The sequence below is a fragment of the Monodelphis domestica genome, chromosome 2, assembly GCF_027887165.1.
Source record: "Monodelphis domestica isolate mMonDom1 chromosome 2, mMonDom1.pri, whole genome shotgun sequence".
Taxonomy (NCBI): domain Eukaryota; kingdom Metazoa; phylum Chordata; class Mammalia; order Didelphimorphia; family Didelphidae; genus Monodelphis; species Monodelphis domestica.
Window position 1 is genome coordinate 19253920 of NC_077228.1, and position 71809 is coordinate 19325728.

Genomic DNA, 71809 nt, shown 5'->3' on the forward strand with positions numbered 1-71809 from the left:
TTCCCCTTAAGGAATCAAATATTTCATCCCCAGCCTGTTTCTGTTCCTACCTATATGATGTTGGTCAAGTCGATTAAAAACTTCAAGACATAGGATCGTAGACTAGAGCTGCAAAGGGTCTTTCGGGTCATTTGATCCAACCTCTCCCCATTTAGCAGATGAGGAAATGGAAGCCTATGAGTCAAAGTGACTTTTCCAAAGTCCTATAGTAAGTACGAGAGTTAGGATTTGAACCCAAGTCCTATAAATGGAAATGAAATGATTCTTCTCCCTGGACCTCATTTTTCTCATCTTTAAAATAAGGGTCAGGGGGCAGTTGGGTAGCTCAGTGGATTGAGAGCTAGCCCTAGAGATGGGAGGTCCTAGGTTCAAATCTGGCCTCAGATACTTCCCAGCTGTGTGACCCTGGGCAAGTCACTTGACCCCCATTGCCTAGCCCTTACCACTGTTCTGATTTGGAGCCAATACACAGTATTGACTCCAAGATGGAAGGTAAGGGTTTAAAAAAAATAAAATAAAATAAAATAAGGGTCAATATTTCTATGGTTTTATTTGCAAGGATTGCCAGAAGGAAAACATTTAGAAAACCTTAAAACACTATAGAAATGTGAGTTATTTGAGCAACTATGATGCCTTATCTTGGCTCTACAGGAGAAAATGGAATTCCCCACTTCCTCTACAAAGGTGAGAATACGGAATGGAGTCTCCAACCTTGTTGGTACGTTGATTAGACTGACCAAAGTGCTTCCCCCTACCCCTTTTCTTTCTAATTCTTTGTTACAAGGGATGGTTCTCTGGGGAAGGGAGAAGGAAGGGACATCTTGAATGAAGTGAAATCAAAGCAAAAGAAAGAATAAAATTCTCTGAAGACAGGAGAGAGGTCTGCCACTCTAATTATTATTCCAATTTTTACAGGGTCACAAACAAGTAAGCAGGAGATTCAGATGCGAGGCTTTCGCTAGCTGATTTGTGTCCTTGAACTCGAGTCCCCTCACTGGGCCTTAGTTTCTTCATCTGTAAAATTTTAGGGTGGTTGGATTAGACCACTTCTTGGATCCCTTGAGATAGTAGGAGCCCAATGGAAAGAGTCCTGAACTTGGAATGATAAGGGAGGAGTTTGAATCTTTGTTCATCCTTGAATGAAGGGGAGTCACTGCCCTTGGCTCCTCTGGTATTATATCTTCATGGATTATGAGTTGGATGGGACCTTAAAGGTAATCGAGGCCACAGGTCTCATTTCATGGATCAATAAAGCAAGGTTACACAGGTAAGAAATAAATGGAGGGCTGGTCTTCCAACCCAAAGGTCCCATGGCTCAAGATCCAGTTCTCTCTCCTCCTCTGCATCCTAAGTCAAATGAAGAAGTTAGATGCGATGATCTCAAAGGTTTTCTTCTGGCTTCAAAGCTACTCTGCGATGATGGCAGCTCTAAAAAGCTGACTGAGCTCCCATCCTCTCTTGGGTTCTTGCTCCATCAGCTGGCCGTCTTCAGGGGCTTGAAACAAATCCAATAGGTGGAGCCAGAGAGAAGGAGCAAACCTTCAGCCTGCACCATTTGCAAAAAGGCTTTCAGGAAAATGCACTTTGCCTGGTCAAAAGATGGGAGAGATCCATCTGCAGAGATCCAGGATAAACAACTCCTTCATGGGATGTTTATGAAGCCCCTCCTGGAAATGCTCTGACAGCATCTACCAGAAGCTGGGAATGGACAGCGAAGAGCTCTATCGGGGCCAGCTCTGATCTCAGACATGGAGCATACCCAGCTGTGGATAACAAGCCCTTGGGAGCCCTCTCTTACCTTTCCCAAACCCCAGGCTCAGAGACAGTTGGAGCCTGCTTGGCTCACGAGGCTGACAATGAAATAAAAGAACCTTTTAAGGCGTCTGGTTACTTGTAGGCTCATAGATCTAGAGGTGGGAAGAACCTCCACCGCCATCACGGTCAACAGATGAGGATACTGAGGTCCAGGAAAGTGAAGACACAGGCAGTAAGCATCAGGGCTAGGATTTGATTCCAGATCTTCCGCCTCCCAAGACAAAAGCCTCTCCATCCTACTATAGTGCCTTCCCTGTTAAATCTTAGTGTCATATCAATATCAGTTATGAGCATAATAAATGTAGTACAATATATTATATAATATATAATGTTATATACAATAATAATCGATATTATGTCCACTTTAGCCAACTGGATGATCAGATAATCGTAGAAACTGACATTTTATAGCACTTTTATGGTTTATAAAGCACTTTCTATACAGGAGATCATTTGAGCCAAATACCAGGTGATTGCTCAGGGGGTCAGGATGGGGAGAGGAGGAATTAGGGGTTGAAGCTGAGCTTTAAAGGAAGAGAGGCAGTGTATTCCAGGCCTGGGATGTCACCGGTACCTGGGTGCCATTCTAGAGCCCCTCCCAACTTGGGTTGGACTCTAGAGAACCATCTTTTCCTCTATGAGATGTCCCCCTCCCATCCTCTCTCCTACTAGGCTGACTTGTTTACATCTAATCTTTCACAGATGAATCACTAGGAGCCAGCACACAGCTTCCTTCCATTCGTCCATAAAAGACATTGAGACAATTACTACCATTCTGTATGAAATCTCTAAAGTAACACAGCCTGCATTTGAAATCAGAAGGCTCTTAGTAAGCTCTCTCTAAGTTAGGGAACAACTGGCAAGAGTGAATTGGAGGGGGGGAAGTCCAAAGCTCTGCCTCTGCCTCTGTCTCTATCTCTGGCTCTCTCTGGCTCTCTCTCTATCTCTCCCCCTCTTCTCCCTTCCTTCCTTCCTTCCTTCCTTCCTTCCTTCCTTCCTTCCTTCCTTCCTTCCTTCCTTCCTTCCTTCCTTCCTTTCTTCTTTCTTTCTTTCCTTCTTTCTTCCTTTCCTTCTTTCCTTCTCCCTTCCTTCCTTCCTTCCTTCTCTTTCTTTCTTCCTTCCTTCTCTTTCTTTCTTTCTTTCTTTCTCTCTTTCTCTCTCTTTCTTTCTCTCTCTCTCTCTTTCTTTCTTTCCTTCTTCCTTCTTTCTTCTTTCTTTCTTTCTTTCTTTCTTTCTTTCTTTCTTCTTCTTTCTTTCTTTCTTTCTCTCTTTCTCTCTCTCTTTCTCTCTCTCTCTTTCTCTCTCTCTCTTCTTTCTTTCTTTCTTTCTTTCTTTCCTTCTTTCTTTCTTTCTCTCTTTCTCTCTCTTTCTCTCTTCTCTCTCTTTCTTTCTCTCTCTTTCTCTCTCTTCTTTCTTTCTTTCTCTCTTTCTTTCTTTCTTTCTTCTTTCTTTCTTTCTTTCTTCTTTCTTTCTTTCTTTCTTTCTTTCTTTCTTCTTCTTTCTTCCTTTCTTTCTTTCTTCCTTTCTTTCTTTCTTTCTTTCTTTCTTTCTTTCATCACTTGCAGACTCTGCTGCCTGACCAACATTCTTAACAAATGTACTTGCTAGCTCTATTGCCTCTGTTGTTCAAGACACTCACTTTTCATTAAGATTCCTAAACCCACGAAGAAAAGGGAGGGATGGGGGTGGGATGGGTGCTATTTGTTTCTGAGCCCTCAGAGACCAGATTCACAGAGGCTGGGTTAGGAAGAGATTTAGTGCCCTCACTTAAGACTGTGTTTACTTTGGATGGACTGGGATTTATACCACCCTGTCCAAAGGACGTCCAAAGAAATTATATCCTTATAACCTTACCGACCTCTCAAGAGTGGAGGAAGGGCAGGTGAGGAAGGAGCAAGAGAGAAGGGGATGAAGAATTCAGCCCAGCCTGCTAATATTCAACATTAGAGATGGATCCTCCTTAGTTAAAAAAGGCATAAATCCCCCATGAGGCACATTAATGGCTCCTGGGTCAGGATCAGTCTGGAGCCCTGGGTTCTAGTCCCAGACCTGTCACTAGCTTCCTATGTGCTCTTAGGCAAGTTTCTATTAACCCTCTCTGGACCTGACTTTATAAAAGGAATTTATGCTAGACTGTCTCTAAGATTCATTTTAGCTTGAACATTCTGTGTTCAAAGGTCTCTCCCCCACTTGGCATGATACATTCTACCATCATTTTCTGTTCTATGTTCTAACATAGATGCTCCTTTCTTGCAGCTAAGTGATACAATGGATAGAAAGTAAATAAGGTCTGAATTCAAATCCTGACTCATACTCTTACCCTTACTAATTATCTGATTCTGGAAGAATCACTTAACTTCTGTCTGCCTTAGTTTCTTCATCTGTAATAATAGCCACCTACCTCCCAGAGTGCTTGTGAGAATAAAAGGAGCTAATATTTGTAAGGAGCTTAACAAATCTTAAAATAACATATAAATATTGTTACCCTGATTATTATTTCCTCTCTTCTAAACTTGATTCCCACTTCTAATATTCTATGTTCTAATTTCTTCATTCTAAGATCACACCCCACTCTTAACATTCTGGAAGTTTCCTTCTCTCTTCTGACATTCTATGTTTTATATTCAAAGATACCTTCCCAGCTCTGCCACTCATTTCAAGTTCTTCCATTGAATATTATAAAGTTCTATGCTCAAGTGCTCTGTTCTATGTTCTATGTTCTAAAGATCCTCCTAGCCCTGATGTTCTATCTCCTAAAGCCCCTTTCGGCTCTAACGGTGAGCAAACGGATATTAATTTTCTTCATCTATAAAATCGGGATAATAATAGTAATTTCTGCCCAGCATTTTGAAGATGAAATGAAATGATTTATGTGTAATAGTGAGGGTTACCAATCTCATTCAAATTAATGTAATCATAGAAGGCACAGATATCTTAAATGAATGAATGAATCATCAAGGGAGTCCACTAGGGATTCAGTGTAGTGATACTCTGGTCTTACTCTCTTAGAGCAAAGTTGGATACATCTCCCTTTAAGGGTTTAGGGGTATCCCAGAGGGGTAGGAGTCTCTCTTCTATGAGGCTATTGGCTCAAACCCACATTCCAGTATGTTTCCTCCACTGGCCACCCTCAAGTTTTTATTCCCCCAAATCCATTTAACAAATTAACAGAAATTACCCTTTACAAAAGGATATTCACTTTGAATATACATATGTACATGCACATACACAGCACAGAAGTACAAACATTTCCTCCCAGCACCAGAGGACACATCCTCTTCCATATACCCCTAAGTCTCTGGGGAGAGCAGGCTCAGATTTAGCAGAGCCCTTCCATAGCATTCATTCCACCAGGTTCAGTTCCAAATGCAGCATATTGATACGGATGGATGGATGGATGGATGGATGGATGAATGGATGGATGGATAATGGATGGATGAATGATGGATGGATAGATGGATGGATGGGTGGATGGATGGATGGATGGGTAGATGGATGAATGGATGGATGGGTAGTTCTCTGTTCCTACTGGTCTGGGATAAGACTTAGCTCCCCATTATCTGGCTTCCTGCAGCCAATCCACACATGCTCTATAGTTCCCCTGCTCTAGGGACTCATCTCCTAACCATTCTAAGTTTACAGAGTCATATCCATATCCTTATCTCCTTCACTTAAATCAGGAAGGAACAAATGAAAAGGTTCAAAGAACCTTTGTTCAGAGTACCCAATTCATGGGCACACATGAGCCCCGGATAGTGAATACCTGAGATAGTTCTTCCTAGGACATTGTCCCTCTTTGGAAATCTGTCAAGTTGTTCTTGGGATAAGCCTCTTAGCAGATAGGAGCAAGTCCCTGAGTATCTGTGCCTGCTCCAACTGGGTGGACTGAAGCTCTTCTAGTCTACATCATCCCAGGGTAGGGTCCCCAGCTCTTCCACAGGGAGGAGGGTGACATCAACTTCCCAACCCCTGGGCACAGAGAGAATTTTTCTATGGCCTCACTGCAATTCATGAACATACTATTAATTAATCTAAAAGGACTCTAAGACTTTGGACCAATGGATGAAAGACATATAATGGGCGGCCAAAGGAGACATCTCATGGCTGCTTGAAAAGATAAGATAAAACCTCATGAGCTGATATGGAAATAGCAAGCACAGCTAGACAGAAGTCATGGACCAGTCTAATGGAGGAAGAACTCCAGCCATGCCTCCGAGGGAGCACTGGAGAAAAGATTCTCTGTCTCTGTCTCTCTGCTTTTGTCTCTCCTTCCTTCTCCCCATCTCCCTCTCTCTGTCTCTCTTCTGTTTCTTTCTATCTCTATCTTTATCTGTCTCTGTCTCTATCTCTTTGTGTCTTTCTATGTCTCTCTCTGTCTCTGTCTTTGGTCCCTGTCTTTTTCTTTGCCTCTGCCTCTCCCTCTCTCTCTGTCTCTGTGTAGCTCTCTCTCTGTGTCTCTGAATCTGTCTCCCTCTTTCTGCCTTTCTCTCTCCCCACCATCTCTGTTTCTCCTTTCTTCACACCCCCTTTCTGACTCTGTTTCTCTCTGCCTGTCTGTCTGTCTCTGTCTGTTTTGCTCTGTCTCTGTCTGTCTCTCTTCCTCCCTCTCTCTGTCTTTGTCTCTCTGTCTCTGTCTGTCTGTCTGTCTCTGTCTGTTTTGCTCTGTCTCTCTCTGTCTCCATCTCTCTCCCTCCCTTTCTCTGTCTCTCTCTGTCTGTCTTTGTCTCTGCCCCAAAGACTTTGCCAAAGGTGGCTCTCTGCTGCTCTCTACTGGTCTTGGCTGACAACCCTGGTTCTTTGTCAGTCTTCAGAGCACTTCTGTTAACCTCAGGTTTAAAATGGGACGATCAGGAGAGGGCACTAGTCCTGGTAGACCATCGCCAGGTGCCCTCCCCAACCCGGTCAAGCTCCTTAGGCACCAGGGAACCCCAACCCCCCTCCAGAATATGAGAACAAAGATGGCTTCAGCCGATGAAGGAATAGCTCAACAAGGGCTCTTTCCAGCACAGATTTCCCTTCCTCGTCTATAGATTTTCCTTCTCTTCTTTCATAATGAGATAAAAAATCAATTTCTTAGGGGGCCTGCTTTATGTTAAGCACACTTCTTACAAGAGCTTCGGAGTCTGGGGGAATCTCCACCCCCTCTCCTCGTTTCAAAATAGAGCTCTTTTCTCTTACCCAAGAGCCTTTTCTTTTGGTTTGCTGTAGAACGCTTTCTTAAAATCGAGTCCTTCGGACCTGGGAGGGATCCTGGCACTCAGGAGTCCAACACTGGCATTTTGCAAATAATGAAACCCAAGAGGTGATGTTATACATGCATGATCATGGTGACTGGTGATAGGCACCTAGAACAAGAACCCATGCCCTTTAATTCCAAATCTGTGCATGACGCCACCTCTGACCCTTCTGTGTCCCACCTCATCCAAGCAAGCTTCTCTAATGGATATTTTTAATTTTTAAGAAGTGAAGACTTTAAAGTCTCTCCCAGTTCTAAGCTCCCTTCCAGCTCTGACATTTCCTGTTCTAAGCTCCTTCCCAACTCTGATGTTCTCTGTTCTAGGTTCCTCCTTGCTCCGATATGCTCTGTTCTAAGGTCCCTCCCAAATATGACACTCTGTCCTCAGCTCCCTCCCAGCTCTGACATTTCCTGTTCTAAGCTCCTTCCCAACTATGATGTTCTCTGTTCTAGGTTCCTCCTTGCTCTGATATGCTCTGTTCTAAGGTCCCTCCCAAATATGACACTCTGTCATCAGATCCCTCCCAGCTCTGACATTTCCTGTTCTAAGCTCCTTCCCAACTCTGATAAGTTCTGTTCTAGGTCCCTCCCAGCTCTGACATTCTATGTTCTGAGGTCACTGCCAGCCTTAATAGCCAAGGCTCAAACGTTCTAGGTTCTAATATTTTGGAATATCAGAACTCTTCAACTCTTACCATTCTAAAGTTGCTTCCAGCGATGACATTCTAACTTCTAAGATCCTTTCTAATTCTGACATTCTATTTTCTAAGGTTCCTCCCACTTCTGACATTTTGTGTTCCAATATTCTATATTCTAGGGTTGCTTCCATCTTCAATGTTTTATAATTTAACATTCTGTATTCTAATAATGTGTATTCTAAATGTCCTTCCATTTATAATCATTCTAGGAGTCCCTGTTTTCAGTTTTATTATTTTAAATCATTTAAAATGTCCCCAGAGACAAAGCCTGCAAGGTGAGAACTATTCTTCTCTTCCCCTCCACCCCTACCCAACCAAGCATGTTGAGGTCCCAATGAGCCCTGCAACTTTCTAATTAAAATTAAAAAAAAAACAAGTTCCCCAAACAGATGGAGTGCCCAGAAATCTCAGCCAACTCCGGAAAACTCAATACCTTCCATTTGCCACGGTGAAGTCACATGGCTCAGGCCACCACCCTTGTCATGTTGAAATGAGATATTATTAACTCAGCCACCTCATACTGTAGTCCTCTGCACTAAGCCTGAGGCATTCATTAGGTACGCATGAAAGCCATCTTGGGTTCATTCCCCTTTAGGACAAATGTTTAGTTAGAGCCCAGACTTCTATTCCAATTTCGCTGTTCTTCCTCTGGCGTATAAATGATGAGACAGACACGAGAATTACGGAACTTAGAGGCAGACCAATGATCTCGTCCAATACTGCCTCCCTCCTGTTTCCAGAGGTAGAGACAGAATCTCAGAGAGAGGGGGAATTGCCCAATGTCCTCCAAAGCCCAATGGTGTTGGGGGAGCCTTTGGATCTGGATTTGAATCCTGACCCAGCTCCTTGCTACGTGTGTCATATAACACGAGTCAACTTTCTTCTTTGGGTACCGGGTTCCATATCTATAAAAAGCAGAATTAAACGAGGAGATGTCCAAGGTCCCTCTCAGCTCTGAACCCTTTAAGTAGCAAAGATGCTCTTCAAATTCAGGTGAGATGGGTTCTCATTGGAAGGGAGGAGAAATTCCCAGAAATTCACAAGAAATCAAATCCAAGATGTGAGCCACCAACCAAATCTCTAGACTCAGGTGTCCCCTTCTCTCCTTCCTCAGGGCCACCACTCTCTGATAAGAGTCCACACTCTTATCACCTCTTTCCTGGAGACCAAAGCCTCAGGGGCATAGAGCCCAGATTCCTTCCAGTTCCAGATCTTATCGCATAATCACTGAGGTCCCTCCAAACATTCAAGTTCTATGATTCTGAACCCTATCGATCTCGCTTCCTCAGATCTCTCCCTCTAAGCCATCTTCCCACAAGTCTGCCAAAATGAAATGACTAAAATACAGGCTTGGTCATGTCATTCTCTTGCCCAAGAATCTCCAGTGGCTTTCTCTTATCTCTAGGACCAAATAGAAACTCTTTTGTTTGGTATTTAAAGCTACCTTTCCATTACGTATCATTACTCCTCTTCACACGCTTTGTGGTTTGCCCAAACCATCCTTTTTGGATTTCCTATCTCCCACCTCCAAGCCTTTGTCCAAGCTACGCCTCATCCCTAGAATACTGGGCTTCTCACTCTCTCCTCGTTGAATCCTTCACTTCCTTAGAGACACACCTTACATCTCACCTCCAAAGTCCTTGAAGGAACTGAGGGGATTAGAACACTAATGGTATGTAGTGGGTACTGACTCTGGCTCCATCTTGTGACGCAATTCTAGAACTGGCTCATCTGAGCCAAGTGTGAGTCTCCTCCACTCTGTCTTGTGAAGAAATAGGATGAAATGGTGAGAGGATGTGGTTGCGTTTTTTGAAGCTCGGCCCCATGGGTCCGGGGAGCTGGACCACCTTATTTATTGCTCCGAGACCCATACCTAAAGGCTAGACTCGTGGCCAGATCTGAAGCCACCTTCTCAGTTAACCACCTGAAAGCTGGCCCCACCTCGATGACCAGTTATTGTTTCCATGTTCCTTCCATGGCTCCCAGCTGGGGTGGGGTGGGGGGGAGTCTCTCTTTCTGAATCCAGGAATCAGACCTGCTCGCTCTCCCCCTTTCATATGGAAAGTCGCCATCTTTCCCCCACTTCGAAACCAGACTGCCTAATGTGGTCTCCTGGCTAATTCTTTTTTTCCATTCCTTGGTCTTATTTGATGCCCTGATTTAATGCTGAGGTCTGTCTCCCCTGGATGCAGAGGCCAGCCCTGAGCGGAGGAGGCCCGCTCTGGTTTGGGGAGCCATTTGCCTCCCCATTTTCCATCAGGGTCCTGGATTGCCACAGCTCACCTTGAAGAAAGAGGATTCTGTTCTTCTTCATTTGAACCAAATGAGTGGAAATCTTTCCAGACGGTATCACACACGTCCCTCCCTTCCTGCTCAGGGGCCTCATGAGGGAGATCAATGAGTTTACTGTGTGGACACGCAGCTCTCTCCTGGGGGCTCATCGTGACAGACCCTGCTGTTCTGGGTGGGAGGAAAATGTTCTAGGGATGCACGCTGTCTGGGGAAGGCTGCTTTCTAATGGTCGAGAAGGGGTGGGGAGCTCCTGCTAACACCCCCTGTAGGATCCAGGCGCTCCTCCCCTAAGAAGGATGGAGATCGATAAACTGGGGCAGCCAAGTCCAGCTGGTCCCCAAGATCCTGGGCCCTGGGGAGCCCTTCTGTCTTCTCAGCTCAGGCAGGAAAAGGGAAGGTGTCATGTAGGACCAAAATGGCAGCACCTCATCAGGCTAGGAGGAAACTGACCAGAGTGCTCTGGACAAGTCGCTTTCTCTGTTTTGGCCTTAGTGTTTACCTAGAAAATCAAGGGGTTGGACTTGTTGATCTTCAAGGCACTTTCTAGGCATTTAAGTCTATAAGGAAAGAAGACTGAGCAAAGATGAATAGTTACTTCCCAGTAGATGACATAAATGACCAAGATTACAATTAAAAAAAAAAATCCTTACTAGCTTTCTTGAAATCAATTCTATGTATTTGTTCCAAGGCAGAAGAGTGGTAAGGGCTAGGCAATAGGGGTTAAGTGACTTGCCCAGGGTCACACAGCTGGAAAGTGTCTGAGGTCACATTTGAACCCAGGACCTCCCATCTTCAGGCCTATCTCTCTATTCACTGAGCCACCTGGCTGCACCCCATGATTTGTTAATTAGTTGATTTTAACACACTTTTTAAATTTTTGAAGCCTAGATTCTATTTGAGAAGGCAAATAATATACCAATTATACATGTGAAATCATGCAAAATATGTTTCCATGTTAACCAAATTACAAAAAGTGAGCAAAATAAAAGTAAGAACATTATACACCAGTTTGCACTCAGTTTGTCAGTTCCCTTTCTGGAGCTGAGGAGTATTTTTTTTTTTACACGAGTCCTTTAGAATTGTCTTGGGTCATTGTCTTGATCTTAGTAGCCAAGTCTTTCACAGTTGATCATCACTACAACATGGCTGTATTATACACAATGACCTCTTGGCTTTTTCATTTCACTTGCTATCAATTCATATAGGTCTTGCCAGGTTTTTCATGAACTACCCCCTTTATTATTTCTTTTTCAACCCTTATCTTCCATCTTAGAATCAATACTTCTGAGGCAGAAGAGTGGTAAGGGCTAGGCAATGGGAGTCAAGTGACTTGCCCAGGGTCACACAGCTGGGAAGTGTCTGTGGCCAGATTTGAACCTAGGACCTCCCATCTCTAGATCTGGCTCTCCATCCACAGAGCTACTCAGCTGCACCCCCACCCGTTATTTCTTACAGCACATCACAATCATATGCCACAATTTGTTCAACCATTCCAATTCATGAGTATCTCCTCAATTTCCAATTCTTTGCCATCACAAAAAGAGCTCTTATGAGTCCTTTGTCTTTTGCTCCAATCTCTTTGGGATACAGATCTAGTAGTGGTATTGCTGGATCAAAAGGTACACACAGTTTTATGGCCCTTTGGGAAGTTCCAGATTGCTCTCCAGAATGGTTGTCCCAGTTCACTATTCCACTATTTTTATAATTTTTTTAAACACTTACCTTCCGTCTTGGAGTCAATACTGTGTATTGGCTCCAAATCAGAACAGTGGTAAGGGCTAGGCAATGGAGGTCAAGTGACTTGCCCAGGGTCACACAGCTGAGAAGTGTCTACGGCCAAATATGAACCCAGGACTTCCCATCTCTAGGCCTGGCTCTCAATCCACTGAACTACCTAGCTGCCCCTTTTTTTTTTCCTTAGTGCACCTGCCTTCCCTAGGCCTTCCCAGCATTTGTCATTCTGATACGTGTGAGGGGATCATTCAGCGTTGTTTCTGTTTGCCTTTCTCTAATCGGTGGTCATTTAGAAAATTTTTTCATACGCCATAGATAGTTTTGATTTCTTCTTCTGAAACTGCCTATTCATACACTTTGACCAGAAGGACAGCTCTAATTTTTAGAAGTTCTTTATGTATTTGAAAATGGAGACCTTTATCAGAGAACCTTGTCATATTTTTTTACATATAATTTCATTGTCTTCCGCATCTCGTAGCAAAATATAGTTTCCCTGATAATCTCTTTCAAGTGTTTTGCTTTGTCTGAGGTCATGATTGGCTTCCCTGCCCTCTTCACTTCAGCTAAGCCTAAGAGGCTTGGCTCCAGCTCTTCATTTCAACTTTGTGTGTGTCCTTCTGTCCCAAGTGTGTCTCATGTATACAACACGCTGTTGGATTCTGCTTTCCAATCCATTCTCTCTGCTTCTAGTCTATGAATTAGATCATTCACATTCAGAGTTTTGATCACTAACTGTGCATTTTCCTCCACTCCATTTTCCTTTGTTTATCCTTATCTCCTTCTCATTTTTCCCTATCCCTCTTCAACCCTAATCTGCCCTCCCTTTATCATCCCTGTCCGTATCTCCTACATCTCCTCCTCCTCCTATCTCTCTGTTGGGTAAGATAATTATCTAAACCCAGCTGAGTGTGTATACATATTCTTTCCTCTTTGAACCCTATTCCATTTCTCCCTCCACTATAAAAGTTCTTTCTTGTAATGCTTAGAATGGGTTTGATTAAATTATAAGAGTAAAAAAAATGTGGTCACTGTTTATAGAAATTAACGCTTAAGTCACAAGACTGTTAATAGCTCTAATAGCTTTATTTTGTAAGATAAAGGTAATGAGAGGGAAATATAGAAAGGAGGTAAAGCTAACACCCCTTCGTCTGTCTCAGAACCCGAGTCTCAGGGAAAAAAACCCAGCTTCCTCCTGGGGCTCATCTTATAAATCCTTACTACACCCACTAGCTCTCTTATATCACTCCCCAAGAACCAATCCCAGTTCTGCCATTAGCTTGGCACCACCCAGGGGGAAATGCCTGTGGGATCAACTTCCTGGTTGCTGGTTGACCCAAATTCAAAACAAATGGAAGGGGAGTCTAAATCTCTGATTGATCAAATCAAAATGCAAATTCCTTTCTCACAGTCTCCTTTAGGTGAGGAAATTGTCCCACTCTACTTCTCCCTTTACTCTTCTAGAACTAAGTGCATCCTTCTCATCCCTACACTCTTTTTTTGAAGATCATCCCAACATAATAGATTTATCCCAATTACCTGTGTCTATGAAGACTCCTTCTAAATGCCCTAATAATGATACAGTTCTTAGCAGTTGTAAGAGTTATCTTGCCATACAGGAAGATAAATAGTTTAACTACATTGAGTACCTTATAATTACTCTTTCATGTTTACCTTTTTTATGCTTCTCTTGATCTTATGTATTAATATCAGATTTTCCACTTAATTCTGGTCATTTCATTAGGAATGCTTGAAAATCCTCTATTTCATTAAAAGTTTGTGTTTTCCCTGTGTGATCCTTAGCAAGTCACTTACCCCCATTGCCCAGCTCTTACCACTCTTCTGCCTTGAAACCAATACACAGTAGTGATTCTAAGACAGAAGGTAAAAGTTTATATATATATTTCCCCTGAAGGATTAAACTCAGTTTTACTGAGTAGGTTATTCTTGATTGTAATCTTAGTTCCTTTGCCTTCTAGAATATCATATACCAAGCTCTCCATTCCTTTAATGTGAAAGCCACTAAATCTTGGGTCATCTTGACTGTGACTCAATGATATCTGAATTATTTCTTTTTGGTTGCTTGAAATATTTTTTCTTTGAACCAGGAGTTCTGCATTTGAACCATAATATTTCTGAGGGTTTTCATTTTGGGATTTCTTTCTTGAGTTGATAGGTGGATTCTTTCCATTTTTATTTCACTCAATGGATTTAAGATATTAAGAAAATTTTCCTTCATAATTTCTTGAACTATGATGTCTAGGATCTTTATTTTTTATCATGGCTTTCAAGTAATCTAATAATTTTTCAATTCTCTCTCTTAAATCTATTTTCTAGTTCAGTTGTTTTTCCAAGGAGATATTTCACACTTTCTTCTATTTTTTCATTCTTTTGACTGTTTTATTATTTCTTGAAGTTCCATAGAGTCATTAACTTCTTCTTGCTCAATTCTAATTGTTAAATAATTATTTTCTTCTGTGAGCTTTTGTACCTCTTTTTTCCATTTGGCCACTTCCACTTTTAAAAAAATTTCTTGTCTTCAGTGAATTTTTATGCTTCTTTTACCATTAGGGCAATTCTGTTTCTTAAAGTATTATTTTCTGCAGTATTTTTCTAAGGCTCTTATCAAGCTGTTGATTTTCTTTTCATAATTTTCTTGTATCACTCTCAGTTCTTTTCCCAATTTTTCCTTTACCACTCTTATCTTTTTCTTTGAGTCTTCTAGGAATTCTTGTTGGGCTTGAATCCAAATAATATTTTTCTTTGAGGATTTGTGGTAGCCATTTTCATATGATTATCTCCCTTTAAGTTTATGTCTTGATCTTTTTTGCCACTGAAGTAACTTTTTATGATCAAATTCTTTTTTTTTTTTGCCCATTTCCACAGTTAATTTTTGAACCTATGTTAAAGTTGGGCTCTGTTCACCAAGGGATGGAAAGGGCACTAGTCAAGCTTAGGGCTTTTCTGTGTGGCCATTTTCAGAGCTAGTTCTGGGGTTGTGAAAGTTTTTAGTGCTTCCAAGGTGATGTGATTTAGAGAGAAGTGCTCTCTTGATCTGCCCTCTGGCCTTTACCCAGGAAGAGCTCCTGTTCCTCTGAAGCCATAAGTACTAGCATTTGTTTTGGTCTTGGAACTGAAATTGGGTCTGCTGCTTGTCACAAGCATTAGTGTACCTTTCTCCCTTGGAACTGAGACCCAAAAGTGCTTATGAGAAATGGAGTTGTCAGTCAGTACCAGCTGCATCTCCTATAATCTCTTTTTGACCAACTGACTGGTGCCTCATCTCCACCTCCCACCTTATTATCTCTGGGTTGAGAGTTCATAAAGCTGCTGCTGCTGTCACTACCACTTATAAGATTCACCACTGGTGCTCCTGCTCATCTCAGCATTACAGACTTCTACTTCAGACCTCCTAAATTGTCTTGGGTTAGAAAAAGTGTCTCCCTTTGACTTTTTATTGGCTCTATTGCTTCAAATTATGATTTAAAGTGTTATAAGTCTGGAAGAGAATATTGAGAGAGTTGAGTTGGGTTCCTGGCTGTACTCTGCTATCTTGACTCTACCTCTCAAAATTTATTCTTCAAAAAAAAAAAAGCCCTTACATTTTGTCTTAGTATCAATACTGAGTATTGGTTCTAAGACAGAAAAGTGGTAAGGGCTAAGCAATGGAAGTTAAGTGACTTGTCTAGAGTCATATAGCTAGGAAGTATCTGAGACCACATTTGAACCCAGGACTTCCCATCCCTAGGCCTGACTCTCAATTTGAGGCACCTAGCTTCCCCTAAGATTTACTCTTAAGATGTTGCTGGCTTCAAAATGAGCCTCTTATTTTGCTATTATTCCCGTCACCACCACCTTTACTATAGTTTCTAAGCACCAGGATGACTTCTATCAGAGAGTTTTATTTCTAAGCCAAGGATAGAATTAATGGACAAAATATCCACACTGGCAAAATCATGAATGATTGACTTTTTGAAATTCTTCCATTCCTACACATTGCTTCCTGGAGGGTGTCGTAATAAACTCCTGAAAACAAATAAACAAGTAAATGAGAGAAATGTGATAACAGATCTGTTATTTTCACGGACCAAGGAAAGAGCAAAAGAATAAAAAGAATTACATCCTTTCCATAAATAAGCCGTGGAGGGGAGGGATAGATATAATTGGGAAGCCTGACTTGGGCTAGTATTCTTTGGGTTTTGGTTCAATGTAAGAATAAAATAATAGTCATAGGTCATTCAAAAGTTAATGAAAGGAAGTTTATTAGCCATAGCAATTGGGATAAGTGTCTCTATTCATTTCTGTACAGAAATGTGTCTGATTGGCAGGGAAGGATTTGATGCTTCTTTAGCCTTGGAAATCCAACAAGTTTGAAGGGCCTCAAATCCATGTGGGGTGGGGCCTTCTATATGCCATTTGATGAATAGGAAGTCATATCAATATGGACAAAAGCCACAGGAAGCTGCCTCAGTGGGGATACAGATTGAGCCTTAATTCCCTGGAACAATAACGTCTTGAAAACAGTTTCCTTCTCTTCTAGAGAAATAACTTGCCTAATCTATATGATGAGGATGTAGGTAGGGGATGAATCATGGCAGATGGCAATCCTATCACATTCCATCCCTGGATGGCAAGGTCCCAAGGAATTTCTAGAACGGAGATATCAAACTCAAGGCCAGAAAAACTCCCAACTGTGGCCTGAACCAGATTAAAATATAATTGGGAAATGTTTAACAAAATAAATAAAGCTACAACAAAACAGAAAGGCTGTTAGTTTCTGACTTGCTAAGTCAACAGCAGTCCTCAGGGATCAAATTCTATTTGAGAAGATGATAAAAAGTAGAAATCCTTGACTTTTTCTCTCTCTGAAAGAACCAAGTCCCAAATCTCAATGCTACGGCCCATGTGACTGGTGACGTCCATTTTATATTCAATTTTTTTACCATTCACTGTGGGTCTCCTGACAGTGACAATGAGCATGAATAGTTGGCCACAGCAAAGATGATGATACCTCTGCTATAATGACTGATCCCTTTAGTAAAGTAGCTAATAAGGCAGAACCAGGAGCGATGATTGGAAGCTTCAAAGAGGCAGAATTAAGCCTGATATCAGGAAAAACTTTGGAAACGACGAGAGCTGACTCTAAGTGGGGAGTTGGGATGCCTTGGGAAGTGATCAATTCCTCATCATTGAAGGATTTAGAGAAGAGATCGATGACCACTTGTCAAATGTAGCACATAGGAATTTCTCTTTCAGGCCTGGGTTGGCTTAGATGGCTGCTGAGATCACATTCAGCTCCAGAAGTTCTGGGACCCACAGAAAGATCACTGACCCCTCTGTGCCTCAGCTTCCTTATCTATAAAGCAATGGTAGCACTGTCTCTATGGCCAAATCGAAATGCCTCTGTTTGGTTTGAAAAATCCTTCCAAACTTGGCTCTCGTCTATCTTTCCAATCTTATCAAACATGACTCCTCTTCCCACACTCTACAGTACAACCAAAAAGACCTTGTTGTTCCTCAGATGTGGCAACCCATTTCCTGCCTTTGTACTGACTGTTCCCTGTGCCTGGAATGCACCCACCCCATCACATCTATGAGAATCCCTTTTTTTCCTTCAAAGCTCTGCTGAAACAAGACGGTATTCCATCTCCCATCTCTCTGCTGGCTGTTGTACGTGCCTGGAAAGTCTTTTCTCACCTTTGCCTTATAGAAGTCCTCACTTCCTTCAGGGAGCAGCTCAAGCGCCATCTTCTATGCCAAGTCTTCTTTGATCCCTCCATGACTAGAGCCCTTCCTTGCACTGATTGGGCACATGTGTTGTATGCATTCGTATGAAGAGGGCCATCCCATGGAACATCTTCAGAGTTGCCTTTCTGGCTTCTTCAACCACACGGGAACTTTGAAGGCTGGTTCTGCTGTGACTTGTTGCTAAAGGACTTGTGATTTGAGATGATGAACAGACACAGAAAGGAGGATTAATGCAAGCCCAGACACTTTGCCAGTCGATATGAGCTGGGAATCATTTGTGATGTGGCAGAAACACACTCGTTTGTAGCGGGGTCTCACCCCAAGAATGGGAGGCTCACAATGGGGGTATGATTGGGGATGTAGGCTCTAAATGATCACTCTAGTGCAAATGTTGATAATATGGAAATAGGTCTTGTCAATGACATATGTAAAGCCCACTGGAATTGCGTGTTGACTACTGGGGTGGGGGGAGGGAAAGAACATGAATCATGTAACCATGGAAAAATATTCTAAATTAATCAATTAAATAAAATTTTTTAAAAAAGAATGGATGATTCAATCAAAGGTCCATTCAATCTAGAAGTAAGAAAATAATTTCATTTGAAGTAGTGGTGGGTTTCAGTGGTATAATAGCCCAATAGCTGCTGCAATAATCTGGAGCCTAATCAGGTAGTCTTAGCTCACCCAGCATGTGAAGACTGCTTCGGCGGAACAGGCGAAAGAAACCAACAAGAAGGTTCAACGGCTGAGAGGGCGACGCAGCAAGGCACTGTGGAGTGCTCAGGGCATGATGGAGCACAAAAGACAACACGGCCATCCAATGCGGCTGAGGAAGTCTCCAGGTGTAACGACTTTTCGTGCCAATGGACCTAGACTTCCAACGCCGAGAGAGTGGGACTGTCTCTGTGCATCGACTCTTCCACTTAAATCTTCATGCACAAGTGTCTTTGTGCACAAAAACGCACAAAGACAATCATCCTCGGTTCGAGAGACAACCAACAGAACAGAGCTGATGGATAAGCCCAGGGGCTCGTAGAGTAGCCTCTTTGGAACTCGATAGCATGGAATAGCAGCTCTCCTATAGGGTGGCAGCTTCCTCCAAGGATTGGAGCTTCCACACCCTGTGGATCAAGGTTGGAATATTTATTGGGGTCTGGTAGCTTAGCACCTCCCTTCCCAAACTCAGGTGGAGGGATGTTTTGGGGTTTGTTGCCATAGGGAATAAGGAGCATGTGTAAGATTGGGGGATTCTTCTGGAAAGCCAGAGTCCTCAGTGCACAGGCCCCATGTTCCTCCATTGTCCACCCTGTCATCATTTGTAGAGGAGAGGTCTTGATGCCCTTCCAGAGGGCATCAAGTACAGTACACTGGAGGACCACTACATGTAATTAATTATTTCTAAGAACAATACAAGCAATTAATAAAACAGAGAAGGTACACAGCTGATGCCCAGCATAGAATGTTATTGAGCTAGTACATAAGAGTGGATAATTGAACAATCTACAATTCATGCTTGACTAATGCTAAAATGACAGATTTTTCAGTTAATGTTTACCAGTGCTAAGTGATGAGAAATGCAAGATTTCAGAATATGAGGGTCCCATTCTTATGACTGGCCCTTACTGGCCACTGCCAGCCTACGTCATTTGGACAGTGCAGAACCAAGGTGAAATTAAAATGCAGTCAGCAATCCCATAAACTTCCTTATACTCTGATGAGATCTACGAATCAATCATCCAGAAGACTGACAGTTGAGGTTATTGAATCTTATTTTGTTTCTCTAAGACCTTGTGAGTGTTCTATGTTTAGTTCTGCTCTTGTGGGTAGGAAATAAATACCTGTCCCATACCTGATTCATATTATACAATGAGCACCATTAAACTTTAACTCATGAGGAAATCCAAGCTAAGAGTCTAAACCCAAACCTTAAGAAATTTGCTTCTAGGGGGACAGATGGGTGGCTCAGTGGATTAAAAGTCAGGCCCAGAGACAGGAGTCCTGGGTTCAAATCTGGCCTCAGACACTTCCTAGCTATGTGACCCTGGGCAAGTCACTTCACCCCCCCCCCTTGCCTAGTTATTACCACTCTTCTGCCATGGAACCAATATATAGTATTGATTCCAAGACAAAGGGGTTAAAAAAAAAGAAAAAAGAAATTCACTTCCAGTATTCCAGAGTGGAAGAAAAGGCAGCCTCACCATACTCATTTGAGATCAGGCTCCCCCAGGTCTGAACCTGGTCCAAATCATAAGTCTGGATCCAGAGTAGAACTCTTGAGGGGAGAAGCCAGTGGCCACAGAAGCCTCACCCCTGTGGGTAGACCCTGGAGAATTCCTCAGTATTCGAGTTAGATATTTAGACTTTGTCTTCCCTGATTAATATAATCTCCTTGACAGCAGGAATAATTTCATTTTTTGTCTTTTAGTTCCAACACCTAACACAGTGCCTGGCACAAGCTTCAAGAAGTATTAACTGATTGAATGATTGATTGATTAAGATAGATCAATTGATCCTAACCTCTCTGGACTATGTAAAACCACTCCGTAAGCTCCAGCCCTTATTAGAAAGCTAGTGCTTCCAAGTGAGCCAAGTGCTTTGTAAACCTTGAAGTGCCATAAAAATGTAAATTTTTCATACCCATTTCCATTCTATGGATGAGTAAACTGAGGCTGAGATTAAATGACTTGCCTGGTGGCCAGATGTTAAAATTACCCTTACGGGTGGCGGATGGCTCCCCCATAACTAAGGGGCTCCACAGAGTTGGGGATGAGGGGCAGGAATGAGGGAAAGAAGAAATGGAATAGAAACCACTTCCTCAGGAATGTTTTCTGCCTGGAGATCCCAGTTGAAGCAGCCGGTTTCCTGTCCATAATGTCCCAAACTCCTTTCTGGTGAGTCACCAAAATGGCATTCCCGCCCCGGGGCTGACACTGAGGCCACCGAGCAGAAGGTTTCTCTTTCGGACCTGCACGTGAGGTAGATGATGAGGGTCGGCTCACGGGGCCACGCAGTGCCCACCAAACGTGACTGGCATGGCCGCCCTGGCCTGGAGGCGACTCACAGGAAACCCTTCCCTCCTGTCCTTTGTTCAGGCCCGGTTGTCGGTGCCGGAGGAGAGGAGGGCTCACAAAGCTGGCCCAGGCCCATGGGGGAAACAGGAGTCCCAAGTCTGGAGCCCAGCTGCGTGGAAAAGGCAAAAGGAAGCCCGAGAAGGCCGGGCAAGCCTCTGAAGAACTGGGCTATAGCAAAGATGGATGGGGGCAAAACAAGAGTAGGAAAGGCCAGGCAATTGGGTTAAGTGACTTGGCCAGGGTCACCCAGCTAGGAAGTGTCTGAGGTGGTATTTTAAAGAGGGAAAGAGCCTGCCCAGGACGCCACTTTGGGGGTTTGGGCGCCGCGCCGGTCCATCTAATCTCAATGTCAGTTCCTACAATGTCGGTTCTCTGGAGCTTTTTAAAGAAGGGGTTCAGTGAATGCCCCAAACACATCTCCAGCAGCCTGTTGGAGGAGCTGGGATTTCCCAGGAGCTGAGGGAAGAGCTCCAGCCGGAAGAGAAGATTTTCATGAGTTCCAGGGACCCCCACCCCCACCCTGAAGGGATGTGCATCCTCCCCCGTCCTTGGTTAGAACGCGGGTCAGATAGGATGTGGCGTCGGGAGCCTTAAGTCTTGGGGGGAGGGGAGGCCAAAACTGCGAGATTTGTGCTCCATCGCGAGAACTCGGGCTCACAGACCATTGGCCAGAGTCCGGGTCACCAATAACAAACCCGTGCTAATAATAACAGTAACGAACACATAAGTAACTCTAGAAGGTTTGCCGCTCTCCTGACACGGAGTATCTGCTTGATCTTCACCAGTTGGATGCCTTTGGGTTGGATGCTGTTATTATGGTCATGTTGAAGAGGAGGAAACTGAGCTTGAAAAAGGATGACGTGTAACTTGGTCCAAGTCACACAGCTAATGAGTATCTGAGGAAGGATTTGAACTCGGGCATTCCAGATTGCAAATGCAGAACTATCAATCACTGAACCAAAAAGCCTCTTCTTTTTTAAAGCCTTCTACTAAGTGTCAAGGCAGAAGAGCAGTGAGGGCTAACCTAGATTTGAACCCAAGACCTCCTGGTTATAGCCTGGCATTCCATCCACTGGGCCACCCAGCAGCCCCCCAAAAGGTCTCTTCTTATAATCTCGTATAGCCCAGTGACCTGTCCATGGAGAGTTTGGGTGGAGGAACTGGATATAGGATAGTGGCTTCAATTCCCATCGAGCCTGCAAACATTTGGAAAGAGTCAATGAGAATTTTTAAAACTTTGATTTAGACCAATGATTTCAGTAGGTGGGCAGATATTCCTTCACTTACTACCTCTGTGACTTTCAGCAAGTCACTTCTTTATGGGCCTCAGTTTCCTCATCTGTAAAAGGAGTTTAGACAAGATAACCTCTAAATTCTCTTCTAAATCTAGGTAGGACAGAGGATAGAGCCGTTGATCAGGAGTCAAGAAGACCTGAGTTCAAATTTTACTTCAGACCCCATCTGGGAGACTGGGCAAGTCCTTTAACTTCTGCTTGCCGCACTTTCCTCATCTGTAAAATGAGGGTAATGATGGCACCTACCTCTTAGACTTATTGTCAGGATAAAATTGAATCATACTCGTAAAGTGCTTTGCAAACCATAGAAATACTAGCAATCAATTTTATTGTTGTTTATTATTATGAGGCAGTGAGAAGGGAACAAAAAATACCAACTGTGTGCCAGGCACTGTGTTGAGCATTTTACAGTTGCTGTTTTATCTTCACAAAAACCCTGTGATTGTTACCTCCTTTCACAGTTGAAGAAACTGAGGCAGACAGAGGTTAAGTGACTTGCCCAAGGTCACAACCATTGGTAAGCCTCTGTGTCTGGATTTGGGCTCATGTCTTCCTGACTGGGCACAACACCCTATTGTACATCCTAGCTGCCATTATTATCATTATCAATATTATTATTATTATTCATTATATCTGTGATCCCCCAGAGACTCCTACCACCAGCAGAGATGAGCGACTCTTCTCTAATTTGTTGAGATAAAGAGTATCTATTGGGTAACCCAGAGTTTAAAGGACTTGAACAGGACCCCACAGTCAACCTGAGTCAGATATAGAACATGAAAATAGAGCTTCCTCCCTCCAAAGCCAACCTTCTGTCTCCCAGGTGATGTCTCACAGATTGGGGATCCAGAGATGAGAAACTGAATTTGGTTAGAGAGTGTGGATTCACATCCTGCTCTATCACCTTACTCTCTTTCACCCATCTTTTCTGAGTCTTGGTATTCTCATCTGTAAAATGGGGGAGAAGGGAGGAACCCTATGACTTTAATTTCCCTTCCAGTTCTCCATCCATGATGCTCTGATTCATACATGACCATCACTGTGGACTAGAGGATCATGAGCTCAAAGCCAGAAGGGACCTCAGAGACCATCTGGTCCAACCCCCTCATTTTACAGATGAGGAAGCTGAGGCCCAGAGAGAAAAGTGACGTCCTCAAGATCATGCAGGTAGTAAATTGGAGGGGCCTTACAATAGGGGGTGTTAGGGTTCTAGCTCTGAGGGCCACATGTAGAATGCAGAATCTCAGAGCTAGAAGAGGCCTTAAATCATAGAACTTTAGTTATGGAGTGGAGAACCCCTTGTTTAACAAATGAGAAAACAGCCCTGGAAAGTGAGGTGATTTGTGTGAGGTCAGAGGTTGGTAGGTGGCCAAGCCGAGCCCTTGGGCGTCTTGCTTTTCCTCTCAGCTCAGCACTTTTCCTCCATATCCCATTCTGCCTCCCTGTGCCTCAGTTTCCCCCATAATAAAATGAAGAAGTTGAATTAGACACCCTCAGGGGTCTCTTTATCCCTAATGTTCTAAGATCTAATGTTCTTGGTTCTCAACTCTCTTCCAGCTCTAACGCTTTGGGTTCTAGCATTCTATAGTCCAATGGCCCTCTGACCTTTGATGCTCTTACTTTCTATATTCTACATTCTCTGCTCTAATCTTCTCTGGGCTAATGGTCTCTGAATTAATCTTCTGTGTTCTAACCATCTGTGGTCTCACCACCTGGAGTCAAACGATCTGTGTTCTAACCTCCCCTGTTCCCAGGCCCCTTTTAGTTTGAACATTTTGTGATTCTGTGAATCATTTTCAAAACATGATGTTTGTTTGCCTTCGTTTTGGTTGAGTTTTTTTCTCTCTCTTCATTTTTGGGGGATGAATCCCTCACCCCCTCTCTGTATCCTAGCAACCGCATCTCAAGAGTAGAATGCTCTGAACCAGCTCTCAAGTTGTATGACCTGGCAGCTGTTAATTATTCTGTGTACTCTAATATTATCATTTCAGCGGTCCTCCTACTCCACTATCACTCCTCGGGCCTCCTGCTCAGCATGCCATACTGAAATTCATTCCGAACTCGGAATTGAAAACACAAACGAATTCCTCCTACCTTTCCAGGACCAAGTTGACTTGGAGAGGTTGACTTCGTGATTTGGAGGGGAAAACAGCAGATTGAACACAGCAAAGGAAAGAAGATGTTTTTCTAGCAGCCCATGGCTCCAGGTGAGCTTTCAGAGTGGGTTTGGTCAGATCCTCCCCTGACCTCCCACTCTCACAGCAGCCTTCTAGAGTGGAGGCGACCTTCACTTCTATGCGGCTACACCAGTAGAACATGGCCAATGGAGAGAAGTCGCAAAGTCGTGGCTGGAAGACCCCTGGCAAGAACCACAGTTGAAATGTGGAATGGCAGCCATCTTGGTGGATAGTAAGCTCCCTGTCACTGAGAGTATTCAAGTGGAGAAGTACTAATTTGGCAGGTAATTCCTATTTAGGTTTGACTACATGTCAGGTAGTTCTGAGACCCAGTTCTCTGTGTGTTACTATTGTAATTCTGGGACTGAGTATGACTGACAAGCCACCACAGCCACTGAGGCAGAAACAGATGACCCACCATGGCGAGTCAGAATGGGGATTTACTAATCACTGCCTGGGGTCATACGTTGGTCCCCACGTTGCTCACTAGTATGCAGAAACAGAAGCAGAGACAAAAACCTAGATTCCTATATGATATATCCTTTGAGGTGTTGCACAAGTGGCATCCTATTCAACCCTCGCCTGGAATCTCCCTCTAGCCTGCCCCCCAAATTCCTTCCCCATATATAACCACAGTGTGAAGGCTACCCCTTTTCTAACACAGACATATAGTCCATTTATTCTAATTATTTATAACAAATACCCCCCCCCAGGTATTGTGAAGATCAAATGAGACAATGATTAGAAAGTACTTAACATGGTGCTTGGCACATAGTAGGATCTTAATCGATGCTTATTTTTCCTTCCTTCTTTCCAAGAGGTTTCTAACTTCATCATGAAGAGGTGCTACCAGAATCAACAGGGATTACAACTCTCTCTCTCTCTCTCTCTCTCTCTCTCTCTCTCTCTCTCTCTGTCTCTCTTCTCGTTCTGTCTCTCCAATTTCTCTCTTCCTTTCTCCCTCTCCTTTTCTATGTCTCTATCTGTCTCTTTCCTCTTACTTCTCTATCTTCCTTTCTCCCCTTTTCTGTCTCTTTCTCTCCTCTATCTCTTCCTTTCTCTCCTCTTTCTGTCTCCCTCCCCTCTTATTTCTCTCTCTCTTTCTGTCTCTTTCCTCTTTCTATTTCTCTCTCCTCCTTCTGTCTGTTTTTGTCTCTCTTCTCTTTTTATTTATCTCTCTTCCTTTCTCTCTCTTACTTCTCTATCTTCCTTTTTCTCCATTTCTTTCTCTCTCCTCTTTCTATTTCTCTCTTCCTTTCTTCCTCTCTGCCTCTCCTCTTTCTATTTCTCTCTTCCTTTTTTCCCTTTTTTCTGTCTCCTCTTTCTATTTCTCTCTTCCTTTCTCTTTCCTTCTCTATTTCTCTCTCTTCCTTTCTCTTCTTTTCTTTCTGTCTCTCTTTGTCTCTATTTCTCTCCCTGTTTGTCTCTGTTGTTTTCTCTTTCTCTAAAAATCTACATCATCATCATTATTCCTTTCTGATGTCTTCTTTCCCCTCCCTTCCCCATAGTCACCAATCTAAGCAGATATGGTAGGCCATGCCTGACTCAGACTCAAGGGGTCATTCATGTCCAAGATTCGAAGAAGGCTGGCCTTCCTAGGCCATCGAGCATTTAATAAAATGAAGTTTGTAGCCATCCCAAGGGAAAGACATTCAGTAGGGATACAGCATGGATGGAATCGGCCCATTGTGTTGGCCATATTAGTCTGCTAGTCAGACTTCTGATGGAAGAGCCACGGACTGCTCATGGAAACTTTTGTAGGGGGAAGCAGCGAGTAAAGAATAGAGTCCAAACTCTGCAGTGTTTGTGGTTGATGTGTGTGTGTGTGTGTGTGTGTGTGTGTGACATTTGAGACTTTAATAAAGATGCTACAAAACTAAATGTCACATAAACCATTCAAATGCCTACCTGTAGCCTTTAATGATGGTTGGATTCCAAAACAGTGTGCAGGAACCATGTGTCTTTGGCTGGTTAGTCCAGCGGTTAGGATCAGGTCTAGTGCTCCTGAGTGACGATTAGACCCTAGAAGTCCAGAACTGGAGCCTGTCAGCCCTCAAATACTTTCTAGGCAGACAAGTGCTTACTTGGGCTGACATCCCACTTCATCAGCAGCCAATTGACGAGTATTTTTTAATGGTTACCCCGTGTCAGATATCATTATGGGTGCTGGGGTGATACAGTCAAAAATAAAATGGCCCCTTAATTGCAAGGCGCGTGCATCATCCCGCCAACTCCAACAAGCGGCCCAGCAGTCTTTGCTTGGGCGCCTCCAGACTGCCCCCAAATGGAGACGTCCTTCTGCTTCCAGAAAATTGTCGTCATGAGGAAGTTCTAGCTGCAATCCAGCCTCAATCTGCCCCCTCCCACCCCCGGCACCTTGCCCGCTCCCACGCTGCCCGTCCTAGTTCTGCCCTCAGAGGCCAGGCAGTTCAACAGTCTTTCCACAGAACAGCCCTTTCAGAAGGTGAAGCCAGTCATCCACCTGAGCCGACGTCTCCAGACCATACAGGATCCCAGACGTGGGGACAGAAGGGACATCAGAGCTGGCTTGTCCGCTCCCTCGTTGTATAGGCGAGCACGTGCAGGTGGAAGAAGTGACCCCCGGCCACATACACACAAACACAAAGTCACACCGCTGCTAGGAACAAAACCGCAACAAGCACTCCCGACTCCCGAGTCCCCCTTCAGGAATGACAAAGACACCTACCTCTGTTCCCTGAAGTTTCTGAAAATACACTTCCAGCAGCTCATTCAGAATCTTCAGGGTGAAGTGGGAGTACTGATCTAAATAGGTCCACCTGAATCCTATATTCTCAGGGGCAGCTGGGGAGCTCAGTGGGTTGGGAGCCAGGCCTAGAGATGGGAGATCCTAGGTTCAAATCTGGCCTCAGACACTTCCCAGCTGTGTGACCCTGGGCAAGTCACTTCACCCACATTGCCTAGCTCTTACCACTCTTCTGCCTAAAATAGAAGATAAGGGTTTTTTTTTAATTTAAAAATAAATAAATTCTATATTCTCTAAGAAGATTAAACACCTTGAAGAGTAGGGCTTGGCCTTTTTTCCTTTTTTTGTCTTTGTATCCCTAGTATTCATAAAAACACCTACTCATAGTAGGTTCGTTTTTCTTTTAAAAGCTCATTTTATTGACTGTCATGGAAATGAAATGAATTGAAATTTAATTAATTAAATTGAATATAAATTCAATGGAATGGGAAGGAGTGGACCTGATTGGATGTCAGAATTTAAAGAATATTTCTACCCAGATATATATTTTATAAAGTTTATTAGAAAGGGTAGACAATTATTCCTCTAAGTAACCTGACCATGTGGTCCCTAGCCTGCAAGTCTCTTCCTCCTTCCCCCTCTACTCCAGTCCCATGTCTCTTCTCTGTTCCCTTCTCACTTCTCCCCAAGAAGCCCAAAACCTTGACTTTTATTGATGGACAGAATATACACAGATGCAAACCTGGAGCAACTGTATTATGTCAGGAATGTCTGATGGACAAGTCAAGCTACTCAGGAGGGTGAGGGAGTGAACTTCCTTGACTACAGATATCCCATCACTCTTGGCTGAACTGATCCACAGACAATAGATACCCTGCCTTACACTCATGGTCACCAAGCCTTTCTGGTTTTGATGGATGGGTCAAAGCTTGGGTTTCCCATCCCACTCCTTAGGGATCAGAGACTGGATGACCACTTGCCAGGTCTATTTTAGAGGGAATTTGTGCTTGTTTTCCAATTGTGGATTAAACAAAATGGCTCCTGGTGTCCATTTCAACAATGAGATTCTAAGATTTCATTTGTTCCTCAAAAACTATTCTATATGCACACAGGGCAGATGACGGATGAAGAAACAGGGGTGAAAGGTTGAATCATTTGCCCAAGGTAATAATTTGAGGAAAACTCTGAATTTGATCTCAGGTCTTCTGAATCCAAGTTCAGAATTCTTTCTACCACATTTCCTTCTGCTGAATTTATGATTTCTGAGCCTAAATCTAATCTCTCTTCAATATGGCAGCTTTCCGTTATGACTTGTCTTACAAGTCTGTTATGAAGAAAAGGATTTACAAATCTTAAACTATTCCATACGTGTGAGCTCATGAAAGCTAGTCCTTAAAGGCAGCAATCATGTGTTCCCCTGAGTCTTCTCCTTTCCAGGCTAAACATCCCTAGTTACAATAACAATAACAAGCATTGATATAGTGTTTTGTATGTCCTGTTGTTCTTCATTTTGAAGAGGACCAGTGACCCATAGGGTAATGTCCTGACTTAAGAGGGCATTGAATTGAAGGGACGCAGAGTTGCCCAAAGTTATTGGTGTCACTCTTTATTCTAGAGTCATCCAAGTCCAATGGCAAGGCAAAAGTCAGGATGACTGATAATGGTCTGGGATGCAATGGACTACCTTGGCTTCTTCATTGTCTGACCAAGCTCTAAGCACTTCACGGCACCTCCTTCTGCTGCCTTTCTTGGTCATTAGAACAAATTGTTTTCATCTGCCCATTTTGCCAGAGGAAGCCTGTGGTAAACATTCACTTAACTCTGTGAAGATTAAATTTAACTGTCCCCTGCTTGTGAAAATGAAATTGACTCTCTCCTGGTTGTGAAGATTAAATTATAATCTTTACATTATAAAATACATATACAAAATACAAATTAAATTGTAACCCCTGCCTATTTTTAGATTTAATCACCAAAAGTGTAAACACTGTACTTCAAAGTTGAGTGGGGAGATCTGTCCATTTTTATATTTAATCACCAAAGGTGTAAATACCTCATTCACACTTGAGTGGGGGAGGTCTGTGACCCACGTGTGCAATAGTGGGTGATGAATCAGAATTAAATTGACTGCCCCTGAGCAGTCCTAAAGCAAAACTTCAACTGTGATTGGTAGATGTAAAATTAGGGGAAGGCACAGGAAGTGATACAAAAGAAAGTGTCTTTAAAAGGGAGTTATAACTTCCTGAGTGAGTTTTTTCTTGGAGTTCTGAGTTCAAGTTGAACCTGGAGAAGAGTCTGCTGACTGGACTTTAGACCCTGTTTCTGGTGAGGCTGTTCTTAAATCTCTTCCTTTTGAACTGATGTGGTGAATAAAAAAGCTGACTCCTTTCCTGGATATTTTCTGAAAAAAACTAGCCTTAGGAGAGACCTACCTCTTGAGAGAGTTTTCCCCAGGTCCTCGACTTTGCCGAGGCCGATTGAAACTAATTCTCCCTGCCTGGGTTGAGCCAGGGGTCAGGAGTAAATTACTTAGTGTTTAGGCTAGATATCTTGCCCTATCCTCTCTCTGATTTTCTTACTTCACTCTTTCTATATTTTGTAAATAAATCTCTTTGGAATTAATATAAATTCCTGGTAACCCTATTCTTTAAAAATCCAGTCTAAGGGCAGCTGGGTTACCCAGTGGATTGGGATCCAGGCCTAGAGATGGGAGATCCTAGGTTAAATCTGGCCTCAGACACTTCCCAGCTGTGTGACCCTGGGCAAGTCACTTAACCCCCATTGCCTAGCCCTTACCACTCTTCTGCCTTGAAGTCAATACTGTGTATTGACTCCAAGACAGAAGGTAAGGGTTAAAAAAAATCCACTCTAAACTTTTTATATAATTAATTCTATTTCCCCCTTACATTTATTTGGTGACCATGAAAGGACAACGGGCAGTAAGACATTGGGGTCTGGAAAATCAAAGGATGTATCCTCTGATTCCTGTGCCCTAACCCCTCCCCTAGTACACCTTCATAATTTTTGGGAAGTTCGTTAGGCTCCCCCCCCTGAGGAGAATTAGCACCCTGAGTATTTTCTGGATGAGTTCCACTTAAGTTATACACCGTTATGGAGTTAGTCAAACCTACATTTGAGTTATCATTTTCCCAATTTCTATTCCTAGACTTGTTATCATTCCTAAAAATTGTGATTCCTGTAATCATTGCTATAGTTATTATTTCTATAATTATTATTTCTGTAGTTATTCAACTGCATATTATTTTTTATTGCTGTGAATAAATTTCTACAGTCCATCATTTTGCAGCCCTTCTCACAGAAGTGGCAGGTAATGGATCAATAGTTAGATTCTCAGAGAGGGGCAAGTGCCATTGGTTGAGTGTTATGCCCTTTATTTACCCTGTTTATCAATCTAATTTCTTAAATATTTCAATTCTTTTCAAATTGTCTCCATGAAATCATTAGTTTCTTCCTCTTTTTCTTTGTTGCCTTTTGAAACATAAACAGCAGTTTTTCTCAATTCACAAGATCCATCTCAGGCCACATTGGGCAATGAGTTCTAAAATAATCCCATATCACTTAGCAAGAGTTATTGACAAAGTGTCTTCTAATTTGTCTTATGTAATTTTCTTTAGAAAGATCAAAATCTAGGTACCAACCCCCAAACTCAATGAGCCTATCCATGAATCTGGAGGGTATCTCATCATCTTTTTGCTTAAGTTTTTCAAAATCTGTCCATTTATCTGTGTTTTCAGAGTACTCTCTGATTGCAGTTAGAATGGCCTCCCCACAATGATATAATTGTAAATAATATTCAGATTATTTATAGTCCCATTTGGGATCATGTGATGATCAGTGTGCTGCATTGCACCCCCAGACTTTATTAACATGAGAAATTATTTTATTTTTCTCATGTTCTGTCAGGAAAGCCTGGAGTATATTTTCAACGTCTTTGTAAGATGGATTATACTGAAAAATATGTCAGCCATCTTTTTTTGTTACCACAAAGGGATCTTTTTCATATGTGGGTACATTTCATGTAAATTCATTTATGTCTTGGGGAACAAAAGGTATATGGTGTCTTAGGGTCACCACATCCCCACTGTGTCCTATTTCAGGTACTTTCCTTAAGGGAAAAAAAGGTGTTTATTTGAATTAGGTAATAGTGAGTCAGCTTGGGGAGGAACAGTTTTGTTAGAAGGACAAGATTTCTTTGGGGCTGGAATTGGTCATGGGGTGGGAGAAGGAACAGGAGAAGCTGGGATTTCAGGAGAATGATCTGGGGAAGTAAGGTCAGTCAAGAGTTGCAGAGCATGAGAGAGGTATCCTGCATTGAGATATAGGAGAGGGGTCTTCCATCTCTATTTTTGGGGAAGGATTTTCCTCTCTTAGTAGTTCAGGAACAGGCTTGTAAAAATCAGACATGTTTTGGATGGGGTCAGTATTTGCCATTTGACCATGTAAGAAGTATTTGAAATTGTCCAATTGGATTTGCGTGTCTGCTGCATTTCAGCTTTAATTTTTCATAATGATAGCATTTCTTGTCACAATATTTAGAAATAGAAAAATAAAATTACCTAAGAACATAAGGAAAAGGAGGCATTCTGAAACCTTTAAAGTTCCTAATTGTTCAAAAGCCAGAAAACTTTCATGTAGAGTAGCATCCATTTTTTAAAAATTATATTTTATTTGTTAAATTCCTTATAATTCTGGTTTTAGTCAGTAGATGGTGATACTGGCTAGGGGTTAAAATAAAGGTGAGAAAATTAAAGGAAAGGGTGCAATCCATTTAAGGATGTCACACCTTGATTTGATTAACTCCTTGGTTGGAGGGTGGTAGAGGAAACCTTTTATTGGAGGCTAAGTATAAGAGGGACAATGGGAAGCAGCTGACTGAAATGCTAGAACCACATGTTTCTACCACGTGCTTCCAGGCCTATTTATTGTATGTCCTGGGGCAAAAAAGGTTTTTATGAATTATTTTTTACCTTATTTGGGCTGTGAAAGTCACTTAGGGAAAAAAGAACCAGGTTTTTTTTTTGTTATTATTGTTGTTGTTACCTTAACACTACTCTTCCTGACTGATCTCTCTAGATTTTACTTCTCACTTAAGTTAATCCTAGAGACAGTGGGGTTTGGAAAGAAGAAAGTAGACTTTCTGTTGGAGCAGGAGGAGGACTATTCATAATATATAACTGAAAATCTGTTACCCGAAAAAGAGCTATATGTCCCAGGAGCCCAATGACTTCCTGTTGTTACATAGTACTTCCTGTAGACAGAGGATATCAGTGAGTGGGCGGTCCTCTTGGGCCTCTTTGACTTGATGATAGCAAGCTTGGTGGTGGTAAGGTGGGTGTCTGAACTGGCTGATCAGCCATGGGTATGTGGTCTTTATTTTGTATCCTTTTTATTCCTTTATTTCTAATGATCATTAATAAATCTCCTAAAATATAATACTTTATTATTGAGATTTAATTTTAACTTTTACAACTCAACAAAAGATTTTAGACCTGGCAGTACCCCTCAACCTGATTTAGCCCATCTGCCAAGCAGCTTTACCAGGATGTAGCCACTGTGCATGCTATAGCTTTTTGAAGCCACAAGAGAGAGCTAGATGAAAGTTTGCTACATCCTAGGCACCAAGGGAAGCACTTTATAAATATTATCTCATTTGATCTTCACAACCACCCTGGGCAGTAGGAGCTGTTATTATCTCCATTTTACAGATCAGGAAACTGAGGCAAACAGAGGTTAAAGTGACTGGCCCAGGGTCACACAGTAAGTTTCTATGACTAGATTTGAATACTGATCTTGACTCCAATCCCAGGCTTCTACCCTTTTTGCCACCCAGCTGCTTCTCGCTGATCCTCAGATAATAAGAACTCAAGGATCTTCCCCATTGCAGTCTCCCTTCTCCATATTCTCAGTTATCAAAGTCCTTCAAAAAATATGACTCCTAAAATACCAAGTTGTTCCACTAACAACCTCATCCCACCCTCTGAGAAGTAGAAAGAAGAATGATTTCAGGAAGAAAGTAATTGCTTGCATTTAAGAACATGAATGAGACAAGGATGAAGGTATTGAAATGAGCATCCTAACACAAGATGAACCTGTGCAGGCACATCTCAAAGATGGTGCAGGTTCAGGTCCAGACCACGGCAATCACGTGAATATTGCGATAAGGTGAGTCACGTGAGTGTTTTTACTTCCAAGGGCTTATATAAAAGTTCTGATTACTCTATAACATAGTCTATCGAGTATGAGTAATATTATGGTTTTTTAAAATGCCCATATAGGGGGCAGCTGGGTAGCTCAGTGGATTGAGAGCCAGGCCTAGAGACAGGAGGTCCTAGGTTCAAATCTGGCCTCAGACACTTCCCAGCTGTGTGACCCTGGGCAAGTCACTTGACCCCCTTTGCCTAGCCTTTACCACTCTTTTGCCTTGGAGCCAATACACAGTATTGACTCTAAGATGGAAGGTAAGGATTTTAATTTTAAAAATGCCCATACCTTAATTTAAAGATACTTTATTGCTAAAAAAAGATTTATCATCATCTGAGCTGTCAATGAGTTGCTGGCTGCTGACTGATGGGGATGGGGGGTTGTTGAAGGACTAGGCGGCCGTGGCAATTTCTTAAAATAAGGCACCGATGAAGTTTGCCCATCAAATGATTCTTCCTTTCCCTTAAACACTGAGAGGCCATTGCAGGGTTATTAACTGTCCTGATTTCAATATCGCTATGTCTCGGGGAATAAGGAGACCCCAGGAGAGGGAGAGAGATGGGGGATGATGGCTGGTTGGCAGAGCAGCAAGAACATACACATTTACCCAATTGGTTCACCAATTTCTATGGGCACAGTTTGTGGTACCCAAAGCAACAGTAACATCAAAGATCACATCACCATAACAGATATAACGATAATGAGAAAGTGGAGGGTGGCCACAAATCCTCAATTTGTAAGACGTGAACTATCCACGGAGAACAATTAAATGGAATATGCTTGGGGAAAAGTTAGATATAAACTCCTGGGGGTTAGGGACCAACCGTCGTTTACCTTTTGGGGCACCCAGTTCTTAGTGCCTAGCACACAGTAGGCACTTAATAAACGTTTGTCTGATTGATTGATTACTGGGACAGCAGAATATACTTAGTCCTCCTACTCCGCATTTCCCAACATGGATCCATGCCCTAACTTATGGATGGCCAACTCTGAACACTGCCAAGGAGTTTGACCAAAAAAAAGAAGGTTCTTTGTAAGAATAGAACAGCTCCAGTCTCCCTGCTTTCCCCTGCCTCCCTCCCCTCCCACCCCTTCAAATTTGACACTCTCCCCAGGAAACCAATTTACAGTAAATTGCAAGGGAGTTTTATTTATCCTGTTGAAAGAATGTGGAAGCAGCTGTTTTTATTAGTGCCACAGCTGGTTCTTCAGTCATTGGAGAAAAACAATTATTGGTCTTTGCACAGCTGAACAAAGAAAGCCACGGCCCCATTATTGATTCTGGGGAGAAGCAGGGTTTTATAATGAGCCCAGAAAAAATGCAAAGGGCCCTCCTTCATCAAGGGAGGCAATTGGAGCTTCCAGGAAGGACCTCACCATCACCCACAGAGAGAAGCTTTGGTTACATAATTGAGGGAGCCCGAGAACCAAGAGGCTCTGAACTCTTTCAAACTCAATCATTTTAATGGCGTCCAAGAAGCTTTGGGCACAGACTGTTAGACTGGGACATGAATGGCTAAGAGGAACCAAGAAAAGGAATCCAGCTAGCCTGGAGGAAATTAGCAGAAGATTTCTCCCAGGCCTCCACTGCCCTCCCTCCTTACCTCGTCCTAATGAACCCCCAAATTCCCTTCAAGATTCAGCTCAAATGCTACCCCCTTTCCTTGTCTCCCCATCATTAGACGTTCCAACCTCTTTCCTGGGGAAAAATGACTTTATATTTTCTTTGCATATTTTGATTTTTGTAAATTTGTAACTATTATATATTTGTGTGTGGTTTTTATGTATTTCTGTATATTTGTAGTATATGTTTTGGATGGACTTAGCTGTGTTCATGCTATTTCCCCCATAGGGGAATGGGAAGAAGATGGTGTAGGAAAGGGAACAATCATTTTAAAAGATAATTAAAACTATAAATAAAATAATAAATTAATTAAAAGCATAAAAAATAACAAATAAATAAAACTTATCTTCTGTCTTAGAATTGATATCAAGTATTGGTTCCTAGACAGAAGAGTGGTATCAGAGCCAGGCAGTTGGGGTTAAGTGACTTGCCTGGGGTCACCTCACTAGGAAGCCCCCTGAGGTCACATTTGAACCCAGGACCTCCCATCTCCAAACCTAGTTTTCTATCCACTGAACTACCTCGCTTCCCCTGGAGAAGTCCCTTAGCAGATTAAACAGGAAGTCTCTTCAGATTGACTAAGGGATTTGTTCCCATCCTCTGAAACCCAAATAAAATATTAGGGTAGTTGGAATTGAAAGTAGAGTTCCAGGAAGCGAAAAGGAACTTAATCCTTGAGAAGCAATTGATTGGGAAGAAGAAAGAGATCGCTGAGTGCTGTGGAAAGGAAAACTAAAGCAAGTTCTGGACTTTCTGCCACTGAGTTGGAACCACCAGCAGTTGGAGTGTTAGAGAGAAGATATTGACAAGACTGACAGTTGGTGGGGGAAGGGGCAACTGGGAGTGGCAGTTGGTCTTGTGACTAGCACTTCCTTCTTGGCCCTGGGACTGGAAGGAGCTCTCTTCCTGTCTCGCCTCTATTCCTGAATTTCCCAACTGTGTGCTCTACCTGGATCCCTGTGATCCTGTTCATCAGACAAAAGGACTTAAGGAAAGCAGTTTGGGCTGTAAGGCTGGTTTTTAGGGGTGTCAGACCAGAGACAGGCCCAACCAGCTCTGAAGATCAGAACTTTCTTCCTCTTGATGTCTACTGCTAAGACTTTGAACTTAAGAAAACTAGCCCAGATTAGCTTAGACAGGAATAAAGAAACCCTCCACCAGCCTGTGAGGCCTGGCCTCAACTCAAATGCAGAGAGAGTCAAACCTCATCTAGGGAAATCCCTATTCCCTCTTCCCTGATACCTCCCCAATCCAAACTTGTTATTAAAAAATTATCTTTATTTGAATATCACAGTCAGATAAAAGGACTAACATTTCAGGGGACATAGAGGGAGCTGAACAATGGGACAGCCATTCAACTATAAACATTGGACCCCTGCTGGGCAACCTTGGTCTGGGGGGAGGCTTTTCCCTCAGGAGGGTCAGTGCTTACCTGCTCTGGGGTATCTGCAACATCAATCTATAGAGAAGACATCCCCTCAGGCTATCATAAGTGGCCCATTTCTCAGGAACCCAATTTTTCAAAATATAGCCTCTCAGCAGGGGGCAAATCTCTCCTTTTACCTTGCCTGCAGTCATATTCCCTTTCTCCCTTCAACTCCTCCTTTCCCTGCCACAAAACCTTCCTTATCCCCTGTGCTTCAACCCTACACCATTTTCACTATAAATATTACAGTGCTCCTGGCTGAATTCCCAAGAGGCCAGGGGACTCGAGCCTCTTCCTCAGATTCCTTTAACTGAGGACAGACTGGATGCAACATGGAGAGCATTTGAGGCTCTACAAAAAGCCCATCAGAAAAGGAGGAAGCCCAACCAAATGGGGATTCTAGATCAAGACTTCCAATAACTGCTGAACTTGAACCTGCTTTCCCCTGGATTCTGTATGTGATGGTAGGAGAGTAAGTCATAACCTTTGGTTGAGTTGAAAGCAGGACAAATCTCTTTAGAAAATCTCTTTAAAAACCCTTCATCCCTCCCAGCTGTGTGACCCTGGGCAAGTCACTAGACCTTACCACTCTTCTGCCTTGGAGCATTGGCTCCAAGATGGAAGGTAAGGGTTTAAAATAAAACAGAACCCTTCACCATCCATCTTGAATTGGTTTCAAGACAGAAGAGTCGTAAATAGGGGAGGGAGGGAAGGTGAGTGATTTATCCAATCACACAGTGAGGAAGTGTCTGAATTCAAATTTGAACTCAGGACCTTCTTTCGTCTCTAGACCTGGTTCTCCATCCACTGAACCATCTAGCTGCCCCCAAATATCTCTTTTTAAAGCTAATTAAGTCTAACTGACTACTTAATAACAACTGATCATCCTGGTGGGAAACACACTGGGGGGATCTTGAGAGTGACAGCATTAGTCCTGTGACCCCTGACTCCTCAGGGCTGCCCCTAGAACCTAAGTCACTTCTGGGGATCTCCCTTGTTGGCCTGACTGAGACTTGGATGGTGGCTTCGGTGTAGAGGCTACGCAGCAACTTCCCATTTGAAAGGGGTGCAACGACCACATCATTCACAGGAACGGAAGCGGCAAATCTTATTCATGAAAGGCCAATTGGAACGATCGAATCCAAGTCTGTTTTCATTCTGAATTGTGTCTACAGCACAGAGTGGAAGTTCTAGTTGTTCTGTCATTTCTCAGTGTGGTCTGACTCTTCATGGCCCCATCCGGCGTTTTCTTGGCCAAGATCCCGCAATGGTTTGCTGTTTCCTTCTTCAGCTCATTTTACAGATGACCAAACTGAAGCAAACAGAGTTGAGTGACTTGCCCAGGGTCACACAGCTAGGAAATGTCTGAAGTCAGATGTCAACTCAGGGAGATGAGTCTTCCCGATTCCAAGGCTAGTACTCTATCCTACTGCACCCCCAGCCGCCCTGACACAGACTGGAGAGAGAACTGGATTTGGAGACACAGGACCTAGATGCAAATCCTGTCTCTATGACTCACTATCTATGTGTTCTTGAGCAAATCCCTCTCTGAGGCTCAGGATATCTGTAGGATGAAGAGGATAAAAGAAATGGCCTCTGAGGTCTCAGATCTGAGGACTTCTTAACCCCTCTGCTAAAATCTCCAGCTGCTTCCTTGTGGGGAAGACTCTACATCATTCATGGCTACACCACCCAATCCCAAGGGTTTGAAGGTTCCTCAGTCCTAGGAAGGCTTAGAAAGCAAGCTCTGTGACTCATTGTTAGAGCAGCTATGTGGTTCAGGGAATAGAGTGCCGGATCTGGAGTCAGGAAGTCCTTAGTTCAAATGCTCAGATCTCTACTAGCTGTGTGATCCTGGACAAGTCACTTGATCTCTGTTTGCCTCAGTTTTCCCATCTATAAAACGAAGATGACAATAATAGCAGCTACCTCACAGGGTTGTTGTGAGGATCAAATGAGATAATATTTGTAAAACATTTGACACAATGTCTGTCACATAGGTATTTAACAAATGCTTCCTACCTCCCTCCTTCCCTCCTTTCTTTTTTCCTTCCTTCCTTCTTTTTTCTTTCTTCCTTCCTTTCTGTATTTCTTTCTTTCCTTCCTTCCTTCCTCTCCTTCCCTCCTTTCTTTTCTCCTTCCTTCCCTTCTTTCTTTTTTCTTTCTTCTTTCCTTCCTTCCTTCCCTCCTTCCCTCCTTCCTCCCTCCCTTCCTTTCTTCCTTCTTTCATTCCTTCCTTCCCTACCTCCCTTCCTCCCTCCCTTTCTCCCTCCCTCCCTCCCTTCCTTCCTTCCTTCCTTCCTTCCTTCCTTCCTTCCTTCCATCACAGGAAGTTCACCCTACTTTCTTGTGGAGAGTCTGCTCCTGGAGTGGCTTATTCAGTAGAGAGAGTATTTCTTTGTCCAGACAAACTCATGAAGACTCAGATACAGCACAGTCAGAGATTCATGTCATTGGGGTCTGTGATGGTGGCACCACGAATCTCTTGAAGTCAGCCTCTGACAAAGGGATGTAATCTTGGACTTAGTTACCTCCTCATGGCATTTGTTGCTTTCTCAGGGTCAGGGATTTTATCCCGCATAGTTCTATCATCATGATAGGCTACCTCTAACATTTCCTAGCTATGTAACCTTGAGGAAGTCACAGTGGTGCCTTGATGCTTGTACGAGCGCCCTAAATCACAGGCAATTTGAGATACGAGCAGTCACAATCAGGAATTTAAGTCACGGGCAGATATCTGAATCACAGCTTCTGCCACCCTCCGCCAGCCAGTGTGCTGAACGTTCGGTTTCACAAGTCACAAGGCTTTCTCGTTTAGTTCCGTGTTCATCTGGCCGTGCGAGCGCCTTATTGAATTGCTTTTGCTTTCTTCTTTATTTTTGTCTTTATTATCAGTTTTTTTGGGCAAATTTCTTAACTTTTAACCATGGGTCCTAAGAAAATGAGTGCCAAGGGCAGTGCTGAGAAGAAGAGAAGGAGGATGTCCATGAAATCAAAGAATCATTGAAAAACATGAGTGAGGGCGTGTTTCTGACTTAGTGAAGGAATACAATTGTAGTACCTCGACAATATGTATGCTTCCCAAGCAGAAGGTATCCTTAAAGATTATAGCTTCCAGGCGTGGACCCCAACAATGAGGCCATCTGGAATGCCATGGGCTCCCTGGCCCCACAGACTGCTAAGGATGGCAAAAAGAAGAAGAAAGAGGAAGACAAGTGAGGTCAGAAATGAGAGAGGGCTCAGGCTCTTCTCAGGGGGCTGAAAAGGAAGGGTAGTGGGGTCGGGGGGAGTTGTGTTTAGGTTTAGGTGGTTGGCTTATGTAACAGTTATAACCCCAATAAAGTGTGGCAATTAAAAAAAAGACACCCAGAAAAAGTTACAACAGGTCGTGCATTGGAGCTGTATGAAGGAAATTATGTATTGAAGGAAGGAAGAAAGGAAGGAAGGAAGGAAGGAAGGAAGGAAGGAAGGAAGGAAGGAAGGAAGGAAGGAAGGAAGGAAGGAAGGAAGGAAGGAAGGAAGGAGGAGGGAAGGAAGAAGGAGGAGGGAAGGAAGGGAGGAGGGAAGGAAGACAGGAGGGAAGGAAGACAGGAGGGAAGGAAGGAAGGAAGGAAGGAAGGAAGGAAGGAAGGAAGGAAGGAAGGAAGGAAGGAAGGAAGGAAGGAAGGAAGGAAGGAAGGAAGGAAGGAAGGAAGGAAGGAAGGAAGGAGGGAAAGAGGGAGCTCACACATCAAAACATTCTGAAAGGGAGGAAGAAACAAACTTCCATGGAAAGGTTTTTATTGAAATGGCCTCTAAGTGAAATTGAGGAAAGTGTGACAAAAGAGCCAAAATTCAATGAAGAAAATGATGATAATTAAGTAAAGTAAAAAAGAAAAAGCAATTAAGTTTAGCAATAAAGTTACATGTCGTAAGTAACGTATAAGGTCAATTTTGCATTTAAATGTAGAGAGTAAATTGTGTTAAGTGATAGTGCATGAAATGAAAACCTTTTCCATCAGCATCTTCACTGGATCTTGAAGGTAAATAACGTGGCATGAGCAAGTTTATTTCTTTATATTCTTTCTTATTATCTATAAATACATTCATTTGTTTTTTGTAAAGTACATTTTCATATTTAAAAGCATATAGACAAAAAATTCATGTGGTTTTGGGGGCCAGAATGGATTAATTGTATTTCCATTCATTTAAATGCGGAAATTTGATTTGGCACAGGAGCAAATTGAGTTACGAGCTTGGCCACGGAATGAATTAAACTCGTGCGTCAAGGTACCACCGTACGTCACCTCTCTAATCCTTCTTGTCTCAAATGAGGGGGTCAGACTAAATGGCATCTAAGGTCTCCATCACACTCTTAATTTCTGACCCTCTGATCTTCTGACCCTGAGCTCAAAACAACGTTAGTCTGTGTTTCACAGTTTGTTGTAAGGTGCTTCTGTGCAAGCATTTGGGTGGTGATGTAGGGAGTGGTGTAGACTTGGTGGCCATCTTTGTCAACAGCCAACATGAGTCATCAGCACAGAGTAGTCATTGGGTGTCCTTCCTCCCGACCCCAACCACCTGCTGGAAAGAGGCACGTGCCATGGAGCTGAGACTGAAGCTTGGCCCCTTCCAATGGGCCCTGGAAGAAGCTGGAACCAGACGGTTATCAAAGGGGCCAGGACACAGACTCAATTGCATGGGCAGTGCCCCCATTCCAAGAGATGGGCTGCCCCTATTTCATTTGGGACCTTAGGGTCACACATGAGAGCCATCAAGTCCAACCCCCTCCCCCATTTGAATACTGAAGAAACCAAGGTCTAGAGCGGTTCCATAACTTCCCCAAGATTACCCAGGAAATAAGTGTCAGGTGTAGCATTTGAACTTGGGCCTCCCTCCACCACAATGAACATGTAGATCTTTAAAGACTGAAAAGGCTTGAGGCATTTTATGCCATTTGAATCTTCTGATAAGCCTGTGAGGCAGGCACCATAATTCTTGTCAGAACCCGTTTTATAGATAGATGGGAAAAGAATGGTCCAAGAAGTTGTGACTTGCCCAAGGTTATAGAGTGATGAAGCATCAGAGTTGGGATTTGATTCCAGATTTTCCTGACTCCCCCATGGAATTTAGAGCTAGAAGGAACTTTCAAGGTCATTGAGACCAAAACCCATATTTGACAGATGAGGAAACTGAGGCCCAAAGCATAGACTGGATTTGGCCGATCACAGAGTGAATCAGTGGCAGAGCTTTCACTGGATTCTGCCTGTCCTGCCTCTCCATCTGGGTGCTCTTTGTACTGAACCAAGCAAAATACTGTTGATTAATCGTCTAATGGTTAGAGAGTTAGGAGACGGCTTCAAAGCCTTGGATGTGGTCCCAGCCATTCCAGCCACACTCTGTCACTGTCAACCCACCCCTAACCTCCTAGGCCTCGAGTTCCCCACCTGGTGAAATGAAATTAATATTCTTTCTCTCTCTCTGCAAGTAGTGGTCCAAAGATTAATGAATTCCAAATCCACTGGAGGTCCCGGGATAAGTGATCATCCATCTGTCCCCTGTGGGGGTGGTGTCTTTTCTTAAAAAATTAATTTGATAATTACCCCATACTGTTTAAATGGAAACAGATCCATTAACATCGGCTGCTTAGAAATGATAAATGGAAGCTTTGGAGACTCTCTCATTCATTTAATTAGCCATGACAAAATACAACACCCCACCTTCCCAGGCCCTAAATGGATTCAGAGAAGATTTGGGGGTGAGGGGAGGTGCTGTCATGGGGAAGAGGGATTAGCCTTGTTCTACTTGGCCCCAGAGGGTACAGCCAGGAACAAATGGGGAAAGTTGCAAATAAGCACATGTAGGCTTGAGATCAAGAAAAACCTCCTACCCGTTGGTGTGTCCAGAAGTATAATGGGCTACCTCGAAAGGCCACGCGTTACTCCTCAATGGGGCGTTCAAGAAAAATTAGGGAGACAAGTTGGCCAGAAGGATTCCTGTTTGAGTTGGACTCGATGGGCTCTCCAAGCTCTTCTGGCTCTGAATTCACAATCCAAGCCTAACCAGTAAACTAGGATGGACTCGATCCGCTCTGGGGCTGATGCGATACCCGTTTTGTACACCTGCATCATTCCTCTGTCCCCCGGCCACAATGGCGGCTCCCAAGTCAACAGAGCTTACTTACAGCAGTAACACATGGAGCAGGGGAGAGAGAAACATCCCTGGAGTCTGAGGCTTGCATAGGGATGGGACTGGACCTGTGATCTCACAACTACAGGGAACTCCCACATGGAGAAGCTCCCTCTACCAAGGTAGGTTAGCACCGTCTCTACAACTTTGTAGCCTTGCTTCAGCCACTGAGAAGTTATGTCCTACCCAGGACCACACAGCCAGGATGTGTCAGAGGCAGAACTTGAACACAGATCTTCCTGGCTTCAAGGATATCTCTCTAATAACAATGTCCCAAGAGTCCAAGGAAGTGAGTTCAAATTTCATCTCTGATGCTCACTACCAGGATGACCTTGGAGAAATCAATTAATTAACCTGGGCCTACATTTTCTTATCTTTAAAATGGGGAAGGGAGATGCCTTGATTGTTCCAAAGCTCCCTTCCAGCCCTAGATATCTGATCTCATTTATTTATTTATTTAATAAATTAAAAATGTATTTAAATTTCTAAATAACAAAAATATATTTATTACTCAAAATAATAATAATATCTGCCATTTATATAACATTGTAAAGTTGATATTATTTCAAGGACCCATTATTTCACTCAAAACTTCCTCTCCCTAGACAGATAGTAATGTCAGAGTAGAAAGAGCAGTGCAGTTGGAGTCCAAGACCCAGGTTCAAATTCCAGACCTACAATTTCCTAACTGTATGACACTGGACAAGTCACTTCCCCTTGTTTCATGAGGTTAGATAAGATGTTCTCTAGGCTCAAGAGACTCTAAACAAACACTCTAATGCAAATATTAACAACATGGCAATAGGTTTGAATCAAGAACACATGTGATACCCAGTAGAATCACGCGTCGGCTACGGGGTGTGGGAGGGAGGAAAAGAAAATGATCTTTGTCTTTAATGAATAATGCATGGAAATGATCAAATAAAATATTATAAAAATTTTTAAAAAAAGATGTTCTCTAGGCTCTCTTCTACCACTGAGTTCTATGTACCCAAGAGCTCTCTGAGTCTCAAGAGATGCTTCTCTGGGTCTCAGTTTCCCTATCTGCAAAAATAAGGGGTTGGCTTAAATGTCTTCCAATTCAATGATTTGGTGCTGGGACCAAAAACAAAATCCAATCCTTACCCAGCTGCCAACACTCTGGCAACCAGTCTCTTGGCATTATAGGAGGCTGTAACTTGCCTTCTCTTTTTAGGGGATTGTAGGCAAAATTGCAAAGGAAATCTCTCCGAGCCGGCCATAACACAGGAAATCTTTGGCTTCACTTGGAGGTACCACTTGTGACTGGTTGCAATCAAAGACTGTAGCCTAACATTGATAGAAAACAATTCTGGCCAAAGCAATACTATATAGTTAATAGCAGTGGCTCCTATTTCTGTATATAAGGTTTGTGGAACACTTGACACATTATCTCAGGGATTCAAACAAAGCCTGAGATCTGTGACTTGGCGGGTGGGAGGGAGAAATTCAAATCTTTATTTTCATTAGCTTCTAGCTGAATTTTAGCATTTCTTTAAAAAAAATATGATTCAGAGAGGAATCCATAGGCTTCACCAGATTTCTAGAGGTCACGGACGCACAAAAAGCTCAAGAGCTCCAGTATTGTCTCATTGTTGTTGTTTAGTCATTTCCTAGTCCTGTCTGACTCTTTGTGACTCTATCTGGGGTTTTCTTGACCAAGATACTATAGTGGTTTGCCATTATCTTCTCCAGTTCCATTTTACAGATGAGGAAACTGAGGTAAGCAGGATTAAGCGCCTGGTCTATAGTCACATAACGAGTAAGTGTCTGAGGCCAGATCTGAATTCAGGAAGATGAGTTCTTGTCTAGTGCTCTATTTGCTGAGCCACCTACCTGCCCTGATGCTACTATTAGCCCCATTTCAGACTGAGAGATGGGCAAGATGGCAGCCCATGGCAACATGATGGGTGAGGATCAGAGGGAGAAGCTGAACCAGGTCAGCCCCACGACTCTTCCCATCTGGGAAAGTGCTTCCATGTGATTTCACGAGGATGCTCATTAGTGAAGTGACTTTCAGTCATCTGGAACCATATCCCCAAGTAACTAAATCGGGGATACCCTTTGAGCCAACAATGGCACAGGGAGGCCTATGCTCCCAAGGACGTCCAACAAAATGGGAAAGGACTCCTCCATACAAAAGGTTTATTCTGTGGCGTCCTAGAACTGGAAACAAGTGCCGGTGGGGGCCCATCAGACGGAGAATGGCCAGATCGATCCCTACTGGCTGTAAAAAATGACGAATCAAATCGTTTCAGGGAAACCCGGGAAGACTTGTATAAACTAATGAAGGATGGATGGAACAGAAACAAGAGAACAATGTATTTAACAACAATAAGATGGCGAAAATAATTTTGAAAGACCGAATAGCTCCAATAATTCAGAGATGACCAGCCATGATTCCAGAGGATCTGTGATGGGATGGGCTGCCCACTCTTTGACTGAGACATGACGGCTTCAGAGTGAAAATTAAGACGGCGCATATTTTTGAACAGAGGATTTCACTTTGCTTGGCTAAATATTTGGTTAAAAGAATTTTTTGTTGTGTTTTTTTCCCCCAATGGAGAGAAAAAGGCTTTTATGGATCGAAACATTTTAATTTAATTTTTAAAAATCCTGCAATGCCCTTAACAACCTTGATTTATGTTGCAGAACTCACATTTTAAACAATACTCTCTCCCAGGATGCCACACGTTCAGAAACCTCGGATTCGGCTCTGAAGAATCAAAGCAGTGGCTGACCCAGAATGAGCTGGCGTGATGGATGTACCTGCTGGGCACAGACAGTGTATGGTTCTTTTCAGCGATGGCCTGTGCTCAAGCAGTGGTACCCACAAGGACAGGGAGGCTGGGACAGGGCAGGAGAGCAAGGGGGAAGGAGAAGAGCTCCACAGGGACCCACAAAATGGGGGAAATGGAAGAAAGGGAGAAGAAGAGCTCCAGCCCGTGGACTGGACACTCTGAGGAGAAACGGTGAAAGAATAGCGCGGGATTACCGCTGACGCTGATGGAGAGAAGATTCACCTGCGGAAGTCGTGTGTGAAGCATTGGGAGTCCAAAGGTGCTGATGGACCAGACTCTGCTCTTCAGGAGCTCACCATCTTTCCTTACCTCTGTATCTCCTCCCAAAGCAGCCCAAGGCTCTGGGCCCCGCGGACTCTTTCTAGAATTTTACTGGTTTAGTTAAATGAGAATAAACGAGAGGGTTCGATTCAGAAGCGTCCTCTGGGAGTGCACTGGGAGCTGTGTAGAGAAACAGTGCCCTCTGCTGGCGATTCTACCAAAAGGGGATTTTTTTTTTTTTTAAAAGGGAATCCTACCTTTCAACCAGAGCCTGCCATCCAGTCAGATCTATACTTGCAAAGGAATCAGCTCTACAAGCGATCATCCAGCCATTTCTGGAAGAGTGCCTGTGAGAAGCGAACCCCAGCCCGTCTTCCCCAGGCAGCCCAGGCCACTTTGGGACAGCTCCATTTTTCTAGTCTTCCAGCCTAAATTTCCCTCCACATTTTCCACTGATTCCTTCTGATTCTTCCTGCTGGGGATGTCTAAGATAATTTAGTATTTGCAAAATAAGAGTTTGCTTTTCTTTGAAGCAGAATTGCTAAAGAAAATAAGTGCAATTTAAAGATAAATGACAGAAAGATAAATGAATGGATGGACAGAGATGGAGAGATAATAGATACATTGAAAGAAAAAGAGGGAGAGATAGATAGATAGATAGATAGATAGACATGTAGATAGATACATACATACATACATATGTGGATAGATAGATAGATAGATAGTAGATGTGTAGATATATACATGGATAGATAAATAGATAGATAGATAGATTGATTGATTGATTGATAGACAGACAGACAGACAGACGGATGGATGGATAGATAGATAGATAGATAGATAGATAGATAGATAGATAGATAGATAGATAGACATGTAGATACATACATACATATGTGGATAGATACATACATACATACATATGTGGATAAATAGATAGATAGTAGATGTGTAGATATATAGATGGATAGATAGATTGATAGATAGATAGATTGATAGATAGATAGATAGATAGATAGATAGATAGATAGATAGATAGATGGATGGATGGATAGATAGATAGATAGATAGATAGATAGATAGATAGATAGATAGATAGATGGATGGATAGATAGATAGATAGATGGATGGATGGATAGATAGATAGATAGATAGACAGATGAATGGGTAGATAGATGAATAGTTTGATGAATAGATGGATGGGGAGGGGGAGAGGAGAAAGGAGAAAGAGAAGAGAGATGGATGGAAAGATAGATAAAGACAGATAGGAAAATAGTGTGATATATGTTAAATAGCAACTAGACTTTAATGGATCCATTTGGGAGATCTACTGTGTATCTTTAAAAACTCTGGAGGAATTAAAAACACATTTATTTCCCTTTTTGCCATGACAGTCATCTAGAAGGGATATCCAGCAATTGCGGTAGAGAGATTTATATTTTGAATCTTAAAATTGAATAATTGCTGACTAATGGCACAATCTAAAAAGATCTTAGCTTGGGGTACATGAACTTGTGTTTTAAAAAATATTTGGATAGCTGTATTTCAGTATATTTAGTTTCATTTCAAATCCTATGTGCTTTGTTTTAAATATTTAGCAATATTACTTGGATAGGGGATCCATAGGTTTCATGAGACTGACTACCCAAAGGGATCTGGTGAACAAAAAAAGGTTCAGAACCTCTCTGATAAAAAATTATTTAGGGGGTTAATAAAAAGAGCCCTAATTAGGGAAACAATCAACACATATTTATTTAGAAACTACTATGTGTCAGGCACTGTGCTTGGCTCTGGGGTACAAAATGTAAATTAAACAGCCTTTGAGGAACTTACAAGGTATTTGAGGAAAATTCTAAAAATATGTATATCCACATTATATTTAAAATAATTTGACACCTGGAGCTTAGAGTATTAGGAAAGACTTCATATAAAATGTGACACAACATAAACTTTGAAGGAAATGAGATAGAAGGATAGATAGATATCTCCAAGTGATAGAGATAAGGAAGAAGGTCATTCTAGATGTGGGAGACTGGCTGGGCAAAGGCACAGAGATAGGAGATGGAGTATAATTAGAGAGGAGCAGCAAAGATTTCTTCTTTTTCTGGACCCTAGTTTCCTCCTCTATAAAAACTCTTTAAGAGTCCTTTTGGCTCTGACATCCTGACATTCTATGACCTGTGTTCTAATACTCCATTTTCTAAGATCCATTTCCATTCTGACATCTTAAATTCTATATTCTAAAAGTATTTTTTCTACATTTTATATTCTGTGTTCTTTTTGGACCACAAGTCCATAAGATCTGAGAGAGAAATGGAGGAAGAGAGAAGAGAAAGAGAAGAGAGAGGACTGGGAGAGAGGCAGACAGAGGAGGTGGAGGATGGAGAAGGAGGAGAGAGAGAGAGAGAGAGAGAGAGAGAGAGAGAGAGAGAGAGAGAGAGAGAGAGAGAGAGAGAGAGAGAGAGAGAGAAGAGTTTGATAGCCCTAATCCAATCATTTGATCAACATGATTAGCTTTTTTTAATGGCTAAATAAGATTGTATATACCCAGTGATCCTTTTATGAGCCCCCAAATCTTCTCTAATTGTGGCTAAGAAGGAAACTTTGTCATTAGTTCATCAAACAGATGACCACACTCCTGAGGCTTTAAATGAAGGGAGAAATTTTGAGGGAGGTCTGTCCAGCGGTAGACCAAGCCAGCAGTGAAGATCTCCAGATTGAGAGGGAACCATTGATGAAGGTGGGGTGGAGGAATTCTTTCTCACCACCCCATCCACTGAAGATGTCACCCGAGAGGAGGAACCAGTGGAAAACAAGCTATTCAGTCAATAGTAGAGAGAGACATACCAAAGGCAAACCCAGAGATAGATACAGAAAAGTAGTCACTCAATGAAGAAACAGCTTTCTTTGCACTGGAGAGAAAGTGAACTCAACAAAGGCATTGACCCTCCAAACCCAGCAAAGCCCTCAACATAAGGGGAACTTCATAAAGATTCTGAGAGCAGGAAAGGATTCTCAGTGTCCAGGAGCTGTGAGGTACCCCTTTGCCACATCTGTTTTATGTACATTGATCTTTGTACTTCTATTATGAGCCCATTCTCCTCAGGGACCTTGTGTGCCCAAAATGTTACTCTCCAGTTTGGGAGATAATGTTTTTGTAACTATTCTTGTTGCTATATTTTCTCAGTAAAAACATTTTGCAAAAGAGGATTGTCACTGTGAAGAACAATGGTGGGGACTTTTGGGCAAAGTACTAGAAACCCAGATCTTTAGAGCTAACCCTGAGCTTCAACCCTTTTATGGGGTTCTAGACTACCCAAGCAAATGGGAGCTGAGAGAATAACCCCAGAGGGGCACTGCCTGGTATCATGAAAAGATCATTAACACAGGCATAGCCCTAACGAGTATTAATCACCTTTGGTTGATGTTTAGTCATGCAACCCTTCATGATCCAGTTTGGAGTTTTCTTAGCAAAAAATCCTGTTGTGATTTGCCATTTCCTTCTCTAGCTCATTTTACAGAAAAGGAAACTAAGGTAGATAGGGTTAAACGACTGCAGTTACAAAAGTAGTGTCTGAGGCTGGATTTGAACTTGGGTCTTCCTTACTCCAGGTGTGGCTCTCTATTCACTGCACCACTGTGAAGATAGGATTGACTCTTCCCTTGCCTACTTTTAAATTTAATCAACCAAAGGCAAAGATACCCCTACTTATCACTAAGTAGGGGAGGTTCACAAACCACTTACTAAAAGGAGATACACCTCCAGAAGCAGCTGACTGCCCCCTTGGCAGTGCTAAGCAAATTTAAAGACTGCAATTGGTCCCCGTTAAGTGGAAGAAGGGACAGGAAGTGACATAAAAAAGGACTACAAAAGATGATGAGCTTCCTGTCCAAGAGGTCTTTGTCCTAAATCTTCAGCTTGAAGGACCTGGGACTGGTGACTTCAGGTAAGACTGCTTTTGGATCTTCCCCTTTTGGACTGGGACTGCAGCTTTGGACTTCAGATTGGGTGGGTGAAAAAAGCTGACCCTCCTTTCCTGACTTCTAGAGAGATTAGCATCCAGAGAAGCCTCCCTCTTGGATGGGTGAAACTCTTATTTATTTCATCATTGGGCCCTCCAGCTGGGGTTAACAAGCCCTGCCAGAGTGGAGCCAGTTGCCAGAGCAAATATTTAGTGTGTTAGATTAGAAATTTTCTCTACCCTTCTTTTACATTTCTCTACTTTCACTCTCCCTCTTTTTGTAAATAAAGGTGCTAAAAAGTCATTTTGACTTGAGCTGGATTCATTTTTAAAACTGGCAACCACATTCTCTTATATTTAGTTCAACCATAAATTTAATTCCTATACCACCTACCTTGTTGCCCAGTTTATCATCTTCAGTCTGGACTATTGAAGCAGCCTCCTAATTAGGTTTCCAGCTCCCAGTTTCTTCCCATTCCAATCTATCCTCCACCCCAAATTGACCAGGACTCCCCCTACTGGTAATGGCCCTTTGTTGTATTCTCTGGTAAATCACACAGACCTGGGCTTGAAATTGAACCACTTTCATAATCAGCCTCCTCCAGCCTCCATTTCTAGGCTTGTTCATGACAATTCTCACATCCTAGGGAAATGGGTTTATTATATGTCCCATCTGTAAGCCATTGCACAGGTCATCCCCCTCAGAGGATGAGAGGTGAATTCCACAGATGCTGCCCCCCCGGGTAGTGCTAGGCAATTTGGAAGCTGTGATTGGCCCCTGTGAAGTGAAGGAAGAGACAGGAAGGGACTTGGGAAAAGGACTATAAAAAGTCCTGAACTTCCTGTCCAAGAGGTCTTTGGCTTGGAGTTTTGGATGGTGACTTGCCTCTTAGAGGTGGCTTTGGGCTAGGACCTTGGCTTCCACTTGGGATCTTGACTCTTGGACTGATTCTAGGAGGACAGCTCCTGGATCTTCTCCTTTGGACTTTGTCTTGGGTGAGTGAGTAACTGGCCTTCCCTTCTTGGCTTCTGAAGATATTAGTTCTGGAGAGGCCTTCTCCTGGAGGAGGCTGCATTGATGGAACCATGCACAAAACATTGCCAGGTCCTCTGACTTAGGGTTAACAAGCCCTGCTGGGGCTGAGACAGACACTGGAGCAACATTTAGTGTGATAGGCTAGACATTTTCTCTACTCTCTTCTTACATTTCCCTACTTTCACTCTTTCTACCTCTTTGTAAATAAAAGCTACCAAAAGTCACTTGACTTGAGCTATAATATATATTTTTAAAAACCCTCACCTTCCATCCTGGAATCAATACTGTGTATTGGCTCCAAGGCAGAAGAGTGGTAAGGGCTAGGCAATGGGGGTCAAGTGACTTGCACAGGGTTACCCAGCTGGGAAGTGTCTGAGGCCAGATTTGAACCTAGGATCTCCCATTTCTAGGCCTGGCTCTCAATCCACTGAGCTACCCAGTTGTCCCCTATAATATTTTTTAATTGGCGACCACAACAATAATTTAGAATTCTCATATTTTAGTCAAACCCCTACAATTTTAGCCCTTACAGAATTAATACACAGTATTGATGCCAAGATGGGAGGTAGAGGTTTTAAAAAAAAGAATTCAATCTATAGCTTTGTGTAATTCCCTCTTGGTTCTACTTATTTCACTGCTATTTTAATTAATAGGAGAAGGATTAGAACTAGAACTGTGATTTCACTGGTATAGGAAACTCCCAGATAGGAAAAGATACCTTCTGCCACTGAGTGATAGGTAGTGGCATGGAAGAAAGAGTGATGGACCTGAAGCCAGGAACACCTGATTAAAATGTAGCCTCATAGTGAGTAGCTGGATGGCTCAGTGGATTGAGAGTCAGGCCTAGAAAGGGGAGGTCCTGGGTTCAAATCTGGCCTCAGACACTTCCTAGCCATGTGACTGTGGGAAAGTCACTTAACCCCCATTGCCCAGCCCTTATACTCTTCTGCCTTGGAACCTATACACAGTTTGGTATTGGTTTGAAAAAAATGTAGCCTCAGACATTAATTGAGTGGCTCTAGGCAAGTCACTCCATCTTTCTTTTCCTCAGTTTCCTCATCTATAAAATGGGTATGATAAAGCCACCTGTCTGGCAGGGTCATTGTAAAGCTCAAATAAAATAATATTGGTAAATCACTTTCTAAACTTTAAAGTGCTACATAAACTCTAGCTGTTATTATTGACATTAGAATGGTACATCTTCAGCTTATATATAGTCTTTCAGAATTGCATTAAAAGTTGTCTAGGGTCATTAAACCAATATGCCAGAAGTAGGACTTGAAACGGGTCTTCTTGCCTTAGAGGCCAGCTCTCTATGCCTCTCATGTTAATTATTACTATTATTAAAATGGAATGGCAAGCCTTGCCCTCTTCAGAGAGCTATTCTGAAGATCAAATGAGCTGTACAGATGCAGCTAAACTTTTTAAAAATTATTTTTAAACCCTTACCTTCCATCTTAGAATCAATATTGTGTAAGGGCTAGGCAATGGGAGGGAGTTAAATGACGTGCCCAGGGTCACACACTTAGGAAGTGTCCACTGCCAGATTTGAACCCAGGATCTCCTGTTTCTTAAGTCCATTGAACTACCTAGCTTCCTTACAGCTAGACTTTCAGTCCAGGTCTTGATCCTTCTCAGGGAAAGAAGCAGAAAGTGGAGCAGAGCCCTGAACTTGCATACCACGAATCTTGTTAATATGTATTTCCTTTCATGTATAGAGTATTTGGATAAATTAGAGACTTATCCTGAGTATTTAGATAAATGAGAGTCCTTTTTCTGTGTTAGCTAGTTTCAGAAATGTTCCTAACCAGGATTAATGGTCTTCCAAGTCTACAAGTTTAGAATATGGGAAGTTCCTTCTCATACTTGTTCTTTCCTCCTCCCTATTCCTCCCAAAAGTCACCCCAGATTCAAGTTACGCTGTGGGTGCGAATCTTCTCCAAAGAGCCCCTGCCTGAGTATTTACTTTTACTAGTCAGCCAGAGGACACACTTAGTTCAAAGCAAACATGTTTAATAATTGAGCACAGTAGAAAAAAATCACAACAAAACATTCATCTCATAGACTCTGGGATCACTTTCTCACAAATTCGTATTATAGGCTTTCAACAGGAAGAGCTCATCTACATAGGGAACGTGAGTGAGTCAGGTGCACTTGGTAAATATATGTCCAGAGGCAAATTATCCCTTCTACATCACAGCTACTGACATCTTCTGGTGGGTCTCCTCCCCGCCAGGCATCATCTATCTTCTGCTTTTAGCTGGTGTTTAGCTAAGCAGCTGTCTTCAAAGCCACCTAATATCCTTTCACCATCCACTGGGATGCTGTGATTATCAAGCCTGTCCCTGCAGGAGATGTCGCTACAGCTCTTTCAGTCAATAGCTGTGAAACATTTCTCCTCAGCCAGATTACTCACAGAAGGTAGCAAAAGAGCAGGTTAGGATGATGTCTGTTCTTTGAATTTCTTTTTCTTCAGCTCCTTCAGTTTGACTGTCATCTAATTTGGGGTCAGAAACCTACTTTATTTCTTAGTTCTGAATACATATAAATACACACACACAACCTGGAGGAAGGAGTCTTCCTAAGACTCTACTCTCTCGAATGAATAAAAGGAGTTGAGTGAAATTACAGAGAAAGCTGAGTGTAGTCCCCTGCTTCCACCTGCCCTCCCCATTATGCCCCTCTGTTCTAGGCACATCATAAAAGCTGGGCTGACTGGAAAAGACTGAAAAGCTGATGCTATTTGTTCTGCTTTCCCCCAGTAACAAGTCACGACCTGGTTTTTCTCTCTTCCACCAATACAAAAATATCAGTGCGTCTATTAAGGCTTTTTGTTTATTTTTCAAATCATTTCAAGAGCCTTGTAACCAGAATCCACTCTAGGAATGTGAATACTGTTACTCTAGCCCTGAAATCCTACAGAACCCATTTTCCTTTCTTGCCAAAGCTCTAAGACATATTTCAGGGCTGGGACCTTTAGGGGTAGCCCAAAGGTGATTGACACAGTTTCCCTCTATTTCATTCTTGGCTAAAAGTTGTGTCAACTCTTGGTGAGAGACCACTTGGCCATTTTAAATGCATTGTGAGAGACTGCATCGTGCTCACCAACAGACAGGGCAACAGATGCACTAATTAATTTCTCTTCTGGCTCCTCCTACCCTTTTTTGACAGGAGCTCAGAAAAGATGTTGACAAGGAGGATGAAGGCTTTCACTTCCCCCAGATGTAGGGATGTGGGAGGAATGTAGGTCGGGCCCTAGTCAGAGCCAGAAACTAGAAGCAGAGAAGCTGGTAGGACTAGTTCTGCCTCTCTGGAGGGTTGTAATCTGGGCTGCTTCAATAAACCCTGTGGCAAGGCTAGTCCTTGGTGTGTGTGGAGCCATAAGGACACCCTAGGGAGTACAAGAATATCCCCATCCCCAGGGAGTTTAGGGAGACACCTTGATACTGAGGGATTAGGCGTCAAAGGATGTCTTTAGAGAGAGGTTGAAAATGTTATGCTTGTGGCAAGGGAGTGTGGGCCCCAGGGGATGTTGGGAGTTAGAACTATTTCCAGGAATTGTATGGTCTGGAAAAAGCTGCAGATAAATAAGGGCAGCAAGAATTTGCCTCTAGGGACCAACATGGAAAGATGCAATTTCTTCTGTCCTCCCTTCCTTCTTTTTTCCTTCCCTCCCTCCCTCCCTCTCTCTCTCTCTCTCTCCCTCCCTTCCTTTTCTTCCTCCCTCCCTCCCTCCCCTCCCTCCCTCCCTTCCTTCCTTCCTTCCTTCCTTCCTTCCTTCCTTCCTTCCTTCCTTCCTTCCTTCCTTCCTTCCTTTCTTTCTTCCTTCCTTTCTTCCTTCCTTCCTTCCTTTCTTTCTTTCTTTCTTTCTTTCTTTCTTTCTTTCTTTCTTTCTTTCTTTCTTTCTTTCTTTCTTTCTTTCTTTCTTTCTTTCTTTCTTTCTTTCTTTCTTTCTTTCTTTCTTTCTTCTTTCTTTCTTTCTTTCTTTCTTTCTTTCTTTCTTTCTTTCTTTCTTTCTCTTTCTTTCTTTCTTTCTTTCCCTCCTTTCTTTTTCTTCCTCTCTTTTCCTCTGTCTTTCTTTCCTTCCACAACCCCTTCTCCTGTGCCTTATGGTCCAATGGCCTGCATGCCTACATAGGTTGGAGGAGAAGGCAAGCCTGAGAAGAGAGTGAGGGAATGGAATCATGGGTTGGCTGAGGCCAGAGGAAGAGGTCAGGTCCCTCCCATGTGCTCCTACAACCATCAGAGTGTGTGGTCCTCTGCACCACAGTCATCAAGCCCTTCCTCAATTGTTTTTGTTCATCAATGAATCAATTGATCTGCATTGTCCCAATTTAAAAATCAACCTAATCCCAGTTTTGAAAGTTTCTAATTATCCTTTCTGGCTCAAGATTGTCCCTAAAAAGTTTAAGGATGTCCCTAAGGCATGTAGGGTCTCAAAATCATTTTCCATGGTCTCCATCTCTTAACATTTCTACACAGGTAAAATGAGGCTAAAATGCATTTCATTGACAACTTTAAGGGGAGGCAGTTGTGATTTCTCTGGACCTCAGTCTGTAAAATAAAGAGGATGGACTGGCTGATCTTTAAAGACTGAGTTTACAACCTAAGATTCTACAAAGGCAGGAAAAAGATCTTCAAGGAATTCCTTAAGAAGGCATTTAAAAGTTCATCATCAAATCTTAGAATCTTAAAGTTCAAAGGGACCTCAAAAGTTATCTAGTCCAATCTTTACATAAATAACAATCCTTGACAATGGTCACCCACAATTTGTTTGAAGACCTCCTCCCATGCAACCATATATGCACATAGGCACACATCACGCTTACTCACAGAATGCATGGGAAGAATTAGAAACACCAAGGATTAGAAGGCACCCTACGTCCCACTAAATGACAGCAAACTTTAAAGTGACATTGATGAACAGATAAAAGAGAAGACCCATACTTTCTAACCACCCCCCTCCCAACATTGCCCCTTCTTGGGGCTCTGGCACTGAGATGATGCTCTACTAGCTTAATGTTTCATGTCAATAGATGGTCATTTAGCATAGAGTCAAGGAAATTCAGAGACAGAAGGGACATCAAAACCATTAAGTCCAAGCCCCTCACTTTATAGATGAACAAAATGAGACCCAGAGAGATATATCACCAAATATCATTCGGAAAACCTATAGCAGAGCTGGGACTCCATGGAATTCTGGGCTTTCTGTCCAATGCTCTTTCCACCACACCATGGCCCTTCCTTTAGAGAGGAGCTAGAGCATCTGAGCTAAAGCAAGAACAAGAGGGCCATATGGAGCCATGAAAGCTGGGGACATCCACCCCTCCACCCTCAGTCCTTTGTTCTGCATTTCTATCTTTACTATGCATTCTTCCCAGCAACAAAATCACTAGTCTCCCTATAAATACCAAAAACAATCTGAAGAGAACACTAGGTCTATTTGATTTTTTTAAGTGGTTATCTTTATCCACAGGACATCTGGACTAGTATTCTATATTTAAGTATGTGGCAATACCAGATTATAGGGCTACAAACTCATGGCTCTTTCCTATGAAGCTATTGCATTGGGACCGAGAGGGAGACAGTGACTTCATTGGCATTGGGAACACCCAAGTGAGGAAACTTCCTCTATCAATGCAAACCAGCACCTTCTCTGAAACTTGTGGTTTTACAGAGTTGCCTAGAGCAGGGATATCAGACAACGAGTCTTCTGGCCATGTGTAGCCCATCACACTTTCAAGAGTGGCTGAGCCTGGACCCACAGCCCCAGTGAAAGGGGAGAGCTGTCATGTGAATTGGCATGATTAGATTTGGGGAGAAAGACAGTGAATAATTGCATTTTTTTTTTAGTTCATGAACCTAAATGATTAAAAGAATGGTGGTATCCTAAACAAGAATCAGGAAGAAAGGGAGGTTCAAGGAGAAAAGAGAAGGAGTTCTGTTCTGGACATAAAGAGTTTGAGCTAACTACAGAACATCCACAAGGAAATTCCAGCAGAAAGTTGAGGATGTGGGACTAGAAATGAGGACTATAGATAATAGAGATGTGAGTCTCTCCCTTTCAAGTCATATCTCAAATTAAGCTTCTCCCTATCTCCCCATCATATACCCTCCATTCTCTCCAAGTTCACCTATAAGCTGTTCCCCATACATAACCCTCCATCTCTGATCTCCAAGTCATTTCACAGGCTGTCCCTCATACCTAGAGTGTCATCCCTCCTCACCTCTGCCTCTTGGAATCCCTAGCTTTCTTCAGAGCACAGGTTAGGTGTCACTGCTTACTCAGGATCTTTCCAGAATCCCTCAGGTGTTGGATTACATGCATTGTTATTTATTTCATACAGGTGGTATCCTCCCCATCTTACCCGGGCAGTAGAATAAATTCCTTGAAACTCATAGAATCTTGTCTCTTGAGTGAAAAGGACATCAGAGAACATTTAATCCAGCCTCATCATTTTACAGCTAAGTAAACTCTGCCCCTAGAGTTTAATCCCAGGTAACAAGGAACAGAGGTAGAATTCAAATTCAAATTCTCTTGGTTCCAATTGCAGAGCTTGCCTCCCCGGACAATTCCATTTTCGTCTTAGAGTCCTTGGCATCTACTCCAGCTCCTGGCATAGAATGAATGTCCAATAAATGTTTGTTGAATTGAATTGGGTTGGATTCATATGAATGGAATTGGACTGAATAAAGTCCATTAAAATTGGACAGCCTGTATGGACTTTTCTCCTCTGTGGCTCATATAATCTTCCATTTTGCCCAATGTTTCATAAAAGGAAAGCCTTCATAGCGACCATCACTAAGGGCTTTTGTTGTCGTCATGGCAGGCTGCTTACATTACTAGAGACTTCCCCACTAAAGGGAAGCTGCCACAGAAAGATGGGGAGACTTTCCTCCTAACTGGCCAGCCTACCCCTAGAAAGCTGCCTCCTTGCTTCCCAAATTACCGTGGATCAAACAAGGTATATTTCCTGAATTGATTCCTGGTCTGGCTTTTAAAATTTTTTCCTTTTCCTTCTGTTCCAGTTATTATTTTTTCTGTTTGATTATAGTCCTGAACTGTCAAAGATTCAGAATGAAATATGGCAGCTCTCACAAAGGAAAGCAGATCTGTATTTCTTTCCTCCCGTCTCTGATAATTCCTCTTTGAAACCTGACCCTCTGGGACACGGTTGTTCTTAAGACAAGAATCTGTGAAATATCGTCGCTCCTTTGATCCTTCTGTCTCTCGAGCTCTAGCTTTGCCCAGCCCTTCAGTTCAGCCTGCAGATGAGCTAACCACCTCACGATGTGTTCTTCAACCCCTGGCCGGAACAGCCCATATGCAACACAAGTAATGAAGATGAAGAAGGAGGAGCTGGCAGCAGGCATTAAGGATGCAGACCTTCTCCTCAAGAGGCTGGTGGACTATGGGATTTTCACGAGTGAACAAAAGTTGGCTTTATCCCACTATGAGACACATCTTGAAAAAGTGAACAGGATCTTGGACATACTGATTTCCCAAGGGGAGCATGCTTGCCAGGTGTTTTTTTACCCATGTCTGAAACAGCTGGAGCCCAACTTGTATCAGATCATTAGGAAATATACCATGGGCACAGATGAGATCATGTACAGGACTCGGCAGCAGTCAGTGGGTCACTTTTTAGATGGGAACAAAAATGGCCTGGAAAAATCTGCTGAGAAAATTCAGAAAAAGCATAATACAATGATCCAGGCAGCTTCAGTCAAACCAAAGTTAGTTTCTTACTTGGCTGCTAAAACTAAAGGATACCCAGCCTCCCAGACGCCTAGGAACAGTCCCACTAGTCCCATCCATGCCCTGAATGCATCAGGTAAGGGAGACGTGGATGTGGAGAATGGGCTAGAAAACAGGCATGGCTGTAAAGTAATGTCCCCAAGAGAAAACCCACTAGGTGCGGCAGTGGCTAAGAGCCTCGACGAAATCCACAATTATTCGATGATCAAGAGTTTTAAGGCAGAAGGAAAGGATGGCAAAGAGAAGTCTCTGTTACAAAGAGCTGCTGAAAGAGCCCGTGGGGATGCTGAGAAAGTCCTCCAGGGAGGGATGAGCGGCAATAACTTGGATTCCAGGGTTCCCATGGGTTTTCATGTGCAAGGTGGCAAGCACACCGTCATGAGACTGATGCTGGAAAGAAACCCTGGGAACCCTTATTATTTGCAGTATCGGCCAGCTCTCCAAGCAGAGGACCAAGGGGTGCAGGTGTGCCTAGAGGATGATAATCTCCTGAATGCCATGGACAAGGCAGACACAGCTTCAACCTTCCCTGGGACAAACAGTTTGGAAGAGGCCATAAAAATATTATTAACGACTGGGATCAATGCAGATTCTGGCATTCTCCACAATGCTTTCCACCACGATGACCAAGTGGTCATTCAGCTGTTGCTAAAACATTCCTCAATCCTGCCCTCCGAAACCAAGGAGCAGGCTCTTTTCGAAGGCATACGGAAGAATCTTCCCAGAGTGGTGACGGCCTTGGTAGATGTTGGCACCAACTTAAATGCCCGGGACCATAACCAGTACACACCCTTACTCTTGGCCGCCGAGATGGACAGGGCTGCATGTGCAAACGTGCTCATTCGGAGAGGAGCCAACATGGCGGCCAGGACGGCCCATTTGGATTCGGCTCTGCACCTGGCCGTCAAGGCAGGGGCCGTCTATACCGTAGAGCTCCTATTGGACAATGGCATGAGTCCCAACTTGGCAGGATGGAATGGCCAGACCTCGCTCCATACGGCAGCCTGGTACAACAAACATGAAATGGTCAACATTCTGATCAACGCAGGCGCCAATATCAACGCACTGACCACGGAGCAGAACACCCCACTGCATATCACCAGCGAAAGGGGGCACGTGGACACGGCTATTCAGCTGATCCAGCAGGCAGCAGATTTAAACATGAAGAACAAGCTCTCGATGACCCCTTTACACCTGGCTGCCCGGGCGGGTAACATGACCATGGTGGAGCTGCTACTCCACTCCGGAGCTGACCCCAATGTTCCTGACCGAGAGAAGAAGACCGCCCTGCACTGGGCAGCGTCTGCCAGTTTTATCAAAGTGGTGAAATATCTGCTCAATTACAAGGCTAGGTCTGGCACGAGAGACATGGATGGCTATTCTCCCCTGCACTATGCAGCCCTCAAGGGCAACGTGGAGTTGGTGAAAATCTTCCTCGAGGCCGGGAAAAACAAAAACATCAACGAGAGAAACATTTACCGAAAGACCCCGCTGCATCTGGCGGTGGAACAGGGCCACACGGAATTGATCAAGATGCTGATAAATAATGGGGCTGCCGTGAATGCCTTGGACAACAACCGAGACACCCCGTTACACTGTGCCTGCAAAACTGGGCACTGGGGTTCCGTCACTTCCCTGATAAACTGTTCTCAGAGGGAAAAACCTGACTTGCAGGCCTCAAACAGCCTGGGAAAGACTCCTCTGCAGGTGGCAGAGGGCTCGGCGACACAGAGTCAAGAGCAGATTGTGACCTTGTTGAGAAAAAAAATGTTCTTAACAAGATAGATGCCTGAGAGAAAAGGAGGGGAATTACTTTGTTCTTCTGGAGGCATATCTATAATTCTAATAAAAAGGATACTTCAATATTTCAGGGATCTGTGGTTCCATTGGTGGGAGAATCATGCCCACCATTGGCCGGCTAATAACTATAATAGCCAACATCGATCCTGCATTTTGTGTATATACCCAACAACTTAAGAAGAGCCTTCATTAAAACCAGGAGGAGGAGACAGTGTGGCTAATTAGGTGGGGGTGTTGGACTTAAAATCTGGAGAGACGGGTTCAAATTCCGCCTCTGATGCTTCCTAGCTAAGAGGGACCTACAAGAGAATCCTTCTAAATGCCAGCTTAGGAAGGACATTGATAAGATGGAGAGTGTTCTGATGGGGACAACCAAGATGGTGACTATATGAATATATATGAGGAGCAAATGAAATTATATTGGCTTAGATAGAAGACTCTGGACAGGAATGGGGAGGCAAGGGACACATGATAGCTGTCTTCAAGTATTGGAAGGGGTATCACATGCAGGGGTGACCAGACTTTTCTACTTGGCCCCAGAGAGTAGAAACAGAAACAAGGGGTAGAAATTGCAAAGAGGCAAATTTAGATTCATTGTTGGGGAAAGAATTTCCTTGTGATTAGGGCTGACCTTAAGAGGAATGGACTGCCTCAAGATGTGGGAGGAGGGGGTGGTGGTTAGATGCTTTGAGGTAGTAGTGGACATGATAGACTTCTGTTAGATATCATAGTGGAGAATTTCTTTTCAGATATGACTTGGATTAGAAATTCTGGGACTCTGAAACTTCAGTTCATCCCTAGAAATTATCTTCTAAGTCATAGCCTGTTGATCTGTGACTTTCAGTGAAAGGAGTCATCATACAGGGTGGGAGGACCCCACCTACACTGCAGGTGTTATTAAACCCATTTTTGGCTAGGGAAACAGAGGCTCCAAGAGATAGAATGACTTGTTCCTCAACATATGGCTACTAAATGGAGGAAGAGATGAAATTGAAAGCCAGTTCTCTCCTAACTCTAAGTCAAGCATACCAAGCTATTCTAAGTCTTCCTAAAGCTCAACTGAGGCTCTTCATGAACTCTCTGAACAAACAAGTTTATCCTTTGGAATTCTGTGCACTTATCATAGAAATATAGTCCTGAAACTGGAAGGGACCTTGGGGACTGTCTAGTCCAATTGTCTCATTTTACAACCAAGGAAACTGAGGGATTTGCCTGAAGTCATATCTATATATGTGTACGTATGCATGTATGTATATTTAGATAGACAGACAGATGGATAGATAGATAGATAGATAGATAGATAGATAGATAGATAGATAGATAGATAGATGGATGGATGGATGGATGGATAGATGGGTGAATGGATAGATAGATAGACAGACAGACAGACAGACAGACAGACAGACAGACAGACAGACAGATAGATAGATAGATAGATAGATAGATAGATGGATGGATAGATAGATAGATGGGTAGATGGATAGATAGATAGATGGATAGATGGATGGATAGATAGATAGATAGATAGATAGATAGATAGATAGATAGATAGATAGATGGATGGATAGATGGATGGATGGATGGATGGATAGATGGGTAGATGGATAGATAGATAGTAAATTACAAGAATAGGATTTGAACCTGAGTTTTTATTCTAAATAGATTAATCTCTCCACAATGGCTCACACCACTATACTCATGTAAAAAATAATCTAATGAAGCAACTGTAATTTATAATCACTATTTTATGCCTCTGTAAAGTTGTATATTCTCTGCATGTAATCCTATTAATCAGTATTTTAGTAAAAATTTGTTAGGAATAATCCCAATTATTAACTGATTGGATAATTGCCTATGAGAATCAGTAACCAATAATCATATTGTGAAGGAAATCCTCTGAAATGCTTTGGCATGATATCCTTGCCAACGGGAGTTGTGCACCTGTGTCCAGTGTCCTGAAATGTACCCAGACTTTATGATATCTCAGTTGGCTTTGAAGTTACAGTTGGCTTTTACCATAGATGGAAAAGATCGTTACTTCATAGAATAGACTTTCTTGAAAACCTCCTCTGGTTACCCCTTCTGAGAAATATTCAGAAGATCACTCCTCTAAGGGTGCAGAGGTCCTGTGTAATCTGACTATTCAATACCTGTTGACACATAAGCTCTGGGTCTTTGGCTAGACCCTGACATTTTGCAATTTACAGCTTTCTCCAATAAATGTCAGTTTGGCACAAATAATTGCTTTCCAGTATTTATTTTTCATTTTTGCATTAGCTAGGCTGGTCCTCAGATGACAGGTATATGCCATCACCAGGCCTGTCCTTTCCAAACTGGTAGGACCTCCCAGACTCCTTAGGCTCTGCTGATACTTCCTTTGAGAACATCCTCACCTCTGTTATGCATTGCAGCAATCCGAGGAGGAAAAGAGAAAATGGAACTACAAATTAAATTGTCAAAAGCCAGGGGTTCCTAAGAATTATGAACATTTGCAAGAACATTTAGGCTAAGCTGACCCAAAGAAAAGTTAGACTGAGGCCATGAAGTTGCTGAAGCCTAATTCTCCCTAGGGAGCATAGCATAAATTTGTTCACTGGTTCATGAATTATTTGAGGAAATTTTGCATCCAGGGACATGTACCTCTAAAACCTTCACTGGCTCCCTTTTGTCTCAAGGATAAATTATAAATTCTTCAACCCAGTATTTGAAACCCTCCATAGTTTGATTGCAGTCTATTTTTCCAGACTGATTTCACATATCTTCACATTCTCCTTGTTCTAGTCACACTGTCCAATTTAATACATAATATATAATTCCTATCTCCTGAACCAATGCCTTTGCACAAGCTGTTCTCTATTCCCCAATGCCTTCCCTCTTCTCTTTTATCAAGAATCTTCAGCTTCCTTCAAGGCTCACCTTGGGAACACCTCCTAAACAAGGCCTTTCCTGTTCATTTAACTATTAGAGCTTTCTTGTTCATCTCCCAATCACAAGCACATATTTACTGGTCTAGTTTCTGTATTGACTTGTCTATGCACCATTGCTTCCTCCCAGTAGAGTGCCAGCTTCTTCAGAACAGGGATTTTTTTTTCTTTATCTTGAATATAGGTGCTTAATAATAAAATGCTTTTTGAGTTGCTGAATTAAATATACTCTCCATTGTACAGAAAACAGACAGTGGTGAAATTAATTATCCAAGTTCACTCCAAAGGCCATCTCCTATAGAAAGCCTTTCCTGGCCACCTGAATTGTTAGTGCTCTCTCTCTCTCTCTCTCTCTCCACCCCACCAACCCCTGTCTCTCTGTATCTGTTTCTCTCCCTGTCTCTCCTCCTCTCTCCCTCTTCCATTTTGAATCCATCTATTTGTCTCTTTATGTCTCTATCTCTTTCTCTTCTAATTATCTTTAATGTACTGGAGTTGGGGATCAAGGAAGATATTGACCAAATTTACCAATACATTTGATGCAGGGTGTGCCTGCTATGGTAATGTGGCTACAGAATGCCCCAAGATGCCTCGGGTGGATGAAGATGAAGCATGGTCTGAGACTAGAACTATTATGACATTTGAGCCTCACAATATTGTTGTGACCTGAGTAGGTCAGTTCTGTTCTCCTCCATGTGTACATGAAGAAAAAGAGCCTTGGAGAGATCACTAAGCCACCAGCTGCCTTGGTATTTGACAGCCTCCATAGACGATGACTAGAGACTGGCTGAATGAAAGATGACGTATCAAAGTCATGGAATGCTGGCTGCCATATCAATTGATAAATGGGAAGAATACAAGGACAGGCGGGGAAACCTACTGGGAGTGAAGAAAGCAAGACAAGCAAACCAGAGCAGTATATACTACAATGACCTTAGAGACAATTCCATACCAAACATTCAAATGGACTCTTTGTGGCCAACCTGTGGTAGAGCTCATATTGGTCTGATCAGCCAATCAAGCACACTGTACTCTACCCTGACATGGTGACGCCATGTTGGTCTTCTTCAGGTACAAAGGATGACAACAGTGACAATAATGACAAATGAATCAGGGTTTTGGTTGATCGTTTTTAAGAAGAGAACAAAACCCAAGACAGCGATGGAGCCTTCAGATGGACCCAGAAAAGGAAACAGAACACAGTATGGGGTGGCTGGGATTTTTTCCCAACTGGTTGATTTTTCATGTCCCTCCTTAGTTTAATGTCTATTGGACTACTAGAGTCTTTGCTGATTATTATTAAATGCATACATTTTTAAGTACTCTGCATATCCAGGGAGGGAAAGATCATGGAAGGCTGTAAGGAGGAGGTAGTCTCTGAACCTAGATTTACGGGAGAGACTCCAATCCTTTCTCTCTAAACCTGCACTATTTCTATCTGTGAAAACAATCCGGAGTATTTAGCTGAAACAAGGAACAGGCAGCCAAAATGTTGATACCACAACAGACAATAGGGACTGGTCCTGTGATTTGAATGGTATAGAGGTGAAGAAACGTACCAGGTGAGGAGACTACCGATGCAGGTCTTCACAGTCTCGAAAACTCAGTTTTAGATTTTCCTAAAGCATTGAGAGGTGAAGTGACTTGCCCAGAGTCACAGAGTCAGTATGTGTCAGAGATAAGACTAGAATCTGGACCTTCCTGGTTCCAAGGCTGATTATCTATCCACTTAGACCAGCGGTTCTCAACCTCAATTTGTAGCAATGACGCATATCAGGTATTTACACTCCAAATCATAACTGTAGCAAAATGACAGTTTGGAAGTAGCCACCAAAAGAAGGTTTTTGTTTGGGGTCGCTGCAACATGAGGAACTGTATTGCGGGGTCACAGCATTAGAAAGGTTGAGAACCACTGACTCAGACCATGTTGACTCTTTAATAACAATAATTTTTAAGTCCTACGGGAAAGGCAGAAGTGTGGGTGTGTGAGGAGGAGGAGGGGGAAAGAGAGAGAGACAGAGACAAAGAGACAGAGAGAGGAGAGAGAGACTGAAAGACAGAGAGACAAGAGAAGAGAGAGATACTGAGAGATAGAGACAGAGAGAAGAGAGACAGAGACGGAGAAATAGAGGTGGGAGAGGGAGGGAGAGACAGAGACAAAGAGACAGAGAGAGAAGAGAGAGACTGAAAGACAGAGAGACAGAAAGAGAAGAGAGAGATACTGAGAGATAGAGACAGAGAGAAGAGAGACAGAGATGGAGAGATAGAGGTGGGAGAGGGAGGGAGAGACAGAGACAGAGACTGACAGAGAGACAGAGAGAAGAGACACTAAGAGACAGACAGAGAGGAGAGAGACAGAGACAAAGAGACAGAGAGAAGAGAGAGACTGAAAGACAGAGAGACAGAAAGAGAAGAGAGAGATACTGAGAGATAGAGACAGAGAGAAGTGAGACAGAGATGGAGAGATAGAGGTGGGAGAGGGAGGGAGAGAGGGAGAGACAGAGACAGACAGAGACCGACAGAGAGACAGAGAGAAGAGAGACTAAGAGACAGACAGAGAGGAGAGAGACAGAGAGAGAAGAAAGAAAAAAGGGGAAAGAAACAGATTGAAAGTCATACAGATGGAGACAGACAAAGAAAGACAGAGAGATAGAGGTAGAAGAGGGAAGGAGGGAGGGAGGAAGAGACAGACAGAGAGACAGAAACAAAGAGAGACAGAGAGATAGAGGTGGGAGAGGGAGGGAGAAAAGGAGGGGAAGGGGGAGGGAGAGATGATTTTAGACATGTTCTCCTTATATAGTGCAGTTAACCCTTTCTTCGAGTGCAAGGTCCAAGGTTGGGAGATCAAGTAGTGGGGGAAGCTGGGCCCCAGTGAAAGGGTGAGCCGTAATCCTGGCTCTGGCTCGAAATAAACTGGATTCCCAACAATACAGATGCTAAAGCCCTCCAAGGTCTCCATTCCCTTTCAAGCCAGACCCAGGCAAAGGATGAAGAATCCTCCTGGTGCTCTGGTATTTTCAGTGGCTTAGCTGAGATCAGTTAGAAAAATGTCCTGTGATTGCCATTAAGGCTGCCCAGTCTGTTTCCAAGGCAAAGGCTTAAAAGCCCAAAGCTCTTCAGAAGCCCAGCAGGGCCGCAGAGTGGAGTAAAGTCATGACAAGTTCAAGGTGTCGGGGCTGGGATGGAAACGAGCCTCAGTGAGCATGAAATTAAATCAAATAAAACCATGGAAAACCTTGGAAATCTCTTCCTGTCCTAAATGAAAACCACAGAAAATGTGTAGGAATGATTCCAGCATGTCCAAGGTTCCCTTCCAAAGTAATTCTCTTTAAGGCCTTGGAGGGGGGAAAGCCCATGTGTTCTTCCAAACATGCCCCCTCACATGTAAACAATTAACGTGGCACCTCCATAGACTGGAAAAGCAGGTTTTCAGCCACATGTTGTGAAACAATGATTTTGTAGGGACCGAATCGAAAGGCATTTTGCTTTCTCTCTGAGTGTGCTGTGATAGAATTCATGGGGTGAAGAAAAACATGTGTAAAACACTTGGAGACGCCCGACTTGAAAGTTCTTCCTAAGACTTAATTAAGTCTTCGAGTTGTTCTGAGTTATAAAAAGATAAAATACAAAGAGGCGACGGGGAAGAGGAGATGTTGTTTGCAGCTGGACGTCAAAGGGTGGATTTCAGCCTGCTTTTCCAACCTGTGTTTTCTGGTTCATGTGTTCTGGGCTCCAGCCAGAGGCGGCTCCTGACTGGCCGCTCCCCAAACACCTCCATCCCATGCGTTCCCATCACTGTGTCTGTTGCCCCGCATGCCTGCCCCCAACCCAGCCCCCTTATCTTTGCCAGATGAAATCGTGCCCAGTTCCAATGTCATCTCCTCACTGTGGCCTTCTCAGATGTTCTCCCTCAGCCCCGCAACACACACACACACACACACACACGCATACACACGCACATACACACACATACACACATATACACACACATACACACACATACACACATACACACACATACACACATACACACACGTACACACATACACACGTACACACATACACACATACACACACATACACACACGTACACACACGTACACACATACATACACACATGAACACATATACACACATACATACACACATGCACACACATATACACACATACACACATACACACACATACACACATACACACATATACACACATACACACACATATACACACATACACACACACACACACACACACACACACACACACACCATGACCTTGGAGAGTACTTTGGATCTCTTGGGCATTAAACACACCATTGTGCATCCTATCGCTTTGCCTCATCTCCCCCACCAAGCTGTGAGATCCATGAGGACAATGAGCAGGCCATGGCGCCTGAGGTCCAATGAGGGCTGAGTACAGCGAGATTCTCACCTCCCCGTTCCCGGAATCCTCCCCCCTTCTAAGGTAGACAAAAACTGAGTTTGCTTTTTGAGCTGTTTGGTCACCCTGTGGGTCCCCTTGAGTTTGCAGACCACCAAAGCTTTTACACCTCTTGGAGGATGACTGTCTAATTAGAGGAGGACTTGATCAGCGTCATACAACCAACTGATATGAGCAGTGAGAGCTGAGCCTGGGCCTCCAGTCTTATTCACTTCCTATCCCCTTCCCTTTCTGCCGATGTCTCCCTCCACCCTTCTTCAATGCTCTGTGGAAGAGAGGAAGACATCTTCTCTGGGTCTTCGCCTAGCGTCCGGTGATGAACATATCTATAGTGAAGCTAAACAAATTCCCAAGTTAGCCATGTCCAAAAAATACATGTATTTGTCTAGGTAGCACAGTGGCTAGAGCACGAGGCCTGGAGTTGGGGAGGTCCTGGATTCAAATCTAGTTTCAGACACTTCCTAGCTACAAAACCCTGGGCAAATCTCTTAACCCCAATTGCCTAGCCCTCAACAATCTTCTGTCTTAGAATTGATACTAAGGCAGAAGGTAAGTGTCTAAAAAAAAATCTTTAGTAAAACTCCTTTTTCACTTAAAAGGAAAGAATGAAGTCTCAGGCAGGCACAGAACGGAGGCCAGTAGCCAGGGCCATCCAGGTCCTGGAGGGAGAGGGCCCAAAGCCTTCCCCATATAGTGTTGTAAAGAGGTCAAACCCATTATCAAATGATGGCTACTGTTATGAAGGCCAGAAAAAAAGGGCAATCCAAAACCAATTGATGCCTTTTGAAGGAGCCCCTAATTCAAGACCAAAATGTTTCTTAAAGGAAGGAAAGAAGGGGGTCACCATTTCCTCAGGAAAAGAAGAAGAAAAGGCATCTGAAGACATGGAAGGGAAATCTAGTGCCCTTGTAACTGGGGACGGCTTTGCCTTAGAGCTGGAGATGTAAGAGGATGTGCTCCTTTAGGGAAGAAAGATGGTGGCATCAGAGCCTGCAAATTAGCGTAAGGGTCATCCAGAGGGGCTCCCTCTCCAGCTAGGGGAGCAACCAATGACTTTCTGTGGGCAGTGGGGAAGAGAAGGCAAACTTGATGAACCAGAGCTTTGGCCTAGCCTGGGGATGGCCAGGAGGCCCAGTGAATAGATCCCCTCCTTGTCTGAAGTGACTCTGGACAAGTTACTTAACACCTATTTGCCTCAGTCCACTATAGAAGAAAATGGTAAAAATACTCGTGTCTTTGTTAAGAAAACCCCATGGACAGTATTGGGGTGCTGTGGTCCACAAGGTCAGAGAGAGTTGGATACGACTGAATGACCGAATGACAATAATATCAACAAGGTTCATCGTGAGTCAGCAATGGGCGGATGAGACCCAAATCTAATGTGATCTTGGGCTACATTAAGAGGGGCAGAACTTCCAGGAATAGGGAATGTAGGGAAAGTAAAAAGTCCCCATGGATTCTGTTCTTTTCAGACCTTAGTTGTGGTAAGTATCATGTTATCTTCTGGGCACCAAGATTTAAGAAGGACATCGACAGAGGACAAGCTAGGTAGCATCATGAACAGAGAGCCATGGATGGAGTCCACAGGTCCTGGGTTCAAATCAGGCATCAGGCAATTCCTAGATGTGTGACTCTGGACAAATCACTTAATCCCAATTGCCCAGCTCTTAGTACTCTTCTGCCTTGGAATCAATACTTAGTGTCAATTCTAAGACAAAAGTTGAGTTGTTTTTTTTTTAAAGGACATCAATAATCCAGAAAAGGTCCAGAGGAGGGAACCTAGAATGGCAAAGGATCTTGGCTCCATGCTAAAGGGCACTCAAGAGTTGGTGATCTGAACTCCACTGCACTCCAGAAGACTTCTTCCAAATACAACTTCCCCCCTACACATACAAGTTTCTATTATTCTCATTCGTGGTTCTGGACCTTTTGTATTTATAGCAAATATTCTTAAAATTAACACCTCAGATCTATCAAATTCCAAACAAAAATATATTCTCTATGAACACATGCCAAAAAAAAATAAGTTCAGTCAATAACCACAATAAGATTTTTAAACTTGTAGAATAATTAGCCAAAATCTGTTGCATCTTGGAGGTTAAGTATGTGCTATTCATTTTCCAAAGAAAAGCATTGAAATCCCACAAGGAAATATTTTTAAATTCATCCTTGCTCAAGTATTATTCATTTTCACACCATCTTTTTTTTTGCATTCAAAAGTCTTTTTTTAATCACTAAGTTTACATGAAGCCAAACTATTTCAGAAAATCTAGAAGAGGTTGCTTTGGGAGGGGGACAAGTTCTCCCACCCCTACTCTTCCATGGTGATTATTCATAGAATCTTGGGATCTCAGAGTTGGGAAGGAGCCCAGAAATTAACTAGTCTGAGACCTAAAACACATCCTTCTTTGACAACATCCCTGAAAAGTGATCCAACTCCTCCTTGAAGACCTCTAGTATGGCACAGTCACAGCCTCCAGAAATAGCTCATTCCCCTCGGGGACAGCTTTCATGATTAGAACATTTTTTCCTTGCCCTGAGCTAAAATTGATCTCTTTGTAGTTCCTTTTTTATTCAGTTATTTCAGTTGTGTCTGACTCTTCATGACCCCATTTGGGGTTTTCTTCACAAAGGTCCTAGAGTGGTTAGCCATTGCCTTCTCCAGCTCACTTTACAAATGAAGAAACTGAAGCCAAGTGGGTGAAGTGACTTGCCCATGGTCATACAGGTAGTGTCTGAGGCTAGATTTGAACTCAGGTCTTCCTGTAGGCCCAGAGCTCTCTCACTGGACCACCTATGTAGTCTCTAACTATTCACAAAGTAGCATCCAGAAGCCAGCAAGGCCAATGTAGTACTAATGTCCTGACTTTCTTTCCCAGAGCCCTGCAGTCTTCATCTTCTTAACATTCTGTGGGTACCCTGCTAGGTTTGACATGGCTCGTCCATAATGCTATCCACTTAAGCCCCCACCAGTGGTGTTCCCCCTACTGTTAGGTGCCAGTGATTCTCTACCTCCTTTCCCCTAGAAAAAGCTACCACCTATATAATGATTGAAGGTTTGCAAAGGGCTTTACATATTTTGACTCATTGAATCTTCATAACAACACTAGGTGTAATTATTATCTCTATTCTACAGGGTAGGGATCTGAGCTTTCCTAGCAGCTTCCTCTCTCCTCCATTCCAGGCCAAAGAGGGCTCCTTTGTTTCTGGACCCAAATTTATATCTTTCAGTGATGCTAATTTTTCTGAGTCCCTCTTAATTTGGCAGACTTGATCTCAGTCCAGGTCCAAGGCTGTTCTTCTAGACATCAGGAGTCATGAGGGACAAGAAGCAAGTGTCTTCTGGGTGTCAGAGAGACACAAAGCTTCAGATATCCTCCCAGAATGCACATGCATCCTCCTTGTTTTTAACTCAATCACAGATTAGAGGTGGAATTGCAATCCCAAAGAATGGGGGTTTAGACTAGTAAATTCTCACAATGCAGAGTTGATATGAGAGAAGCGTAATTCTGAAGAATTAGCATTAGTAAACAAAGATGGACTCAAAAACAAAGGTCTTTCTGGACCCCAAAACAAAAAGATAATGGACTAAAGCTAGGTAAAATTATAGCAGGCTTAAACTAGCTCACTGGAAAATGCCATGTTTTATGGAAATTTGTCTTCATTTACACACATCAAAACTATAAAGATAAACAACATTAAAGGGCTTGAGAACTCTGACCAATGTCCAATCAGTATCCAAAAATACCAATGGTACAGAGAATTGCCCACCCTGCCAGAGGGTGCCTGATGAACTCAATACACAGAATGAGGCACATTTTTGGACACAGCAAAAGTGAAAATATTTTTCTTGACTATGCGTACTTGTAATAAGAATTTTTTTCACCAGAGGAGAATGGAGAGAACTGGGAGGGAGAAAAAATAAATTACTGTTAATTGAAAATAATCAAATTTAATTTAAAATAAAGATAGGCTCAAGATTGTATCACAGAGGATTCTTACATCACTAGAAGGCATTTAGGCTAATAATTATGGATCAATAATTATGGATGCCACTTTCTAGTTTCAGGGACAAACTAGAGTTTCAATCACCTTTCTTGATGTAACCATTCTCTTATCCATAATAATGCTACACAAGCTTTCTGTTCTTTAATATAAATTATGTTTTTACTGCTCTGACCTTCTTTTAATCAAAACATCTTCCTTTTAAGGAATTTGCCCCTCTAATTACCTTACTTTTTGAGCTTATGGTTTGGGATGAATGTCCAGTTATTTTTTTCTATGTGTTTTTGACTACTTACATAATTTTAAATCCTTTGACTTTCATTTTCAATTGTTGGCAAAGCATAGCAAGAATCTGTGATACATTTCTGATTTCCTGGTTCTGTGCTACATAGTAGTATTGGTAGTTGCTATTGCTTTCAACTGTGACGCGGAGTTTGTTTTCTACTGTGTATCCAGACTAGAGTGGGATGTAGTCTCTCAATGTCTTTATTCAGGCTTGATCGTTTTCTCAAGCTGGTTGGCCGTGGTGATTCAACACTTGTTCTTGTGATTCTTTCTAAGTAGTTTCACCTTT

At 42.9% G+C, this 71809-nt stretch overlaps 1 protein-coding gene across 2 annotated transcripts; it reads left to right on the forward strand.

Moving 5' to 3' along the window:
- Positions 1–48695: 48695 nt before the first annotated feature.
- On the forward strand, positions 48696–59930 carry LOC103094052 (CARD- and ANK-domain containing inflammasome adapter protein-like). 2 transcript variants are annotated; one of them, XM_056815052.1, is made up of 3 exons: positions 48696–49255; positions 56654–57271; positions 57362–59930. In XM_056815052.1, exon 3 carries the CDS (start codon positions 57598–57600, stop codon positions 59848–59850), a length of 2253 nt encoding a protein of 750 aa, XP_056671030.1. In that variant the 5' UTR covers positions 48696–49255; positions 56654–57271; positions 57362–57597; the 3' UTR covers positions 59851–59930. The 2 variants fall into 2 exon arrangements, with proteins under 2 accessions (XP_056671030.1, XP_016285368.1); XM_016429882.2 differs by having other exon boundaries at positions 56654–59930.
- The last annotated feature ends 11879 nt before the right edge of the window (positions 59931–71809 follow it).

What these genes read in the sequence shown, in the direction of transcription:
- LOC103094052 (XM_016429882.2), top strand. Translation starts at nt 57,598, where the DNA reads ATGTGTTCTTCAACCCCTGGCCGGAACAGCCCATATGCAACACAAGTA.